Genomic DNA, 59,391 nt, shown 5'->3' with positions numbered 1-59,391 from the left:
TACCAAGTTACCTCACAGCCTCCATTTAAATCTCAATACTGATATAAATGGCAGATAAAGATGAATTTTAATAAATCCCTTCCTGAGGTAATTATTATATTATCATAGGCTATATTATAACATGTACGGTATTCAACGTTATTAAAACCATCCTGGGCTTACAATTGGGCACAGTTGCTTTGGCTTGACGACTTGGGAGGATTCTTGCGATGCCATGGATGATATGTCCTTGACTGCATGACAACAATACTGCGGACACATGACCCCCTTTCAAATAGACTAGAAGTCGAATGGCTTATCCAAGAAGAAGGAAGGAATAAACCAAATGATTATAATATAACATTTAATATTATATATAAACATTGCCATATTATTTGTTGTTTCTAAACAAAGAATTCCATTTATAGTAACTGTTGCTGATCTCCAATACTCTGTTCTCCCAAGATATATAATCCTTGCAGCACATTTTTCTTAATAATTTGATATTTATTCAAAGATTCATTTTTTGAAACACCCCCTCTAGCTTGTTAGGTTGAAGGTGATTTTGCATTCCTAACAGCATGATGATGGTGACCCAGATGATACATGTTGAAAATTGTGCGAGGAGTCCAGAGAATTTCCAACTGGAAAAAAGATATATGATTTTCCCATTACAAATCTCTGTGTAATATTTTTTTTCGTTCTTGTTAATTCTTTTTGGGGGAAAAGAGAGATGTTAATGAGAAAATCAGGGCTTTTCCCCCTTTTATTTATTTCAATTGCGCTTCTTTGACAGGTTTGTTCATTATGGCTCAAAATTGTTGAAAAGTGATGAAAATGAAAACCTAGTTAGGACAGACTATAATAGAACCATTTTGACAAGACCTTGGATTTTTGGTAGGATGTAACTAACTTTTTCTTGCATCAAAACAAGTTAGAAATGATACTTGTTTCAAGTGAAACATACATAATTGGTAGTCTTAGCTCAAATGCCAGACAATTCTTGTTGATTTCATAGAGCTATGGCTGAGTGACCAGCAATGAAATAGACAGACCTACGCCACATTGCTGTTTGACACAGCTACCTAAAGTCCAAGCTCCTGTTAAAATGGTTCTATCTTTATGGCATCATTATCATCTAGAAGATGACATAACCATTTACTAAGTACATGTATTATCATATTACACCATTCTCCACTATTACCGGTATCTGAGTGACGTCATTGGTCTATTTCTTTTGACATGATAGCTTTATCGTCCAAGATTAACCGTTCCAAAGTTCTTTAAACGATCTCAAATGTAGTTTATTTTTTCACAGCACAGTTCATGTGATAAAGGAATCATATACACCTTGGCTGATTGATTTTTTTAAATTAGGAAACAATTCTCAAAGCAGCTATAGGTCTAATTTGCAGACCTCACAGAAGAACTAATGAATAGAGAGAGAAAGAGGAGAGAGAGAGAGGAGAGATAGAGGAAGGAGAGAATCACAAACACAATGCTAGGAACAATTTTCATTTATTAACCACATAATTTCAACAATGCCATGATTTGAATCAATAACTAATTAATTACAACACGTAATTATGTAACCCTACGGTACATCAGCATCTCTACGACCACATCAGTCAATCAACACCCTGCTTTGTTCTGTATTTACCCACAATGAAAAATAAATTTCTGTGTATGCATTTGAAAAAACAAACATCCCCAAGGCAAATGAATTTAATACCACTTTGGTTGAATGTATCTATAATTCAAAGAATCAATAATCTGCCTCAGATTTTTTTACACACTTAATTTTAATTTATTTTTGGACAAATTACAATTATGAATGGAGTTATTTCAGCAAATATAAAATTACATCACTTTTATTTGCTATATATTATTATGACATTTCTTTATAACATCCCCCTTTCATTATCTTTATTTTTTCAAAGTTTACAGGAAAGACTTAGTAAGACACGGACAAGTTTTGTAGCTTTAACTGAGACAGAACATTTGAATAAAAATGTAAAAAGACATTTCACACACTACAGACGCTTACTGTAAACCAACTTTTTTGCGACAACTTTATTTCGCGATTTGCAGGAGATAAAATGTTTTTTCGTGATTCAAGATTTAGATTGTCTTGAAAATAATATATATAGCAGACACATTTGAGAACTGATCTGCAGCAAGAAATATGAATTCGCGATAACCAGGCTCTCGCGAACCTCATGAAAATTTCTCGGTCACAAATAAAAGTTGGTTTACAGTATCTAAGATTGTCTGAATCGTCATTTTCCTCAGTCACTAACACGAGCACTGTATGTTGATATGAAAACAAATATTTGCCATTTTGTGAAATAATCAGAGATATTCAAATAAAATAATGACAATTACGATATTCATAATGGTGATATGCCATTCAGTTAAACAGTTTATAACCACAGTTTATAACCACAATAAATCTAGAGATAAAATATTCAAATTTTACAACTACCATTAAATCTACAATGAGTTGTTGGAGGAGTTGTCTGATGCAATAAACAAAGCTACTACAGGTAAATTTAGTCTACCATACAGCATTTTATGGTTATCACATAAAACAGAATGCATTTTGATAAACTGGTATTCAATTAAACATTCATAAAGATTTTCTATTTAGATCTGTGGGCTTTTGAATAAATTACGAAAATGTTGCAAGCCCGATTGTTAAGAGAACATATTGTTGCATTGTGTCATTGCACCAAAAGTATAATTATAATAAATATTTTATATGGATTTCCACAATTCCATCAGCTGGTAAAAGTAAGTAAAAAAAAAAGAATATTAAAAGGATTTAAATTTTGACATTGAATGTCATATTATATAATCAAAACACACAAGAAAGAAGATATTGATATAAATAAGCAATGGGACACATGACATTTTCAGAACATGATAAATTTGAGACAATTGATCGTGCACAAATAATACACTTTTTTTCAATACCTGCTTTGCTAAACCCTACATGTAGTTTCTCCTTTAAAAAAAAATCAATTTTTTGAGGAATTTTAAAACATTATTCAGCAATGCTGCTTATGAATTCAAACTGGCCTGTATTTTTTTATACAATGATGAATACCGTACGTATTACTTAATTCAAGCTCTATGTTTCCAAATGTAAATGTTTTAAGTAGTCCACAGTGAAAAAAGAGGTGGGGTATTAATGACTGGAATGTATTTAATCCTCTTTCATGATTTAATGAGTCTTATGCTGGGTGACATCACAATAAATTTTTTAATGATATCCTATTTCTATGACATCACAATATCATGACATCACAATCTGTATGGTTTGTGCATTTATATATTTGATCCTTATAAAAAAATATGCAGTGTATTATCTTTTAAGTCTTTGCATGAATGTAATGTTCCAAGATTTTTTTTTTTAAAATACATCTATACCCGTATTCAACGTTTAAGATTATTTGTTAAGAAACTGTTGAATTCCCAATGGTCTATATGATAAAATTCTTCATGGAGGGTCACCTTGTTTTTATAGCTTCTACAGCTTCCTACCAATATGGTAATATTACATTACAATGTTTACATTGTATTAAGCTCATTGCCAGTTTATACTTAAAAAAAAAAAACCCACTAAACTTATCAAGCAAAAAATCCATATTTTCTTAGCAGTGGACCCTACTTCAATGTCATTGGGAATTCCTTAAAACTATAATACAGCATGTCACTTTTAATGACTCTGCTGAGGTATAAGTAATTATACAAAAATCCTTTTACTCTCTTATATTAATATCAATCAAATGAACTACATTTACACATGAAATACTTCATGTCAAAAATTCAAATAACGAAAAAGACTACTATGAAATACTTGGTTAATGGAAACTGCAATGTTACAGTGATAGGACCAATAGTCAAAACATTTTCTGGACGGAAAGGCTTTGTACGCACAAAAAAAGTGTAATTTTTGTTCTCCTCTGTTTGTAAAATTGAAAGAAAAAAACTCTCTTCATATTTGTACATGCAGTATATAACAAGAGAAAAAAATGTACTGAACAATTTCTGATTTCAAAATTGAAAAGCGTGAGAGTGTTTAGTTGAAAAAAAAAATTCAAAAACAACCAAAAACTTTAGTTTGTCTCAATTTGTTCTAAATCCAAGTCTTCTTGAAGCGGAAATATTTCTTCCACCTCCCCATGGTCTCCGAGAAGCTTGACTGGTCCATCTTCCTCTTCTTCGAGGTCATTGGGGTCGCGGTCCAAAAACTCGACGCTGCTGGTTCGTCCCTGCTCCATCTCAGAGATGGGACTCGTCGTGGACTCCATGGCTCGACTCAGTGGAACATCATTGTCCAGGGGAGAGCTGGCTATCGGCATGAGACTCATGACCGACTCCAATTCTTCATGAAAACGTGATACCCGCTTCTGGAAAACAAAAAATTATTTGTTCAAACCATTGTGATAGTAAATCATTTTAGAAATCCTCAAAACTTGCATTACATTTGAACATTCAAAGCCAACAAAAAATTTTTGTTCTGAGTGCCTATAAATTGGGAAAAATTTTCTAATTGAATATTTATGACTTGTTTTGGATTTCATCATCATTAACATTCTTACCCATGAAACTATCTTAAAAAAAAAAATTTAAACCCTTGCACCTGATACAAATTTTCATTTATTTAAAACTTAAACTGAAATTTAACTACTGAAATCATAAACAACTCACCTCTGTCATCTTTAAGAAATTCAGGGACGGTCTTTGATCATGGTCCCTTCGTCGTTTGACCCCGTATTTCCTGTCGTGAAGAACGGACGGCTGTGACCGACACCGAGGTATTCTGTGTCGGTGGGGTGAGGACTGAACTGACCCAATAAACAGAGGAACACTGGGCGTGGAGCCCGCCGACGAACTAGATGAGATTTGGTCCTCATATGAAAGACTACGGTTATCGAAAGCATGAAATTTTTGGTATGATGAAGCATCCTGTCGACCAGAGCAGGTCGAGGCGGACGATGGGCGTGGCACTGGTGATTCGGGTGGCGTGAATATATCCGGTGGTATGTGAAACCCGTGACTGCTACATCCTCCAGGCTCATAATGAAAATTTCGGGGAACTATACTAATAAAGTTTGAAGTCTGTTGACAATGTGCATTGTCTGTGTGTTGTGACTCTGAAGAGTTTATGTGACTGGGATTCGAGGACGACAGTTCTTTTTCATTAGATATCACAGCTATTGGCCGCCAAACTCGCGTTTCCTGAGGCTGCCACCTCTGGGGACACATTTTGTCTGGGGGGACAGACAGGGAGCGACAGTGCCTCTTGGATGGGGGGTCCACCTGACTGTTGAAATTCTTGTCACATAATGACTGCTCCCTGAGATTATCTGGGTAGTCCCCCTGAGGAAATCCGCCTAGGACTTTGTTGGTTTCATCAGGGTTCAACTGCAGTGTGTACACTTTTTTGTCTGGAACAAAACCAACAAAGGTTTACAAATCAACATTTAAAATTATTTACTAGTAAAATGGGTGTTTAAATCTAATTTTAAAAAATTAAGATGTCTTTCTCAGTTCTAAAAAAGCAATTTCAATCTGCTGAGGAAAAAAATATTCACACACATTTATATCTTTAAATTTAATCTAATTGGTGCAACTAATGCATTACTTTTTACAGTTATTTTTCTTTTAAATGGCTATATTTATACTTTCATGACCATATATTCAAAGAACAGTACATCTACCAGTAGGATTTCAGTAATTAATACCCATACAGTAATGAAATCTCATCTTGAGTTTAATTAACACACACCTTATTATGACCAAAAAGCCAAGACGTAATCTTGAATTGTGTATGCCATGATACAGTATGTGGTACCGTTATAGGATATGCTGTTTATTGATTTTTCTTCTCTGATACCTTAAAGATGCAACTTCTAGGACACAAAGCTTTCATCTGCTAGTCATATTACCTACGCATTAGTAGCCATATCACCTACGCATTAGTAGTCATATCCCAATATAGCACAGATCTATCCAATATTGAAAGACTCTATTTTTTAAAAATTAGAGAGAGAGAAGGTCAGAGCTAAATTTAGCTTTTAAAGTAAGTGATTGTAATTCTGACAAGATTGAAAAAGTAACGGGGAGTGGGGTTCTGAGGCTCTTCTGTTCCTTATACCTTATTATGCCACAGTCTGACGAAAGACTGATTATGCTATTCACAGAAAGTGGAATCTCATCTCCTAAAAATTCAATGTCCTCTATTTTGCCAATAAAATGTGTCCTATTTAGTAGCAGAAAAAAAGCCATTTCTAGTGTATTTGTTTAAATAATTACCGTCGGTAGGTTTCATTTGTATGCATTGTGGTATTTTTTTTCCATACAGTTTGAACAAGTTTGGCTCAGATAGGATAGCTAGTTGTACAGGAAATGCAAATTTTCGCAGATAATTGATGGTGTCAGGGAATTTTAAGCTCGGACAGAAAAATTCTTCCAAAGTGATCTAGATAGGCTTTTAGAAACACTTTGTGGTTCTTTAAATTTGTTGCCAGTCACAATCTTGAATATAAAGCAACTGCCAACATTTTTTAAATCTTCTTACGAGATCTTCAAACCTTCCAAACCTTAAGTGCCAGTATAGAATTTTGTTGTTTTAAGCTATTTTAAAGTATTATATGATTATTGTTATAATTCATTCTTTAAATCTATAAATATACAACGTGAACCTAACAGGCTTAAAAAGCCAATTTTCTTTGAAAAACAAAAGATATAGATCATTTCAAAATACAATGCACTGAGCAGTACCAGGTATTTCACATATCATAAAAAAGCTTTGACAATTGACTTTTTTTAAAAGCATTATTTGTAATATACATTGACAAAATAATGCTTTATGGTTTGTACAATCTCTCATACACACATTAAATAGCTACCTCAGGAACTAATTTAAAAGTATGAATTTTTAATACAAGCAACTTCTAATGTCAACCAGTCCGTGCTCGGATTTTATATTGGTTCAATATTCATTCTTGATTCTCGATCATCTTTTTTCATACTTGATGTATTATCTTCTTCTTTTTTTAAGCTTTGCAATTCAAGCAGGATACATTTATAGAATGATAATGACAATATTTAATCTGACTTTCCTGAGGGCAATGTCCGTGCAGAATGCCACCTGAAATCAGGTGTCTGGTTATTTTTTCTCTTTTTAAAGATTAGCTCTCAAGATTATATTGATTTGTGAACAAGTTTGAAAATCCTTGGAATTACCTGCCCCTGCCAACTTGGCCTCAGCATTGCGACTTAATTTAAAACCATCTCCTGGACGGATCTAAAAATTAAAAATATATACATTATACAAATATTAAATATCATATACAGTATATCAATAAAATTAAATTTCAAAAATATATAAAATCTGGTGTAGCTTGTTGCAATTTAATATCTTTTTTATCCATCACACAGTTTTTTTTTTTAGCAAGGTTTCAATTTTGAACAGATTAGACAAGGAAAATCAGATATTCAAAGTATCATAAACACCTCTGAAGTTTTCCTTCCTTTATACTGACAAAAAGCTATAGCTCTCGATCGGGCCCTTTTAAAACTCTTGATGATAAACAAACTATTTTAGAAAAGTTAAAATGATCAAATTTATTACATCTAGACTCTCTGCCAATTTTTTATTCCCCCAGCCCTACATAATTCTTACAACCTCAGGTAATTCAATCATATGGAACACTGCATTTCCTTTTTCAGGTGAAAGAGTCAAGGTTAATTGGCTTTGTCAGAGTGGTTGAAATTTTTACAGAAAAATCAATAACCTCTATACAAACTGACACCAAAAAGGTATATATTTATTTTGATATTATAAATTTGGAACTGATGTGAATCAGTGATTTTAGTACCAAGTGGTGCCAGTTGGATTAATTTTTTATTGTCCCTTCAAAGGTTTTATGTACATGTCCTTCAAAACACAGATACAGAGATTTGGAATAATATGATTATCAATACATGGGGGTAATCATAAAATTTATAATGTCTGCACAATGAACATGTCAACTTATGTTTAAATAGATTTTTTCCATTTGATAGAAATTTACTTGACATTTTTCTGCACGAAAAAATTAAATAAAGCTTTGCACTAAAAATACTAAATCTCTCTCCTTATTCCAATCTCTATTACCGTAAATTGTGGGTTTATATCTAGGGTTTATTTGGGATGCTCTTAGACCTCAATATAAAATATTTTGGATGGAAAACAGTTAAAGATATACTGGTATTTTAAGACATTTTACAAATTAGGCCACATCAATTTAATTTCCTGCTTGTTGGACCCACACACTCGTATTTAACTAAACCTACACAAATAATATTATTTTAAATTTCCTGCATCCAGGAAATTCTCTTCTACTCTCTGTTCTATTTGCACTCTATTTTAAATCGATATAGCTTGTACTTTTTTCATCAGATGTCTGATCAACAAGAAATTAAATTGGTGTGGCCTTAGGTCAAAAATTTATCTCTGGAAACTCCAAATGTTGCGATAGAAATAAACAGTGTCAATTTTTTTTTACGCCTGATTCCTGCAGCATCATATTATATGATCAGATACGATACCAGTCACTGAGATAGTAATTATAAATAAAATCTTAGTTCATCCCTATATTTAGGTCTAGGGAGTCCATTTTTGTGCAAGACAAAATATATCTTCCGACAAAAAAATACCTTTAGTTAGACAAACCATGTAAAAATTGAAAATTGGTAAATGTTACAAGTGCATGCGAACATCATGTGGATAAAATAAAGTTGATGTACAGCTACACAGATAAAAGATGTTAAAGAGATTTCTAAACTGTGATATATGACCATTCTTTGCCTCTACTTAGAGATAATTAAATCTGATAATAAACGCTCTTTTATGACATTAATACCTTTTTTCTCTAGATCTCATACATTGCTGTAATAATATACAGAGATCAGAAGTGACCAAAGTAAAAGGTTCTTGAGGTTTACTATTATAATAACGCAAGATTTTTTTTCTCACACCCAGCGGTCTTTTTCCATAAAAGATTAAAACAAAACAATATACCTAATAGCGACTGACAAGTGTAAGTCGTCATAGAACCAGATCTTCAATACCCTCGATGTACGTCAGATGACATTCATTAATGCATAAATGATTGTAAACTGAGATAGCTGTATTGAATTTATTAGAATAAGGAGCAGGGAACATGAGTAAGACACCAAATGATTATCTTCCCACTGTTGGAAGTTCTTTCAAAGGGACCCCAAAGGTCTGTTCTAGTCTAAAGCTTCTTTGTGTCTTCATAATATGGACAGATCTCTTTAAATATACAAAACAACTGAGATCCCAAGATCTCCAATTTGTGGGTCACAGCTCATATGCTGAGCAAATATGCTCCTCGAGCGAGTTTTTTGGTTCACTTGGTACATACGCCCAAGCCATTGCTATAACACTCCAAATTTTTAGAAAGTGACATGTGGATAACGTCAGAAGGAGAAATGATTTATTGTGTGATTTCAAGTAGCCAGAAAATTAAAATTTGGTCCTTTTTACACCCATCCACCCACCATTTTACCCACACCTACTCCCCCCGATTCCTCCAAAATACAAAATTGATATCTGAACTCAGATTTAAAGCGTTGATGACTGGAAAATTGATAAAATTCGTTCAATTCACTCAAAACTTAATCCATCACAACTTTGCGAGCTATACTTACAAATTTAATTTGAGATGCATTTTGATTGGCCGATTCCTCCAGAGACTGCTCACGGAACTTCTTGGCCAGGATGTCCATGGCCAGAACTGACCCCCCTTCCACTGGCTTGGGGAACAATTCACGGGCCACAAATGACGACATCGCTCCGAGAGGAAAAAGTATGAAAAAATCAGTGATTATCACAGACACACTTGGGAACAAACCAAGTCATTGTGGATCTAGGCGTCAGGACAGGTAACCGCGGAACTCTACCACACTAAAGATGGCAGCTGGAACATGGTCCTCCATAATTCATACTTATAGGTCTTGAATTTGGCCACAATCACACCTAAAACAATAAAACAATCATGTTCAGTAACACTGCATGGGATGATGCAGTTAGCGCGCTATTATTAGTTCCGCGGGTCTACTTTTCCAATGTCCCTCAGCTCCAGTACAAAAATATTTCCTGGCCTCAGCAACTAGGAGAGGGATATGAAAAAAAAAATCAATGTGCCCTGACTGCTTTATTGCTAAGATCAGATTACTGGGGTTTTTTTCTTTAGTACAATGATGTAAACTACACACTCAGAAAACTCCAATCTGTTTGCATTACTGCTAAGAGGTACCTGATATGCCGTTAAAAATGACGGCGTCCGGAGAAAATTCTCCCTCAATCTAACATACTTCATTGATTTCCATGTGTTGAATCAACATTGACAGCCTCCAGCCAAATATGCACAAAATTCTCCACCATAAAAATTCCCAAACCACACTATAAGCTTTTGAGCCTTTGCTGAGGTGTTTTTGTCGTTGTCAGAACCGACTTCAATAACCAATAAAAGGCCATCAATCTATAGGCAATTTTATATATATATATATATATATATATATATATATATATATATCACTCCTTATTCACTTAATCAAATGAGCTGTTGCTTGACTTTTCAGTTCAACACCTTTCAATGTAAAGGAGATATTTTAAAGCACTACACACACAAACATGGTTGTGGGGACCTCTTCACTTCCCAGCACGAAGGATTCACGCAGGGCAATGTGCCAGGGCTTACAAACGTGGTCACAAAAGACAACATTTGCCATGCTAAACACACTGTATTTGCACACATCGCAGAGCCAAAGTGGTCATTTAATGCAATACACAAGGTCGTTTAGTCTGCTAAGTATTAACAAAGACCCCTTCAAGCACTTACGGTACAACAGATTAAGAGAATTACACAAACTTCTTTTTTACTTTATAAAAGATTATTGATTTAAAATAAAATTATGTCACGATCAGAGCACACTTTCTGACTTACATTCTACGATCTTGCGGGTCCAATTTTTCTAATATTTTACTCATATAAATTTCCTCCTTCGACGAAATATGTTAAGAGATGTACTTTTAATAGATCTCATTTTACAGTTACAAACATGGCTTAAAAACCACTATCTGGCAGTGTCAACAATCAAGTCACCCCTTACAGGTACTGACATTTATCAGAACACGTACTGTGGAGCACTTGTGAAAATAACACTTAATTCATTGAGACAATATACCCCACAGCTACACAAGAAGGGTTGTTTTCTATCAAGTCTTAAACCCGTTACGTCATAACAAAAATTACTAAGATTAACACACACAAACTAAAGCCAACAAAAAAAAAAAAATGATAAAAAAATAACCTTTTTCGTCCAGAGTAACATATGATCATTCAAAAAACAAAGACAGCTGCAAAGAGATTCTGTTTTGAATATGAAATGTCATTGATTTCTTTGTTTTGGGAGATTAAATTCAACCTTGAGTATTAAACAAAAAAAACAAGAAGAAAAAAAAAAAGTTTGCATATCAAGATAAAGTGGGTGATCGGCTGAGGCTAGTTGTGTAGTTAAAAAAACATTTATTCATGCCTGCCTGGTGACAGAGCGGTGGAGAGTGATTGTTTCAAAATATTGATGTTCTAAGATCTCTGTAAATATGGTTCAAAGTTTAGCAAATACACTGACGTTATTAATGATAGCAGTAAAGCATTTCTAAGAGATATATGGAGGGTTTTTTTGTTTTTGCCACTCTTCTTCCTTAATACACAGCTACATATTGTATGATAGGGCAAGTTCTTATATCATAAATGACCCTGACATTCCAGGATTAGCTCGACAGAAAAAAAAATAATTTGGAATAAAGCTATCAAGTTTACACTGATAGATAATCAATGCAAACTTTTCACATACACATTATCTGTCACTGATAGGATTGGTCCATCAGAATAAAGTGCAATTTATTTTTTTATTTTTTTTAGGGGGGTGGGGTCTAGATTCTAGGGACTTACCAGTATGAGAGTGTATTAGAAAAGCAGTAAAAAGAAATAAATCACCAGTTTATATATATTAACCACCTACTTAAAAATAATGTTCTTTGTGTTTTAATTTACTGAAATCAACATTTTTCAAAGGAACTATAAACAACAATATCAGAATTTTGAGGTCAAATAAAACCTGTACCCTGACAATTCAGTCTAAATAGCCAGTGAATCAAATATTAATCTCCTACATTTGACAAACAGCTAACAATACATATTATTATACTTTCATGTTAAATACTGAAATCTGATTGGTTAAGACACAGTTGATAATCCGTTCTATTACCCTCAGCGTTAGCAACACACGTAGCAACGGGTAACACAACGAATTGTTACATGCGTGTAAATTATGCGCGTACGGTTCGGTAGAATTCACGTCATTTCTATATAAAAGCAGTAAAAAATTCTTTAATATTAAGACTTTCAGTATAATAAAATAAATAGTGCCTGTTTGGGAGGATAACAGTTGAAATTGACACCCCTCAAAAACCATTGTCAACCTCTGCTTCGCGTCGATTGACAATGGTTTCCTCTGGGGTGTCAATTTCAACTGTTACCCTCCCAAACAGGCACTATTTATATAATGTACAAATGATCACACTCACATTTGGTCTGCATACCAAATGTCCTTGTGAAAAGATTATACAATCCACTACAGCTTGATCTGACCTAGACAACATTTCAGTACGAAGAATGTTATCAAATACTGAGACCCGAATACAGACGACAAAAAGAATGCAAAGTTTACTAAACATGTCACACGCATTCACTCTTGCCAAGTTCAGATTTGATCGGGGCAATCAATAATATTAAGCATACACTATGTAACAAATCACTCTGAATTCCTGTAGATAAAATTGTCACCTTGCACACACAAATGTACTTATGTGAGAATTAAATGATAAGTGCCATGCATCTACTAACTGATCCAAATTCACTTTAGTTGGCACCAACAGCATATATCTCAGTTTTGGTTTACATACCGGTACTGTCATTAAACTTTATTGCACTGTGAAAACTACTTTGATGGTCATCATACTAGCATACACTTATCAAGTTATCATATTATCAATACAATGTATTTAGTAATAATACATGTAATATTACATGCTTTATTTTAACATGTGATAAGCAGGATCCACATCCATGTATAAACACTAAGCTTCACATGGACAGTTCAAAACTTTTTGAAGATCTTACAATTTTCATTCTAAACACATCTATCAATCAAGTAATTAGCTTTAAAGTCTTATAAACCTCAAAATTCTCAAATATATATATTTTTGGGGGGAATTTAAATTCTGATTACAATTGTACAGGTGAGACCATTTAAGACAAATTTCCTGTATCCCCCCCCCCCCCCAAAAAAAAATTGTACAAATATGGTGATGCAGTATAAGACAATTTATCCTAAACTGCATAAAACCAACAAAAAGCAGTCAATTCCAACCAATTCAGTTCTGTGACATGTTCAGGATGTTAATTATAAAGAAAGTAAACATGGAACCATTTCTCTTATAGCACATACGCCACTATGGTAACAATCCATTTTAATTCAATTGATAAATTAGTCACAAAGAGTATCAGAACTGACACAATATTCTATAGATCGCCAAATCCTATCTTCAAATACACGGCATTGGAAGAGAGTAAATATTTTAATTCTTGGTAATCAAACTGGCCTACTTTATCTTTGCCCCAAGCTCTATTGATTTTGAATGATTAAACGCAATAAATCGACTTTCGTGCTAGTATACAACTATCAATAAAACAAAAATTCTCTCTCTCTTACACACCATGTTTGAAAAGGACTTTGACTAGGTGTTCTCTCTCTGCAGTCCTCACAATATGCTAAGTTTGAAATCTCTCTCTCTCTCTCTCTCTCTCTCTCTCTCTCTCAATCTCTCTCTCTCTCATTGAAAAGGCCTTTGCATATCTTCTCTCTCTCTTCTCTCTTTCAACATATAAACACTTACAGTTTGAAATGTCCTGTTGTATAGGTTTCACTGTTGAGTCATCATCATTATTTCCCAAAAGAGCTTCTTCCAACACTAATGTAATAATATTTCCAACATGTACAGAGGAAATAGACCTCGCCAATATTTGCACTGCAGGAAGAGAGATCTGGATGGGGTCCAAGTCCCGAACAATGCCGGTCCACATACATACAATTACCGGCCTAACCTCTTATTAAAGGTCATTTATTTCCAATCTTTCACAAAAGCTCCAACTTTAGAGATATTTAAATATGTCAGAAGCAAACAACCTACTTGATTGAATATGTCAACTATAAAAGTTTGTACACAAGAAAATAGTTTGTTTGAAGCAATCTTCAGAGAGGGTTCTTTTTTTTTTTTTGAATATTGTTTATCACATTTTCAAAGCAATCTATTGCAGTTTTGATAACTCTTCACCCACACACTTCAAAAATTCTTTTCAAAATGCAAATACATATATGCATAATCCATTTAAATTCAAAAATTAGTTGAATGCGTTTCAGTAATTAGTTTCCATTCAAACTCTACAAACTGAGATATTTAATCTTTTGTTACTCAACATATGGCACACAAACACACACACACACATTAAAAAACTTATTTAAAAAGTTTAACAATACATATGCAGTCCTATTTATTGGCATATTGCTTAAAAGGACATCATTTGTACAAATTCTATATAAACAAAATATAAAACCTTTGAATTCCTTTCTTTCATGCACATCACTTTCCATATAAACCGTCATGCCATTGATTTTTTTCCCTTCATATAATGAACGGCAGTACACTACACGATTCTTGTGAATTGATGAGAGAGCATCTGCATAATGACATGTTTTCAATGTCAACAATAGCACTACTGTATATGCTTAATGTTGTACACCCCACCCTTACAAAAAAAAAAAATATGGAAAAGTGCCAGAATAACATCTCTGTCAATCAAATATGGCTCATCAAACTGTTTTTCAAAAGTTTAAATTTTAAACAAGTTAGTGTCTGTACCAGTCAATGACAAATTATTTTTCGTTTTAGAGGAAATTTTTGGAATAAAAAAAAATAAACATGTATTCAAATGTTATAATCATAGAAAAAGGTCCTGGCAGATTCAAACTCCTGACCAGCAAGAAAATTTTCCAGTGAGGTCATAACCACTAAACTTATCAAATTAAATAAAAGATTAATCCATGCATTAAAATCCCCACAATTTTGTGACGTACATAATCGAGACTGAGAGAAAAAGCAAGTTAAAAGACATGACTTTAAATTCTTGTGTGCATTAACACTATCAACAGATCTATAAGACTATGAAGGCCAAAGATCTAATTTTGACTTAATTTCGGTCATAAAAACTTAATGTTTTAGTCAAGAAGCAATAAAAATGCAGAAATATCCCTCTCATTAACATAAAATGACAGAAGCCTGTGGATTCAGTCAGAACTTCCAATACCTACAGCTTGTTCTCCCTTCTACTCAGCAAATATTTTGCTGGGTTTGTGTTTGGCTGGACAAATCTAATCCCTATGACTCATTGAAAACAGGGAATTAAGTCCCTCTTTTAATCCATTCTCCATTCTAACCTTCTGCTTTTCATTAGAAGAATGAATGTGTACAATATATATGCATGGATAATTGAATAAAAAAAACATGCTAGATAGAAAGAAAGCAATAATTTTAGGAAAGTACAAATATACCTTTAGTTAAAGTTTCCACAGAATCATTCGATCATTAAATCCCTTTCTTTCTCTACTCCTCCCAATCTGTTGAGTATTCAAATTGATTGAGCAGTACCTTTTTTTACTGGTATGTTTCGATATGGTGTTTAGAGTCAGAGTGAATATTATTCTTGTCCGTGTTTATGTCAACGTAATAGCACTTTGAGGCAAAATCAAAAGATTACATCAGAAACATATGAACAGGATTTCTCACTCCCTGTCAATCATCTGATATAATCACTATCAAACTGGGGGGGGGGGGGGGGGGGGGGATAGAGCACTGTGTGAAGAAACTCAGAAATAAGCCCCAGCAGTGAACTCATTGTTCTACATGTGGATTGTGTATGTCTAGCCTCTGGGCCCAGTTACCATAATTTTTTTGCATACAACTAATTAATACAAGAACACAAAATGATCTACTAACTGTTAAAATCAATATAATACATGTATTTACCCAGAAACACAAAATGAATGTTGTATTTCTGAAATACTTGTTTTGTCAATACATCATATGGACAAATTAAATATCAAATGCATTGTATTAGAAAAAACCCTATTTAAAATAAGAACAAACCAAAATTTTGCAAAAAGAAGGTTATTAAATTAGAAAAAAATAACATTATTAGAAATTACAGCATTCAGTTACACAGGATTTTCATTAAGAAGTGTTAAAACAACATAAGCTCTTTAGAAGATGTCATTAACTCACTATTTTTGTCATGGTTGAATGAGTGCAAGTTGTAACAGTAGACATTATTTCCATAACATTTGGAGTTTTTTTTCTGAAGGACTATAATTTAAAGTATATGAGAATATATCACGATTTTACGTGATCAATAGGAACTCGTTGAAACATAGTGTTAAGTTACAGAAAATGATGCCTCCATTTAGCAAACATCAATTCACAAAAGACAATTCTTAATTTACTTAAGTCTGTCCCAAGATATTTTTGCAGCACATTTGTCTAATTTTTAATAAAAATACACGTACATGAAAGAGGTGCAATTGAAATCGATGGAAGGGAAAATTTCAAAGATACATTGAATCTTCATTGACACAATATCATTTTTCACTCGTAAAAATTCACAGGAACGAAAACAGATATCTTATGGAGATTCATAATGGGGAATGTTCACATCTTTTCTATTTGAAAGCCACTCGGAATACCTGACAACTATTTTTCAACATTATCATCATGGTCTGGTGCAATACAAAAACATGATAAGCTGGAGGGAGCATTTCAATGGAGACATCTTGGAAATTGTTCATACTTTTTGTATGAGCATCCTTTAAACCATGAGGTAATATTTATAAATATCGAGAAATTAAGCAAACTGTGAATCGAGAATATCTTGGGACGGAGTATAGGCTCTGTATCTGTTCAATTGGTTATTCCTAACTAAATTGTTATGTTTATGAAATGAAGTAAAGCTATTTTTCTAACATTTCCAATGTATGAAATTCAACATAATGAGGTAATATTTAGAAATTTTGAGAAAATTAATATATCTCTCTCTCTCTCTGTCTCTCTCTCTCTCAAATACACCTTAGTATTGCCATAATACCTGTGATGTGGTAATCCTGTTTTCATGTCAATATTCACAACACACATACATGTATGCTATAGATTTCCTACCCGTGTTGCCTCGTCTTATCTCGTTTTAAGCTCAAGCGATTCTCAGCCGTTTTTTGACAAGCATTGTCCCTCTACATGGCGACACCAAAGGGTATAAAAGCTATATCGACCCAAAACAAAGTGTTAATCAGTCAATAATTACCAACTACACTAATTAGATGACACCTCTATACATTGCCAGCGCACCGTGAAAAAAAAACTGCTGAAGGGGTCAACTCGAGGCTATATTTACAAAGATAACAGCAAAAAATTTACATAAAATAAACCCGTTCCTAGAAATCGATCTAATGTGTGCGTGTAGTCTACGCATATCATGGTACAGATCCCAACAAAACACATACCCTGCATCTAGCGCTCACCGATTCCTCAGCCGTCACCCAGTCAGCTCAGCTCACTTTCTTTTTGGTTCGACGCAACATCCGGTGCATAGCGGTGTCCACAGTATTTGGCGTATAAGAAAACGTGGCTTGATTTTTTTTCTGAGATTAGCAGACTAAACCCCAGAGAGAAGAATTGTCAGTGTTCATTCGTTCACATTTTATTCCCTTGTGATTCTTTTTTCTTTTCCTTTTTAATCTCTAACGTTATACATGTATATAATTCTTGTCATGGAATAAAACTTAGTTTTGTAAACGTTTTATATATTTTATTCCTCATATCACTGAAATTGATTAGGAAACTTTACAAGCGCAGATCCAAAAAAAAAAAAAAAATACAGGGATAATTTTGTTTTTCAGGGCAGGGATACGATGCCTTAAATTACAAAGTAAATTTCAATTTTCCAGGAGTCTGAACCCCCGCCTCCGACACCCAATAGATCCGCGAATGTAATGAAATTATTTTTATATACCAAAGTGGAATAAATGGCACCGAACTGACCTCGTTAAAGTTCTATTTCAATACTATTATGCTTGTATATAATGTATGCATATTATTGCAGATAACATCAAATTAATTATCGTTAACAATTTTAATTAATTTGTGCTATTGTTTAAATCTTTTTTGTTATTTTTCAGCCTAAAACTATAAAAAAAATTCGCAAATGCAGCGCATTTTTCAAGATGACATATTTTTTTCACCAGGATTTGTTTGTAACCAGTATAAATAATGGCTCATTCAATCGCAACTTCTCAGACCTTTCGGGCAAGCTCAGAAACAGGCCTGCCAAGTTGCAATTGATGGTTCATTTTGATATTTTCGATGACATTTCCAGTATACACGTAATGTATAACGTATATAAACCGTTCCATATAAGATTACATCACAGCACCCCGCGTTGCATATGAATTTTTCTCATAAAAATGTACCCCTACCTAAAGCTACATTTCTTGAGAATATACGTCAGATGACTGCATGTGACAATTAATACTGATTTCATCATTATGGTAATGTCATATATATGGTTTTTTTTAATAAAGTCAAATATGACAGAAAAGATCACTTTTGAGTATTCGATAAATGGAGGGGAAAATCCTCAATATTTCGACCATCTGTTATTGTTAGTCAATGCCAGGGGTGATTTTTTTTAACCCAGAACCCCCCCCCCCCCCCATTTTCACAATCATATATGATTTCATAAACAAGATAATACATAAGGATTTTTTGGCATTCTCACTTTCACACTCTTTCTCTCCCTTTCACACTACATTCTCCTCAAAGCAAACAAAAAGGACAAAATATATAATTATAAATAAATAGATGCCAGAGATGACTTTTTAACAATTCTTTGAATAAAAAAATGATTTCAATGAATTGATATATATATAGATAAATACAGAGTGAAAAAGAAACTTTTTGCCTACTTTAGTGTAGGCAGAAAACTATTTTTTGTGCTCAAATTCAATAAGAAGATTTTTTTAAAAATTGCATTACTTTAAAAAATGAATTAAAAATTATTCATTTAGATCAAAGTCTACTCCTTTTCTCTTTTCTACGGTGGCTTGGTTAAGATGATGGGGGGGGGGGGGGGGGGGGGCTTTTCGATCAATAGCAATCTACCCGTCTCTGATGGTTTAGGCGTGTGTGTCAAATTTTAAATTTGGGAAGAAAAATTTATTTTAAAATGATTTGCATTAAGATTAACATAAAAAAATCCTAAGAAAAAACGCAACAACAAATTAATCCTTTTTTATAATTGTTGTTTACAGAGACAAAGTTTGTGAGAAGCGGAGCGGATCAGACACTGCATGTTGACGTGGGAAGATGCAATATTATTAGCGTCTGAAAGCCATGGCAATTAATTAACAAGTCTGAGATGCAAAGTTCACGAGATTGCGACAGTATCCTACATGTAATGATAATTATAGACAAAACATTGCAGCAGGCCTCCACGCGTAAAGTACGTTCATCTACATGTACATATTTATGTTCCACGTGAATGAAGTACCCCATGGATAATTACATTTCAGGCACTAAAAAACGGGCAGGGGGCTGTTCCTTTTTTTTTTTTGGTCATCCGACATTTCACTTAATTTTACAATATTATTAGATAATAACCATTTTAAATAAACTGTTTTTATTTTTTCGTAAAATTGAAAAAAAAAATATGATACTGAAAGTTGGTGCAAAGAGTAAATGTTCAAAATCAACACCAACAACAACAACCCCCCCCCCCCCCCAGGAAAAAAAATTGAAAATTTGAAATTCGTTTCATTTTATTTTTCTTGTAAAGATGTTGAGGTTGGTCTGACACCCCACTCTCCACTTTAAACAAAAATAAACACCGAAGCTACAAGTTTGCATTTTATATGTCTGCATTTAATAGATAAATACATGCAATACCTAATTGTAACTTAGTCGTATATTTCTATAGAATTGAGGTACCTAAAACGCAATTACTGATTTTTTTTCATCCCTAAGTTTCCTTCAATTTAGTACTATGTATTTTTGCATCATCTATGAAATTCATTCATATATATATTCCATATAAATGAACCAATGCTGTGAAAAAATATACATATTGCTACTGACACTTACATCAAATTTTTTGGGGTAAAAATTTTATTAACTGACATATTTAAGCATTGACTAATAAGTTCGTTGAATTATTCTATAATATAATAAGATGGTGATTATAACTTAACAACTTTAGTAAACAATTCACAAATAATCTGCTAGCCTCATTTGTGATATTGGGGGTGGTAGCCACTAGTAGGGGGTGTATAAAACGATAATAAATTTGATTATTGAATTTATTGAACCAAGACTACACAATACAATATATATATATATATATTCATATAATCAATACAATTAAAAATATAAATCGCTGGCCTCTCTGTACGCTTTGCCTTAGGCTAGTACATCATACTGAAGCCAGCAAAATATCATGTGTTCTTATAAGTAATTCATAGGAGAAATGTTCCCCTGTTGATTTTGGATGGAATCAGGTCATAGTATTTCCCATCTTGTCAAACAAAAAGTCCAGTTTACTGGTCAATCAAGCACAGGTTTCTCAATTCATACTAATGACGTGCTAAAATTGGATCATTTATAGACAAGCTCAGATATTCTTACAGTCACTCAAAAGGTTCTAACATCAATACAAAGATGCATAATTGAGAGAAATATGTATTGCTTTTAATACTAAATCGTATGATTTCGAACACAAGCCCATATCGGTACTCTTAATTTTGGGTTTTCGTGTAACTATAGAATAAATTATGCCTATTAAAGCATTTTCATGCAAATATATCTTAACACTCCATACTTCACACATTGTCTATGATTTTGTTATACTTGACAATGGATGTCAATCACATTACAATTTCCAAAGAAAAAGACATATAATAAAGTACAAACTTCTCTTTGATTGATCATATATCAAGTGTTTCTTTACCAACAAATCTGTTCCCTTTATTTTTGAATGTGATTGAAAGTTCTTGACATCAGAATATCTGAAATTCCCAGTATTTCATATTGGTAAAATCATATATAATTGGCAATGAAAATCTCTGCATTACATTATTTGTAACATTTAATTTATTAAAAAATATCAATTAGCTAAGGCTAAAATTTGAAATGAAAAATTCTCTGGACAATGACTGCTCCCTGAGAAGTAAAGATAGGCCTTTATATCCACCTTGTTTGTTTTTACCACGAAGCGGGGTTTGCAAATGAATTATTTGCAATAACACCAAAAATACAAAAGATTGTTATGATTTTCCACGAAGCAAAAAAAAAAATATTAAATCTTTAATATTCAATTTTGTTCAAAAGATCAAATAGTTTACGAGTACATGCATTTATTTTTAAGGTTCTCCGACCCTCAGCCTAAAAGTATTTTTTCCATCATGAAAATGTTATTTGTCCTTCAAACTTTATAATTGAAATGAAATAAAAAGAAATGTATTGATGGTATCCATGCATTTTACAAAGTTATTGCAAATTTGCCCATGATGGATATAATGAGATTGAACAAAAATGTTGTACAGTTGAACCCGTGCCTCGAACCCCCTAACCCTAGTAGATGTCCGTTGAAACACTAACCCAAGAATTTCAATGAATAACTGATCGTAATATTAACACTAGAAGACTTAATAAATTTGTCTACATGAAAGGCAGGCAAAATTTCTGGATACCGGTAATTTAGAGTCATCAAACATGGCTGAGGATCGTAGATTGCTAAAAAATTGCAATTATATATTGGCTTGTGCATTTTAGATTTATTGACCTGAACAAAAATCATGCATCAAATTGCTCACGTCAAATGAAATTCTTTAATTACTAAAATTCGAGGATGATATTTTTGGATAAACAACTCCCCCTTCCAATAATGACCTCTTCCGTTAGACCAGATTCAATATCTGTTGCCCCCTGCTCACCAACGAGGAGGTGGAAGTAGGATTTTGAGCAGGATACAATTCAAATGAAACCAACATATAAAACAATAAAAATCCAGTTTTACATATTGGAAAATTTTGTTCTTTTGATGTAAACAAATAATCTTTTTTCAAAGACGTTTTCAGTAAAAAAAGACAATTTATATGGTAGCAGTTAAAAAAAAAAATTGATAAAAAAAAATCAAAAAAGTTTTCAATCGTGATGCATGTACATGTACATTACCAAGTGAAGAAAAATTAGTCGAGCAATTCTGTATCTCAAACAAGCTAACATGTGGCTAGGATGTTATAAATGTATGATAAAACTAAGTTTTCTAAGATTAAAATGACCTAGTGGGAGAAAAACTCACAAATACCCATACACCAAGTCACCTAAATAAGCATTCACTGCTAAATATAACATTCCAATATATACTGAGAGAAACGAACTTCACAACAAATTCTACCGTAAAAAGAATTCTAAATAATGCAGTACCCCAGAAGTTGTTGCGTGGTACACCTGCTAGCATTAATCAGTACATGTACACAGAAATCACAAAGAAATCAGAAATATACATATCACTTCCACAACAACTACAGTGCTAAATTAAAAGTCTCATTGCGAGACCAGTTTCTTGGATGAAAACCATGAAACATGTTTTCAAACCGTACATAAAATCTCTACATCTAACAAAGGAAAGACAACTAGTACATCCACAACTGACTTAAAACTAGTATAATTTTTTTTTTTCATATCTTCTTTTAATACCATATGCTGACTTGTATGCCGTTTGTATGCTGCAATCACACGACTATTGCGCATCTTTTATTCTGCAGTGATCAAGGTGTGGTGCTGCCCGAATCCTAAAATTCACCGGCATCATGCGTGACCATTTTGCTTATTGGCAACATAATCGTTATATCCTAGGGTTAATTTTTCACTGCGGTAACGAGTTAATCTCAGAGACTTCCTAACATCGTGGTCAATTGGTCCCTTAAATCCACCCTTTCGTAGTAAAGAGTCTATTGTCTGCATAATGTCCCATCCTACAAGGCAAGAACCATAGTGAAGAAATACCATCATTTTGGACATCACATTGGTATTAAATCTACACAGCATGCAGTTTGGGAAAGTTATTTTCTTTACGTTTACAGTTTACATTTAAAACTATACAATGTAATCTGAAATAATGACAATATAATGAATGTGACATAAAAACTTTTCTGATGTTTACTATGACACTACACCCTTAAAATTTGACATTGTGGAATTGCTGCAGGTAATTAAGCCAACTTTTATCATATTTTTGTATATGTAAATTCATGATATGTAGCTGCTACTAGCAGATACATGTAATATTGTGCTGCTATAACCCTTCCATCTTGAAACATGAACCAGGTAAACATTTTTTTTAAAAATATATTGAAAGTTTGATAGACCCCATCTTCAATACCTTGCTCTATGGCAACCTCAGGTAGATATGTAGCTGTCTTCTTATGACCTTTCTCATTGAGAAATTCTATCCTGATGCCGTGAACCCCAACCTGAAAAACAGACCAGCAGCGTCACATAGATGGTCCCACGAGCATATCAGAAAAATCACACTAATCAGCTTTACTCCTGAAATCCAAATGTGGTATAACAGCAGTGGAAAATAGACACATGTTCATCCAAGGTCTACAAAATCCAATTAAGAAATTATTCAATGCACACAAGAAAATGTCAAATTGCTGTAAAGTACAATTTACAAATTGAAATTTTGACTGTTATAACCAAATCAGATGTCACCTGCATCAGGGTTAGTCTTAATTACAATTTAATTCAAAATAATTTGAAAAAATTACAAAATTAAACCACTAATATTGAGGTTAGAATGAACAAATTCCATGGTTTTTGCAATCCGATTAAAATCCGATTCTCAATGCTCCTGTAGCAATATATCATATAAATGGGAGCATCCAGGATCTGATTTTAATCAGATTGACAGTTTTTAATCAGAAAGGATATGCCAAATGGGCATTTCAATATAAAATCTGCTTGATAGAATGAATTAAGACATGCAGGCATTCATGCATTTATCTACTGGAAAGAATGGATGACTATCATGGTATTAATACACGTAGAAAGGGCATATATAGTCACTGAAACATTGAACAAATTGAGCACATTGATCATTGTATCTGACTGAATGTAGATGAACATTAATAAACTGGATTTAATGGGCAGAGTATTTTCTAATTAGTACATGTGTACTGAATTTGAATGAGCAGATACTCATCCACCATTAGATATATATTGGACAGAACTGGTGTATCCACTATTAATACAGCCTGATGCTATAACACTGACCTCCCAGTCCATGTAATCTCTGGCGTCCTCAAAGTTGGTCAGAATGGACACAGACACGTGGAGTTTGGTGAACTCATCCTTGGTGATGGGACTGAAGCGGCTATCTTTGATAGCACTGAAATACACAGGGAAACCAGTCAATTATGGGCATTCAATAACTTTTGACATTTTTCCTCCCTTAATTTTTAGTATTTAGTGATGAAACTCAAGTGAAGGCTATCTTTAAAAGCAATGAAATAACAAGGAAATCATTCAGTAACTTGAATGTGAAGTATTTTGGGCATTTTTCTCCCCGTAATTCTTAAAAATAAACCTCACTAATCCATCGGTTGATAAACTGTACTCAAGTACTGATAAAGAAAAAACAAAATCCATTTAAATACTTTGTCTTGCAGCTAAAAAACATGAATGTGTTTTCATTTAAATACAAGTACTTTATCTTACCAATGTTTAATTTTATAGGCAAGTCTTATTGCAAAATACTGGAAATCTTTAACAACAAAGCAAACACGAGTACTATATGAACCACACAAGGAGTGGTAGCCATAATAGTGTTATCAAAAATATCCCTGTTACAAGTAAATACAATGGGCAATATACTGACTGCATTAATAATCTACATACAGGTTTGATATTATCAATAGAATCTATCAAACTAATTGCTGTCCATACACACACACACAAATACAAGTTCAGCAATGCAATAATTAATAATACACAGTACCTAGTGACTGCGTATTCCCTGAGGCCACTGTGGAGATTGGTGGAGGTGAATGTTCCGATGCAACCTCGCAGACGACGGCTGTGACCGATTTTCCAGGTCACGAACAGAGGACTGAAAAACAGAAAGCAGTCCGGGGTGCAGTATCAAAAACGCAAATAACACTACTAATGGGTGTATTAACTAAATACCATACAAGACCCCATCCTGATTATTCAGATTTCAGATAAGCTTGTACATTAATTGCAAAAAGAAAAAAAATTGGTAAACAATATAAACAAGTTTAAACAGCATAAATCCAATTCCAATGTTGTTGGGCAGTAAATGCTTACAATCTGAAAAGAGGCTGGTAATATTGATACTATTTCTATTTTACTTAATAAAATGTGCTCTCTCTCTCTCTCTCTCTCCCCCCCCTCTCTCTCTCTCTCTCTCTCTCTGGTAATAACAGTTATCTCACATGTAATAATTTCACAACAGGCTGCAACTCTGGCATACCTAACACATAAGGACAACTGTACAGTGCGTGCATACTTCAATTCAGTATTCACATACATGTAGCATGGTTTGGTCTTGTCCTTTTTGTTGGCAATCAAAGACAGGGGGTCCATAACCCCTGTGGTGACTTCACTCTTACCCCTGTGGCATGCTATTAAAAAGGCTGGAGTTATTTATATCAATTCTATGTACTTTTACAAAGTAAGGTTTTTGTCATATGATACAATCAAGAAATTACTGAGAATTCATATTGTTGGTAAAGCAGATGGAAATAGCTTGTCTGCTTCGAATTTTAGCTAGTATATTTTTTTTTAGGGGTTAGGTGTTGTTGTTTGACTACATGGATCAAGTTGTCCATGTGTTGGAAAGTTGGGTGGGGGGGGGGGGGGGGGGATAAATAAAGATCCATTTCATTATACATGTCACATGTATCTGTTTACTTTTATCAAGTCATGATAAAGGAAAAGGAAACAGCTTGATTTATCATGAACATTTAGCTACTTAGGTCTCAAGGACACAACAAAAACCTGCTTATACAACAAAAAAATTCATTTTAAGAAAACTAAAGCTACCAGTATTTTATATAGAATTAAAAAAAAACCACAAACACATCCTGTATATAAACACAACAAATAGTATCTATAATTATTTGATCTTTATTTGGAATCAAGACTTTTTTAAAAATTTCTTTACAAAGTACTTTTTCCTTTCTTGAAAATGAATATTTATATATGTGGAGCATGCATGTCAACAAATACACATAACATACATTTAAAGTCAGCCAGATATCTTTGAAAGATAGTGCTATGAATGATCTTTTCAAATACCGGTACTATTACGATGAATTAAGATTAAGCACAGATAGATAGATAACTTGGGGCTCTTTACCACAATCAATCTAGATAAAAAAAAAATGATTTCTTAAATGCATGTAAATATCTACTATCAAGGCTGCTACGTAAAAAATAACCATACCAAGGTATTATTACCGTAATCTTCTTTCAAAATTCTTGCTGAATAGGTCAATGAAGGGCTAAAAGCTTTTTCATGCAGAAATTTTTGAGCAGTGAATTTCAGATGTTGGTGCACTGGGATATTCGAGCCCCTATTATGCAACTGGAGTAAATGGTCTAGATGGAGATTATTTTAGCTCAAGGTTCTATAAAATTAGACTGCGACAACCAAACTCTCCTCAGTTGCTGGTGCCAGATATTGCATCATATTCGTGTAAAAATTTCAGTCTTTCAAGATTTGACCACTTATTTCATTCTCTTTCTAGACTGCACTGTTTGAACTCAGGGCACTGTTGTCTCTAAGACCCGGGAGGCTGGGAATTCCCCTGCCTAAAGTGACGTAATTACCCAGCTATTTTTGCATTTTAAACACAATCTAGCTAATATACGCTAGACCTCCAGACCCCCTTCTACTTTTTTGTTTCTTCCTTCTACTTCAATTTTTAGAAACAACCCTGGAACTTATAAAAGGGGAAGAAAGTTTGAGTTACACATTTTAAAAATATAATATTATGTCATAATGGGATACATTCGAAAGTGTTGAACATTTTTTTAAAAAGCTTATTTATAAGTTACTTTTATAATGCTTACATAAACCTTTTACTTTCCACATTTGTTAAAAAAAAAAATAGAAAATGAAAGAAGATCAATGCATCGTGAAACGAGACGATGGGCTTCTTTGTTTGAAGTAAGAAAATTCTCCACAGTCCATTTTATCTATTCACAATAAGAATGATTATCCCTGTTTGTATATTAGAATTAACCCTGCACTTAGCACACACACAAAAAAAAATAAAATAAATGTATAAATATTCATAAAAGTAAGTTTATATGTGAAGCTAGCTGCCGGTCTGAAAAAAATTTGGATGGACGAACTGGGAGCTACAGTTCCTCCCAACTGCAATTAATGGCACACAAAAAATTGCGCTAGTTTTGGGCTGATTAATCTTATTTTCAAACACATTCTATGCAAATACTGAATTCCCAAAAATTCCTTGGACTTTTTCATACAGATATTGTCACTTTACTTGTCTCTATTATCCTTTCAAATACAATCACCAGCCCCATTAAGTGAAGTTGGTGCAGTTTGTTTACATGTAAAAATAGCAACTCTCAATTCTCAACATAAATTTAACAAACTTCATTTTCCATGGTCGCTTAGCATGTTTCAGAGAAAGTCTGAGGCAAGTAAAGAGATAGTATCAGTAGTAAATTGCATAAAAAATTCAATGGTACATGTACTAACTTTTCCCACAGAATTTGTGTGTAATTAAGGTTAATTAGTTGATCAAAGTACTGAAGTACTGACGGGAGTTGATTTAATCCATTATGATATCATTTATTTTAAATTCAATTTATCTTGCATGGCAATTAGTTTCTCCGCTAGTTTGTATTTGAACTACGCACTTTTTTATAATATGAATTTTTAGACTTTTCCAACAAGAATTTCGAGAAACCCCATATGAATCATGTTGTGTAATATTTAAAAATAGATTTCAACTACTAGTATGTTTTAGTTATCGAAACAATTCTAAAAATTGTATGGATCCAAGCATTATTGATATCGAACTCTAGTCTCGTTTAACTAGACGCTCGGCTGTCTCCGTTAATATCCGACAAGCAAGAGAGCCCCCTCTCTGCTTGTCGCAGATTTACAGAGACAGCCGAGCGTCTGGTTGAACGAGACTATATTTACTCTGGCGTAGGAATACATGAGACTACAAAAATATCTTAATTGTTCGTAGTATATAAAATTTGACTATTTTCAACATGTTTATAGATAAGTTTCTTTGAAAAACAATGCTTCAGCATACATTACATCAAATTTTTAATTCGAATTAATTTTAATTACATTCGAATTATTTTCAAGAACTTAGTCTTGTCAGCGGTGATGATTTGTGCTTAGGTCCAAACACTGTTTCACTTTGGGTTTGCCAGAGTAACTGCATAGGAGAGTCGATTAAAATCAACTCCCAAAAACTATTGCAATTTTTTGTGTGCCATAAATTGCAGTTTAATCTTATATAATACTATGGGAGGCATCGAGCTCCCAGGTCATCCATCTGAATTTCCTTTTTGACCAGGAGCTACAGACCTGATGCTATCTTAAAAATGTGTACAGAAGTATACTAAAGTTTTGATGAACATTTCAAACATCATAAGCTAATATATTAAGTATGATATTCAATCTATATGTCTTATATTATATGAACATAATAATTCACTTCACAGTGGGGTTTCTACTAGCCAGTAAGGCCAAGGAGTTATGCCTCATGGAATGAATCACCTCAGTATTTTGGGAAAGCTCTTAGAGTACAATGTTAAGGGTTTGGTCTGTAGTTAATATGTTAGTCATACCATGTTGCTATTCATTTATTTAATGAAGTTAATTTGCCCCACTTGAATTCACTTTAAATAAGATATGGCTCACTTTTGATAAGTGGTAAGATTCATATAATCTGACAGACACTTTTATTAATGCATTTACATGTAATGTTAAATATGTTTTTTCATGTGACTGCATACAATGAGTATTTAATTTCATACATTACATGCTGGCATCCCTTGCACAAACAAATGCAAATTTGAATTTCTATCGAGAGTGAAACTTGCCAGTTTCATTTTTTTTTAAATCAGTGATTCAGACCAAAGAGTTGGTTCATGATCCCTAAAATAGATGTTTTACACTATCATGTAATTTTAATATTCGCATGCCTAATGCAAAAACTCATGAATTTTTTCTAGCTTTTTTTTTTTACAACTGTAGCTTTTTATCATCAAATATATACACCAGTATATGTAAAGTCTTGTAAAAATGACAACTTTTAATTTTACTTATAAGGAATCAGATTGAGTCAGCTCTATAAGAAGAATAAGATGCATATATATATAATCTCTCTCTCTCTCTCTCTCTCTCTCTGATCTTTGCGGTTATCAAGTACAGCCCGCAAGCCCTATTAATTATGACCTCTTGTCCATCCACTGGACCTCCACAGTCTCCATAACAAACATCCATTTCCTTTGTTTACATTCGCTTCCTTTGTTTGTTTCCAAGCACATGTGTTTTCATATAAAAAAAAAAACCCACATAATCCAAATTTGAAGCCCACATCAATTTTGATGTCACAATGAACATAACTTTTTTAACAATAAAATTATTACATAATGTTATCAGGAATAGATACTTACAAGGCTTCGTTTGTGAAAGACGGGGTTTTTGGTGGTTCATAACAATGAAGATGACTGTGAAGTACATCGAAACAAAATATACACATGTCTACACATGCCACAGAATACCCATTTTTGTAACCATTCGGATGAACTGACGATCCATTACAACATATCGAGGAGGGCATTGAATTGTTTAGTTTTTGTTTTTTTACTCCACAACAGCTGGCCGCCATATTGGACCAGCTCTCGCACGGATCTCGAAAGCGCGCGAGATTTGCATGTACTTTATGTTGGCGGATCATGCAAAATCAAACTGAAATTACATTAAGGTGGCTTACTACACCTTGAAATAGTTTCTCAAATCAGCAGTAAATTTAATACTTGATTATGATAGCTAGCAAAATGAATAAAAAAGCGTATGGGTCAAGTATGCGAAAAAATGTGTAATTTTGGACAAAAATTACATTTTAAGAAATTTAATTTAGTAAATGTGGACAAAGGCCCCAAGCGGATTCGAACTCATGATCTGTGGATCACCAGCCCGACACTCTAACCACTTAGCTATAGACCCAATTTGCTATATACTTCTCCCTTATTATTTATCTCCTTTACTGAAATGTTCTCTTAATATTATAATGTACGAACCTATTTTTAATGAATAATTTTAAAAGTAAAATAATTTTTAAAAAATTTTAAAAAATCGTTGAGTAATATTGCAAAATATAAAAGACACCGGCGGCAGTAGAATAACTTTTGAATCTGATATTGTAGTACAGCATGTCAATTTCAAATAAATTATATGCTTATAACATTATGATTGCATACCAAAAGCATGTAAAATACTTTATGTTAAAAAACTGTACAATATTCAGATAATTAAAAATGCCACGAATCATAATCATGATAATATATTTAAATTAACCGAGCATGATTCTCTCTATTTCTGACGGAAACTTTATTTAATTCATAACTGTATATAAACTAATAGAACTGATACCAACACACCCTTTTATAGATTGGTCGAAACCTCCAGCAACCTACAAAAATCACGGAGTGCACGAAATTATCATGATGGTGTCAGTTTCAAATTAATTCCCTTTGGAGACGACTTGACTGTTTCTTATATCTAACGTACTGATGTACATTAACAATAGTTCAGTTAATTTAATTTTTTTTTTACATTCAATCTATTAATTTGTTAAAGGGGCATGGTCACGATTTTTGTCAAAAATTATTTTTCCGATTTTAATCTTTGCAATGCTTCAATAAGGCATTTTCAACAGGCAATCAAAATTTGAATGCCATTTGTTGAGATATAATTAAGCGAGTTAAAGAGCTTACAATTCTTTGCTATGTGAACAAAGCTCTTGTTTACATTTAGAATGTTGATGATAAAATTCCAGTTTTAGACATAAAATTAATGTGTTAAACGTTAGAAACTGTTTCTTTATGCTTAAATGAATAAGAAGGAATACAAATCAGCTTGCAAAAAAGATTTTTTACTAGTACATTGACGCTACGTAAACAAAAACAAAAACTAGGCACGAACCTTGTTTACATGACAAAGAATTGTGAGCCCTGTATCTTGCTTATAACTCTACGACTAACTCTCAAATTTTATTTGATTATTAGAAATGCATTCCTAAAGCATTGTAAATAATAAAAACAGAAAAATAGAGTTTGACCAAAATCATGACCAAGCTCTTTAAAAGAAAGATGTAACTGTAAACAATAAATTGCTTTCTTTGGTGATTCATGCGGGTTATGAATGAAGGTAGCGATCATTACAGAGAAAATATACATAACCTGCTAACGCGGGTTGTTTTTATTCAGCAATATTTACATCTACCAAATATTATTCCCTCTATTTCTTACGATAATGTATACTTAATCAATAGCTCTCTGGAAACAGCCAGACTGAAATCTACACGCCCCGTTTATCGATTGGTCGAGACCTACAACTACCTAAGAAAAATCACGGACTGCACGAAATAATCATGATGATGTCAGACTCAAAGTCTCACAGGAGACGATTTGGCTGTTTCTCCATGGTGAAGTATGCGCCAGATTACGCCAATGGGACAGAAAATATGCTCAGGACAATTGATCTCGAATGGACAGATGGACGGCCGACAGACTGATCACCATATAGGTAGAGAAGGACCCTTATTATTCATCAATACACGATTCAACTAAGAACCAGTAAAATATCAGTATACTTTCAGTAACTGATACACTTTGAATTATATTGGTGGGCTTTTTTGTGAAAAGGAAATCATTCCACGACACCGAAAATATTTGCAGCTAAGAAACTCCTTTTTTATCAGGCAGTCTTGGGTATTGCATTTTGCATTTGTTAAATATGCCCTATGATGATTTTTCTCTTAAGTCTTTACCTTCATCTGAAAATTCCAAAGAAATATATGCCTTTATATTTTATTTCACTCAAGACTTCCATCAATCTTTTCTTATGTACAAAATATAAACAATATTACACAGCATGTATGAATGTAATGAATTAATCAACTGTATAGTTACAGGTTTCAAAATTGAATATTCATAAATACAAATAAATGTAGATTCAAAAGCACAGTCTTCACCTTCTATTAAATATGTTACCGACTTATACAATGAAATCCTGGTGCTCAGGCACCAAACTAATCTGATAAAACCATCTTTATTATTTTAGTGTTTAAACATCAAAATATTAATAAACATTAACTAGACATGTGTTTTATAAAATTACCAGAATATGTTTATTCAAATCCATAAACAGACCAATATTTAAAACAATGTGAACTTAGACCACAATCCATTGACAGCATACACCTCAGGGGATGATTGTACATGTTGGCTGTGGTTTATGATTATGCTATTACAGTAGCTCTTCTGTAACTTCCCTGTTCTGAAGTAAATTCACACACAGTCAGCTAGTCATTCACTCCTCCACACACACTAACATGCTCACTTTATTACAGTAGCTTTATAAAAAGACTATCGTTGCAAGTAAAACCACCAAAATTTAATGTGAGCGACACCCTTCTCCCCCCAAAAAAAGAAAGAAAAGGAAAGAAAAACTAATGAAACCACCAAATTCATTTTCACATAGGAATGTATCATCTGAGTAGGAAATGACATGGATCATTTAATTTTTTTCAAACAATTCAAAGGTATTTATTGATAATTGAAGCAAATATTTATCTTTTAATAATTTTTGTTTACAGTGTAGCATACTGTTATGACATTTTAGGATATCATGAGTTGAAAATGACGGGTGAATATAAACATATGTAATTTTAAAATCTTACCATTTTTTCACCACACAGAACTTCAGAGGGAATGCAAAAATAGAAAATAGCATTGAAATTAAAAATAGAGTTGCTGACAAAGCATAAATAAATCCTGAATGACATCTGCTTTGAAACTGTGTACATGGACAAGGTAATACAGGGTAATTAAAAAAAATAGAGAGCAATTAGGGTAGACATCAGCACCATTTAAGATGATCTAGGAGTTTCAATATGCAAAACCAAAGAACTTAAAATAATGCATTCAAATCATGACAAGTCATATCACTCATCAAATCACATGCTATTTAAAATGCAAGATATGCATTTGTTTGTAATATTAAATAATATAATTATTACATCATTTTGTTAAAACACAAAAAAGTGAAATAAATTATAGCATTTAAATCTAATATAGAAAATTAAATCCTGACACAAATAGGAAATGAATACAAATGACAAGCTGTTAATATTCAACATTGCAGTGGTCCCTAGTTAGTCAGCAAGAGCTGAAGCCTTCCACACAAATACTGTAGCTGCTTGTGTATCATTAAGCTGCTATGTCTGCGCTGTACCTAGAGCACAGATATGTAAATTTCTATATAGTCGAGACAGATCTTGTGCAATAAATACTTGTTATTGCTACCTGACACCATCCATGTACATGATGAATTTAAAATTACTTTATCAAGACTTAAAGGTACATATATATTTATGCCAGTTGCCAAAAAATAAGAATTAAATTGAATTCATTATAGTTTGAAATAATGTTCTTTATAATATGGAGAAATTTTGTCAACATATATTGGTATTAGAAATGATTATTTGTTTACAATTCAAATTCAATAAATTTTTATCATATTTTAATAAACGACATATATCCCTTCATGAAAACATGTCGATTGTCAAAATGTTAATGCCACAAAGTACAACTAATCCTTGTTTTCATTTGCTTAAAAATATATATATATTAAAAATCACTCACACAATCTCAATGTGGAAGATACCCAATAAATACCAGTAAACTAAAGAAAAAATATTGGTTAAGCTGTAACTTTTCTTCTATAAAAGGTATGCAAAAAGTATTGCAGAATAATACCAATGCACATGGATAACTTATATGATTTACACAACAAGTCATGGATAAAAAAAAATCCACTCTTATCTTTGACAGTGTCTTGTCGAATATAAATATACATACATGTACAAGCACACACATTATAACATGCTTACTACAGACATACAATTGCACTTTAAAAGAGCAAAAAATGGTGAGAGAATAAAAAAAATAAGACACCAGTAGCTTAATTGTTAAACACAAATTTAAATCAAAGATTCATCTTTAAATTTTCAGCATTAAGCAAAACATTTAATTGATACAATAATGTATTCTTCACAATAGAGCTGAAAGTTCTTTGAATGGAGGAAAGAGATCCTCTTTTTTTGCCCCTCCCCTCTTTATAATGTTGTAAACTCAACAGATATAACGCTGTTTCTCTACTGAATAGTGTGTTCATAATATTACACAGCAGGAGTTGGTCTTCCTTGCCTGTAGAAAAAAAGAGTAAATTATGAATTTATATAGAACTGAGCAAATAATGAAATTTGTCTAAACATGATGCGGAAAAACAGTTACTCTCCAAGCTTTGTTTTGGAGACTAAATTAAATTAATGATTTAACAGCATACATGATAAGTGCTTTTCCCTGAGCCAAGATTTGTATTGTGATTATAGAAATAAATCTATCATAGGTTTATTAAAAGGAAGGTACCAAGCTTTCACCATAAAACCTCTTTAAGAATCCTCCACACCTTGTGGCATTATACATTTATACTTTTTGACAGCATGTCACAACCTAGAGATTTATGTGTTTTATGAAATTGTTTTAATTTCATAACTTTGTAGCTCAGTTTAGTATTATACTATTGTTTTTCATTATCACATTGTAATGGTAAAATTACAAAATTCATGTTTTCCCCTGAAAATTATAATTTTTTTCTGCCATTTTCAAGTTGTGCTAATGCTGGGGTAAAAAATTCTTTAAAAAACACAACAAGTTTGGACTATTTTCAGAAACTAATTCCGAAAGTGTGGATGGCCTTTTAAGAAATAATATAAGCATTGTAGGCATACTTACTGTTTTGTAAAAAGCTTTGGACTGCATGCTGAGTCCTTCTGACTTCTCCACTAAATCATTGAGCTTCTCCTCCCGCTCCAGAATCTTCTCTATCGTATCGTACTGTCAAAATGTCATTATGAAATATCAATGTGCATCGAATTCATTATACATGTACCTGCATACATTAATTGTTTCAATGTTTATCGTTAGTACACCTTTTTGTATACATTCATAAAAACAATGTAATGTTCCTTTAATTATAACTTGGACGAATCAATTGCATAAAATCAAAACCAAAAATATCTTTACTTAATACATGGATCTACTGATAAATAAAAATACTTTGAAAGTGATATGATTCGCACTTCATTTTCAGGTATTGCAATATCAATTTATTCTGCAAAGGATTGTGCAAAGGAGTGCTGACTGCAATGGTCCTTTTCTTGAATGAATGAAATCACCTACCAGGATAATCTTTGTTTCATCCAATTCACTCTGAATTTTGGTCATTGAGTCTGCTTGCTTGGGATCCTGGTATTTCTGAAGGTAATCGGCTAACTCTCTATACACTATCGTACTGAAAAATAATAAACCTGATCAATACTAGCTTGAATATCCTTATAAAATCCATATATTCTGGTGTCTTTTTCATTCATAAATGTTTCTTCTTATACAAGCAAGCAATTCTATCAAAATAATTCCTATTGTCATGGGCCAAGAAGAGGGCGCATTACTCTAAACACTCTTCATACACATTTATACATATATACATATTCATAAGAGAGAAAGAAATGCATTATTCATTGACAGTAAAACAGACTTAAACATAGATAAAAATATCTATATGAAAACATGTCAATGAAAAACCACATTAAATGTGCTCAACACTATAGCATCAATGCTTTAAACTTCATTCTTAAAAATATACCAAAATAGCTTGCCGAGTTAAAACCTAGTTTTGTTAAAAACATATTAATTTCCTTATAATCGGATTTGAAATTATCTAAATATATTCAAGGATGATAAAAACTACATCATATTCTGTAATCGTTTAATCAAGATTACTAGTATATATAGTGTTTATATGTGCAACAGTATCACATGTACACTGTAAAACAACTAAATTTATAACACAAATATCAGTACCCAAGATAAAGAACCTGATACATGTATTATAGAAGTCTTTTAATAAGCCTAAGGGAGAGAATGACAAAGAAATGAAGAAATAACAAGCACCATGACAGCTCTCTCATTTTTCGGTCAAACTTTTTTTAATCTTCAAAATTCACTATACACATATTAAATATAAACCATAACATCAAACTGAACACCCATTTACCTCGAATTAGCTGTTGGCCACTGTGACTTAGGAACTTTACCTGTAAATTCTTCCAGAACCTGTTGAAAATTAAAATACATACATGTACTACATAATTGTATACATCCAAAAATTTATTCAAAGTGGAAAGGAAGGAGGGGGGGGGGGGTAGGTCTGTTCTTCGAAGGGGCCCCGAGGCATATTTTCGGTAACTTTACTATATAAATCTAACAAGTTTGAATTTTCCAGGGTGGAGGAGGGGGGCCAACCCCCTCTAGATCTGCTTATGCTATATACTACTTCTGAGTATTTTTCCTAATGATAGATACTGTAGACTCCTAATTTTATGTAATTACTTTATTCTGCCAATTTGTATCAAACCCCATGGATATACATGTAATATCACGATCATCAAAAGTTTTCATATAATTCCATATGGTTCAGGACTGTCAGAAAAATGGAAGCGAGATTATAAAATCCAAAAGGGTTGCTTCTTGTGATTTCACAATAAAAATTTCTTGCGTTTAATTAAATATCAATCAGCATTAAAACATTGTTACCAGTAACCTTAAAGGCCGAACATTTTACAAACGCCCCCTTTTTTACCTGTACAAACTTCAAAATGATGCCGCTTGTCAAACAAGTTTGAAACAATAGCACCCAGTTTGATTGACGTGATCTTGCCAGGTCCGCGGATTTCTGTTTACTAGCAATTAACAACGTTATCTTTGATATCTTCCGTCATGTATTAAAGGGGGGGATTGAAAATTGATTTTTAAACATTACCAGTATTAGAATTGATTATGAAAAATAATTATTCAGTGATTGAAATTACGCACAATTTCTATTTGAATTATGTTCAATGTGTGTGACCTAATAAATTCCACGAAAATGCATGGACAGCTCCAAAACATACAAATCTTTTCACATTAAACGTACAATATGCTACTAAAGCTGTATTTACTGGTAAGAAGTTGGTGTATGTAAACGTCACTCCATGGAAAACGAACTCCATTAATTGTCGACGTATAATGGCTGTCTTTACATTCCACATTCTTACTGATCGCATGGTTTTCTTATACTATAATAATTGTTTAAATTAACTTTTTAAACAATGTCAAGTGCTAAACACAGTGTACTGAGTTATACTTTTATAGCAGAATTATTTTACTGCATTTTTTTAAGTGTGCTTTACACACGTGTGCTTAGAGAAAATTCGGACGACACAAACCATTTCCTTATAAAATCGCTTCCTGTGGTCATTAGAACAATAAGATATTCAAACTAAGACCAATTCTGGCTAATTCTTTATTTCCTGTGTATTAATTTGCTTCCTGTGTATAGCGATTAGCAACATTCACGACCACAGGTACTGCAAGCCCCGGAGGCTTTCACACCTCTAATAATTAAGCCCCGCCCTCACCTGAGATTTACCACCCGGTAAAAATGTTCGGCCTTTAAATAAATATATGAATTTATAATGCTAATTACAGGTGGCCTCCTGCAGATTTGTTAAAGGATTGACTTTCATTCAATTCTCCGTAACATACCTTATTGATAAGAGTGTGGGCCACTCTCTGTGGGTATTCATGATCTGCAATCACTAATCCCGTTAGACAATCACTTCTAACATAAACATGGCAAATGTACTCTGAAAAATATTTAATAAAACATCATAGTGGTATTTTTGTTGTTGTCTGAAGACTCCCAATACATATACAGCCTTTGTTATAAAATCTGATGTTTTTCTGTCTTCTCTCTTCAAATTTATAAACTTTCTACATACATTTTAAAAAAGGTTAAGTGTTATTCTACACAAAATTCTATGGTGATGAATGATCTCCCATTACTTAGTGTTTAAAAACAGAAAATATGTATTAAGTGGGTGAATTGAAAGACGGACATTGACCAAACCTTGTTCCTTCACAGATGCTCTAGACCCAACTATTGTTCTCTCTGCCACAATTTTACATGTGAAGTCCATAAACTCTTTTACACTGTTAAAAAAAAGAAACATATTATATCAGGCATAACCCATAAAACCCAACCCCTAAAATAAAGAAATAAATCAAATTTCTGAATTTCAACTATTTTTTCAGCACTGAACATTTCTGTATAATAGTACTGTAGAAGAAATTAAAATTCATGATTTTTAGATTGTTCTTATTTACATTATCAACATAATAGCATAATTTAATATTCCAACTACAATATGCAAGCATGGATCCATAAAATATCCATGCGTGAAAAATATGCGTACCTAGATCTTTGAAAATATCCAAATGATGATAATTCATGTGCTGAGGCCAAGGGATTCACTTTTGTTTCCCCTTTATGAAGAACGGCTATGCAGTAAAGCTTCATAGTGGCTCGATCCTTTCAGATAAATATTATTCCCAACTAATGTCTAAATCTGAAAATATAATAAGTATGAAAATATCATGAGAAAGACTGTATGTGTGTATTATACACATACCTGTCAAAAAATTGCAATTGAAATAGGTATTAGGGAAAAATCAGAGACATCGTCATTAAAATATCATCATTCAGAGAAATTAGCAAGAGTCGAAAACCAATTTCTTAAAGAGATTTATGATTACAAAATCTGACATCTTCAAATACTGTAGATTCCTAATTAAATGTGAGGAATTAATATCTGTAAAATAGCGAGAAGCACCCTTTGTGGGTTTTAGAATCTTGCCATTAGGCCTATAAAAAAAATTGTGTGTTAAAACACTGATGAAAAAATTAGGTAGGTAGAGATTTTTTTTTATTCTATCATATTTTTTCTGCATGAATCCTAAGAATCTTGTTTGTGTCATATTTAAAAACAGATTTTTTAATAGAAATATTATAAAATTCACAATCGGATAAAAACAGACATCTAAAAATGGTAGGATCGGAGCATTTTTGTAGGTAAGGACGGTTTACCCTATACACACAACTCTTTTTTTAGGCCTAATATTTTTTGAGAGTTGAGATCAATAAGAAAGAAGGAAAAAAGTTCTGCTTTCGCGATTTTATATTTTCACAATTTGATACAAAACAGTGGGATCATGGAACTACAGTACTTGAGTAATATAAGGAATTTACAGTTCTCATTCTCAGACACCTTGCACAATTTTCCTAACTTTATCATCCCAGATTTTTCTTTTATTTGCAATGCAAATCCCCAAAAGACTTTTCTTTGCTAGCCACATTCTTCAACCCTACAAGATATGTTTCAAAGGAACTATCTTGCAATTTTCAATCTTGTGAATAAATCTGATGTTTTAATGAATAATGTAATAATTTAGGAAATTGTGCTGCATAAGCAATGTAAACATCTTGGAACAGTGTACGAGCAAGTATAGTCAAATAATAAACCCTGTTATTCATATTAATGTGGTATGGACACCTCCATATTGTGATGTACTTCCTAGCTATTGAAATATGCACTAAAATCAGGTTATAAATGCTTTCTTTCCCAAAATTGTTAGCTAACTGCATAGTGTAATAAGTGGGCATTATATAACTACGGTATATGAACATTGTCATATTATGACATATTAGCCAGTGCAGCTCACTGGCGCGGTGCGCGGCGAGCGAAGCGAGCTCTAAGAACCAGTGTGCGCGGGAAAAAGAACAAGCTACACCTATAGATTCATCAAACAAAATTTTTTTGTCTACGTCCCATCATGCTCTTCAATTTTTTCATATGTGGTGCTATGCCAAAAATGGCCGACATTTAACTCTTAATTAATGGTGTCTTGAGATTTGAAGGCACGTTCTGAGTACTGCACAAGCTTTGGCGAGACCCAAGATATTTGTTACATGCTTCCATACCTTCATATTGAGTCGAGATACGTAAACAAAGACAAAACAGGCCATGAATGACGTCACAGTGTTCTCGCGCTATATTTCCCGTGATAAACTTGAGGTGGATCAAACATCTGTAATGCGTGTACTAGCATTTTAAGTATAGACTGCAATACCTGCCTCAGATGAAGTTTTTAATTTTTTGTTCTTGTTTTGATAGAGAGATTAAATATATACAAATGTACTAGCAAGAGCCATACTTTACTATCATCTCCCTCCAATTTAAAGCTAAATTTGCATCCGTGTACAGCAAGTATAAGTAGGGAAGATTTAAAAAATAGGTCATTTTGAACTGAAAAAAAGAATAAAAAGAAAAAATAAACAGTTAAAAAATCTATACAGATATTGCATATTGTCAAACCATTAAATTAGAAAATAGGAAATTATACCCCTACAAATAGGGACCGGGGGCACAGATACAACGTATGCAATTAGAATGCAAAAAAATATATGAACTAAGAAAAAAATAAAATTTAACTAATGTTATTGTGATTTTCCTCTATTATATACCTCAGTGAGGTTCAGCGTACCTATGTTTACTATGTCTAAAAATATCCCGACGTCAAATGTCAATTTCAGCGCGTGCTTCTATATGTAAACAGAAATACAGCGATACCATAGAACCCGCGATATGATAGGAAACAAGTATAGGTGTAATTCTTGCTGTGCTCTCCACAGTGGTAGCACCGTAAAAACATATTATAACATGTTATGAGTTCCTATCCAACCAGGGTTTTTATAATTTTCACATTTTCAATTTGTTTACAATGTACTTCTTACCACATTAATATATACTATCTTAAGATTTTCATTAGGTCAAAAGGTGCTTGTTAAAAACAGGGACGTATATAATAACTGTTATATATGTCTTTGTTAAAAGAAGTACATCGTTTTCAGTTTTCTCAGTAAAATTTGTTTCCCAAAAAAGCGAAAACAGATGATAAACACACAGATATCACAACCAGATCTCGATTGTCATTATCTTAGGAGGTGTTTTTTCTCCATAAAAATGACAAACTTTCCATCTGTTTGTTTCTCTACATTACTAAAATTCTTAATCTACTTACAATCAGCGGACGTTACTTACAATGAAATGTACTGCTTCTCAATAGTCGGTTTTTAAAATAAACATGTGATCAAGAGATACGTTGTCAACAATATGCTGTCATACATTTACTCAATATCAATTTTTAGCAGTGATTGAAAGCGGAAATGACGACATAACTGAAAAGAAAAATGACAACTTGTTCGTATACTTTTCGGGAAGTTCACAGTAATTTTTTTTTTCACAATAGTCTCATCAGTTTGTGGATCGGATAATATATAACAAAGCAGGCCTAAAGAACTGAAGTTTTATAGAATGTGAAATTCAGTTTTCGGACTACTGTTAGATGTGATGATAGATCTTTTCAAAATCAATCAAGGGGTCACTTTTTAACGATTCGGCTTTAAAAAAAATGTTTGTTTTCAATGAAATATATATATATATATATATATATATATATATATATATATATATATATATATATATATATATATATATATATATATATATATATAATTTAAAAATGATAAATATCCAGAATAAAATCACAAATTGATCCTATTAACCGCAAACGTTTTCGCCATTCCTGGCTCTTCAGGCAGTTGTGTACAAATGACTAATATGTAACGTAGTATGTAGTAATATGTAGACTACGTTACATATTAGTCATTTGTACACAACTGCCTGAAGAGCCAGGAATGGCGAAAACGTTTGCGGTTAATAGGATCAATTTGTGATTTTATTCTGGATATTTATCATTTTTAAATTATTTAAAACTGTGCCGATTTATTTTTTGTTGTATTGGGAAATTATATATATATATATATATATATATATATATATATATATATATATATATATATATATATATATATATATATATATATATATATATATATATATATATATATAGAAAACTTAAATGAATTAAAACACAAAGTCCGAGTAAAACATAAGCGCTTTCATTTTCATCTTCAGATGTTTTACAACTAACCAAGGTAACGCCGTTATTGTGACGTCATAATAACGTTAGCAAAGTCTCTGGTGTTGACGTCACAATTTTGGCGTATTTTTAAGCATAACACATATCAATGAAATAAAAACAATGTAATTTAACACAAACATTGTTATTATGACGTCACAATAACGGCGTTACCTTGGTTAGTTGTAAAACATCTGAAGATGAAAATGAAAGCGCTTATGTTTTACTCGGACTTTGTGTTTTTATTCATTTAAGTTTTCTATATCTTATCCGACCACTGTGAATTTTTTCTGGATTTACCTATATATATATATATATATATATATATATATATATATATATATATATATATATATATATATATATATATATATATATATATATATATATATATATATAGTGAAATTTAAAAATTGACATACGTTTGGCACCTGAATGTACTTCCTATCTTATAATATACAATATACTATGTCGTAAACATTTATGTACACATATTTTAATATGAGAAGAATATGAAACCAGGCGCCTGTGTCAATCCAATAAAGAGAGTATATATCTGTATCTGTATATCTGTGCTATATAGTACATACTATTATATAGCACCGCATCCTTCGATATCTTTTTACACTGGAGGCTGGGGATTGTCTATACTATCGAATAGCACTTCCCCCTCATTCGATACTTTTGGATAATAGAAATATGCAAATATCGGTCTCTGTTGAATCATGGAGGCAATCGAAACACAATAAATGTAGAAATGCAATTACTTTAATTAATCAAGTGTGGAAATCCTCCTCCATGAAAAAAAAAGTTCAGCAGCAACTACACATTATCGGCGGGAAAATAAAGAAAAACCAAAATGGTCCTTATATTAAATGGTACACAGTTGAATCTGTAAATCGATGAAAATTAATTTATCATTTAAAAAGTAAGAGAGTCTTAATTCACGCTGTGTGTTATTTCCTTATGCCTTAGCTTATCTTTCAAATAAAGTTTTGTTATTTAGCAATTCAAAGGGATTAAAATAGTTTGTACCCAGGTTTCCACCAACTCAAAATCCTTCATTTTCGAAAGACACGAAACTTAAACGGGGGGGGGGGGGCCCCACTTTTTCCCACAGCAACTATTTTTTTTTTAAATTTACATAAAAAAAATTGAATTATCAATGAGTTGCCCCCCCCCCCCCCACTTTTTTGGGAGTATGTAAATAATTGATATGAAAATAAGGAAAGTAGGGGTAAAATTGAAGTTATATAGTACTATGCTACGCCAGCCCCCCCCCCCCCCCCCCCCCCCCACACACACACACACCCACGGATTAGGTTTTTGAAGAGTTTGGGAAACTTTTTTTTTTTTTTGCTTATACTAAAAAAAATACTACTCCCGAAAACCAAGTTTCTATAAAGTTATACAGTTACTATCTACTTCTAATACTAAAGAACTGTGTAATTTAGGGAAATATTTATATTATGCAAACAAGCATCGAACTCTTGCACTCTCGAATGTGAATAATCCAAATTGATTTTGTACACTTTGTATGTCTTACTGAATTTAATATGTATATGTTCACTTGTATAACCTATGAGATATTTGTCTCTTGGAATAAAGAACTTGAACTTGTCTGCTAAATTTGACCTACACAAGTCGGTTGTTTATATCTGCTTTACCTGATAAATCGGCCCATTTTGCTCCATCTTCAATTTTTTCATAATAAGTCTACAAATATTTCCTTCCCTTTAAAACCTCTTTGCAAAACAGCTTAATTTGTTGCATGACAAAACCGACGCCTACATTTTAAAGTACTGTCCGTTCCGATATACCGGTATTTCATTTTATCAAATAAAATATACAACAAAAGTTGTATATTTTATTTGATAAAATGAAATATATCGGAAAGGACAGTGCTCTGACCCCAAAATGGAATTTTTTTTAAATATATAAATTTATTTGATTTGAATTTGGTATAAAATGCAAGGGTAACAATTTATATCACAGATTTATAATAAACATAAATCGTCAGAAGGAAAGATTAGATTATATGTACATATATATCAAATCAACATGCTAAATCTTTCATAAATTATAAAACATTTCTGACAAATTATTCTACTTAAATGATAGAGGTTTTCTTTGCAGAAAAAGGACAGTTTTAGCATATTTTGCACGTGCGGGGGCTCGTCACGATATTTTTGTGTCCTTACTTTGTGTCCATCCCTATATTATATAAAATACATAAATTAATTGCATAAAATTTTCTATTGACGCACCCCTTTACTGTAATCGAGACGATATTAAATAGTTTTTAATCTGGGACAATGGAAACGATACGCGATACTTTGAATATAATCAAACTTAAAAACTATAATTTGATATTGATGACGTCAAACTGGAAACACCCTCCACAACGCTAGAAATAACAACACACTCAACTCAAAGAATTTCGATATCATTTCTACTCAGTAGTAAATCTCATGATAGGTATTAGATTATGTAATAAAATACCTATTTAATGAAAGTGGTTTTGTAACAATTTTTTTTAAAGAGGTGCTTTAATTAGTTCGTTTTAGTATAACTAAGGTACATTAATTGTATATGTAAAAATATACATGTATAGTTTAATAAAGGAATAAATGCATGCAAATAACCCACAAAAGCAATGATTTCCCCTCAATCGTCATTGGACGAAAACTACGAAGTGAAGACATATTATTGATTCTGGAATATATCTTCCCAAATAGATAAGCAAATATGGTATCTATATGACATTGTCCACTCGAGTTATGTTATCAATACTTAGGTGATCCTAATTTTTCTTCGGTTAGCCGTGTGCTGCATCATTATAAGTGTGTGTGTGTGTGTGTGTGTATAATTTCCCTTAGTATATATATATATATATATATATATATATATATATATATATATATATATATATATATATATATATATATATATATATATATATATATATATATATATATATACACACACACACACACACACACACACACACACACACACACACACACACACACACACACTAAGGGAAATTATTTTCTGAATATGGCAACAAAGCCCCTTACATGTATCTGTTAAGAAGATAGATACTTGCATTTCGAAAACTGTATCGACATATTCAAAGAATAGTTTACTAGTATATCATCGATAACTTTAGATCAATTCTCCGGAATTCAAGCACCGTAAAGTACATGTATAACTTTTATGATATGCAATAAGCAATATGCCAATAATCATAAGTACTTGTATATTCCTTTTGTAAAAAAAAAAAAAAAAACCAAGAAAATCACCGAAGAAATCTTTGATTGCAAATTTATGACACCGCATTCTTTTACAGCCCATTCCATAACACGTGAATGGTAACTTTAAAAAAAAATGCTATTTCATACATTGAAATAGAAATATATTATATATCACGTTTCATGCTTTGTGCTATATACTATTAGAGCGCTAAACACGACTTCCTTTGAGCAAGCAACGATCAACCGAAGTCAGTGGGAGTGGTAGTGAAGAGTTGATGATCCAAATTAATACGTATAAATGCCATACATTGCCGGTTCTATCTGAATGTTAATAACTTGTCATAATGGGCTGCGCGCACAATCGCGGCCCTGAAGGCAGGAAGACATTCACAACTAGACATTGATTTCCTTATCCCTCAATAATCTATTGTCACATGACCTTTTCATCACATATGTTGTAAATCAGAATCAGTTGAAAATAAAGGAGAACCTAAGGAAATTGCTAATTTTGTAAAACTACGAGTCGTTAGAGGGATTCCACCCACCCACCACCTTTTTTTCCCCTTGTCATTTGTATGTAAATTCTGGTCGTTGACATCGGCGTCCATGGATGGCTTTTATACATACCTGAAGCTCACGATATCATATATGCACAGTATTCGTCAGGATGGGGGCAAAATAAGGTTATTTTTACGGTGCAAACTACTGAAATCAGTTTCTTTTCCCCTGTTTTTCATCCCGAACTTCATCCGCAATTCGTATCTCTATCATCGTTTGTTTTTTTATTTTCACTGTTTATACAAGGAACATGCACATTTTCAATCGGTAATTTTCGATACAGCATGCAGAATTGCCTTAATGCACGCAACATTATATTTCTGTCACAGAGTCACATAAACAATATGATTAAAAATAAAGCCAAGCTTTCTTAATGAGCCGCTCCCCTTCCATTACATAAATGGATCGTGGATGAAACATCGAACACTGACAATAATCTATTCTTGGTCGGTAAACGTATATGCCTAGAATCAGCTTAAATTCACATCAAAATGAGAGCTTTCATTTTGCCAATATCGATAAAAAAAATTCCATACTTTTCATTCTTAAATCACAAAGGCGACGAAATCAAATTTAAACATTGGGTCGCTGGTTCAAATCCGAATTTAGGACTTGACGCAAGGGAGCCTGTGATTTTTAAGAAAAAAGCAGATAAGGTTCCCTTTCATGGAAAACACTGGCGTTCCCCTGAAGAATGATTTATATAATGTTCATAAAATTTATCTGAAGTTTTCATCGAATATTGGTATTATCACATTTTTTTGTAAATTTCATCAAAATAAAACATAACAAGCAAAAACCAAAAGTTTTTATTTTCTCAATCTCTATAATGTCTTTATATAAAAGATTAAAGTATACAGTAATTGCAATATTTTGACAAAATAACTTGATTATTATAAGGAATTGAAATAGATGTTTGTGACATGATACATGCAAGTCAAATGATAAAAAAAAATCCCCAAGAAAGTCATTTAAGCAAAACTGGAAAACAATCAATAAGCAATAAATCATTATTCATTTAGTTGTATTAAAACAAATGGTTAAACTAAATGCTAATGGTTAAAACTATATCGCTTTAATTAAAAGCATTCACAATACATGTATATAAAAGACATAGAATTTAATAATTTAATGTTTTAACGTTGTTGCAATTGCATTAAAAAATGTTTTCATAGAGAAATAAAAACTAAATTTAAAAGAATCAACAAAACCACATAGGCTAATAATGTTGTGCAGTTTTCATTCATTTTAACAACTCAGCATTTTTTGCACTGATTTCACTCTGTAGACGATTTTTACTTTTTCGTAAAATCAATACACGACACAAAAAAAAAAAATATTTTCTGCGAGATTAATGATTTACAACAGTGTGAATGTCGTGAACTATAGTCTTAATATCCCGGGGTACAGTCTCCAAAACCTGCGGTAAAGAAGAAAATATCAAACTATCAATAATACGAAAATAAACCACACAAGAAACCTATTTTTTTTATAATGAGAAAATGAAATGCAAGTGTTTAATGTTTTCTGGTAAACCTAGAAGTCTGGAGTACCCATCCCCCTAAAAGTTTTGTGATGACATTCCAATTTTGTATTTTTATATAAATTTCAAGATTCATCGTGCTGACAGTTAGTGCTTAATGCAATCACACATTAATGTTTGTTTATTTGTTTGGTTTTTTTTTTTGGTAAATAGATCTTTTTTTTTTTTACAATTCAAAATTTTCTTTTCTAATAAACTCAGCAAAGATTTTGTTTAAATACTAGTATAATACGAGCAATAATACTCAGAAGTTCTACGATTGAACTATGGCCGATCTTATCAAATTAAAAAAAGTAATAATTACATCAATTATAAAAAAAATCCTGTGAGTAAATATTCAAGAAATCAAAATGCTTTCGTAATGAATAATAAAGCCACATAGGAAACAATTGTATTTTAAGCAATTCAGTTGACAGTTTATACCTCATCAAACATGTAAAACATTACCAACCATATCAGCTTTTCAAATGTTCATTATTAGCACACGTGTATACAAAGCTAATTCTTAAAACGTTTTGCGCCGTATGCGTACATTAACGAACCTAAATTCATGTTTAATCAGGAAAAAAAAAACATCCCAGAAAAATCCTCCTATCAATTTAACCAAATGAACATGAAAGTGCCCAAGTTTATATAATGAAGTAAAAGCCAAAAGTTGTATCGAGACGTGTACAACAGTAGTGAAGCCAAAGCAGAGAAACACAGCCTCGAAAAGAAATATGTTTGAATCATCTAGCCGCAGAACTAAGGGAAGATATTGAAAAGGTTCCATCAACAGTTAATGACTTAGAGTATCGCAATATTTTATATCTACAAGGCTTTAATTCATTCAATAAATGGTCTGCGGGCCTCTATTGTGTTAAATAATGCAACATTTTGTGCGTAAAGTGAGGGGAAAAAGTCAAAAGTTTTATTAATACAGCTTGAATGTACTTTTCCGGTTGCTTTAAACGAGAAAGAGAAATGTGATGCAATTTTAGCAAGGCAAGCATCTAAGGCCATGTTTGAAAATATTTAAAATGGGTATTATGAAACATTTTAAGAAACTCAGGAAGCATTTTTTGGTCATATTGAAAAAAAAAACCCAGTTACATCGTTTATCGGAATTTTTAATAAATATACACAAATACCCCAAAGCTTCAATCCTTATATGGCCAGACTCTTCTGTTTGAAATTCAGCTCAGTAAAAGGAATTTTAAAAATGTCAAATGAATTTTGGTTTGGTTAGTACAGCTGGAGAGTAAGAGAATATGTCAGGCAATTTGCTAAATAAATTTTTTGATATTCCCTGGCTTAAAAGAGTTTTATTTACATTAAGAATAATTCCTTATGAGAATATAAAAAAAAATTTAGCGGTTGTGTTAGAGACGGGCTTAATATCAACATAATAGTATAGCATAACTTCTTATTTTTATTTAACTTTTTAAAAACGAAGAATAAATATATATATATATATATAGCGAGAGAGAGAGAGAGAGAGAGAGAGAGAGAGAGAGAGAGAGAGATATTCAAAGGGAGCTTTATCATTGCTTTGTTGTCGCTTGTTTTAATTTTGGAGTGTGCCAGTAATATTACCCCCTTGACAATTCCACGCCTTTTAATAATGCTGCTTCTGACTCAATAAAAGACCGCAAATTAAACTAAAGTGAGTCGATGTAAATAAGATGTAGGTAAGTAATATGTTCAATAATTCAAATGAATGCTTAATTTCTCAGTACAAGTAATGAATTCTCACCGAGAGAAAAACAGTAACAACACCACTTGTATTGAGCACAGAAATATTCAATGAAAATATTGGTAATTAATGATTGATTAATATCCCGGGGTACAGTCTCCAAAACCTGCGGTAAAGAAGAAAATATCAAACTATCAATAATACGAAAATAAACCACACAAGAAACCTATTTTTTTTATAATGAGAAAATGAAATGCAAGTGTTTAATGTTTTCTGGTAAACCTAGAAGTCTGGAGTACCCATCCCCCTAAAAGTTTTGTGATGACATTCCAATTTTGTATTTTTATATAAATTTCAAGATTCATCGTGCTGACAGTTAGTGCTTAATGCAATCACACATTAATGTTTGTTTATTTGTTTGGTTTTTTTTTTTGGTAAATAGATCTTTTTTTTTTTTACAATTCAAAATTTTCTTTTCTAATAAACTCAGCAAAGATTTTGTTTAAATACTAGTATAATACGAGCAATAATACTCAGAAGTTCTACGATTGAACTATGGCCGATCTTATCAAATTAAAAAAAGTAATAATTACATCAATTATAAAAAAAATCCTGTGAGTAAATATTCAAGAAATCAAAATGCTTTCGTAATGAATAATAAAGCCACATAGGAAACAATTGTATTTTAAGCAATTCAGTTGACAGTTTATACCTCATCAAACATGTAAAACATTACCAACCATATCAGCTTTTCAAATGTTCATTATTAGCACACGTGTATACAAAGCTAATTCTTAAAACGTTTTGCGCCGTATGCGTACATTAACGAACCTAAATTCATGTTTAATCAGGAAAAAAAAAACATCCCAGAAAAATCCTCCTATCAATTTAACCAAATGAACATGAAAGTGCCCAAGTTTATATAATGAAGTAAAAGCCAAAAGTTGTATCGAGACGTGTACAACAGTAGTGAAGCCAAAGCAGAGAAACACAGCCTCGAAAAGAAATATGTTTGAATCATCTAGCCGCAGAACTAAGGGAAGATATTGAAAAGGTTCCATCAACAGTTAATGACTTAGAGTATCGCAATATTTTATATCTACAAGGCTTTAATTCATTCAATAAATGGTCTGCGGGCCTCTATTGTGTTAAATAATGCAACATTTTGTGCGTAAAGTGAGGGGAAAAAGTCAAAAGTTTTATTAATACAGCTTGAATGTACTTTTCCGGTTGCTTTAAACGAGAAAGAGAAATGTGATGCAATTTTAGCAAGGCAAGCATCTAAGGCCATGTTTGAAAATATTTAAAATGGGTATTATGAAACATTTTAAGAAACTCAGGAAGCATTTTTTGGTCATATTGAAAAAAAAAACCCAGTTACATCGTTTATCGGAATTTTTAATAAATATACACAAATACCCCAAAGCTTCAATCCTTATATGGCCAGACTCTTCTGTTTGAAATTCAGCTCAGTAAAAGGAATTTTAAAAATGTCAAATGAATTTTGGTTTGGTTAGTACAGCTGGAGAGTAAGAGAATATGTCAGGCAATTTGCTAAATAAATTTTTTGATATTCCCTGGCTTAAAAGAGTTTTATTTACATTAAGAATAATTCCTTATGAGAATATAAAAAAAAATTTAGCGGTTGTGTTAGAGACGGGCTTAATATCAACATAATAGTATAGCATAACTTCTTATTTTTATTTAACTTTTTAAAAACGAAGAATAAATATATATATATATATATAGAGAGAGAGAGAGAGAGAGAGAGAGAGAGAGAGAGAGAGAGAGGATATATTCAAAGGGAGCTTTATCATTGCTTTGTTGTCGCTTGTTTTAATTTTGGAGTGTGCCAGTAATATTACCCCCTTGACAATTCCACGCCTTTTAATAATGCCGCTTCTGACTCAATAAAAGACCGCAAATTAAACTAAAGTGAGTCGATGTAAATAAGATGTAAGTAAGTAATATGTTCAATAATTCAAATGAATGCTTAATTTCTCAGTACAAGTAATGAATTCCCACCGAGAGAAAAACAGTAACAACACCACTTGTATTGAACACAGAAATATTCAATGAAAATATTGGTATTTAATGATTGATTAATAGATAGTAAAATAATTTTTAAAAAAATGTCATCTCGTTGAAGCAATATTTAATGAATTCAAGTTTATTGTCATAGCCATTATCTTCTTTTGTATAGTATCGACTGTTACAGACATCCAATTTTTTGTTCTATTAGTGGCGAAACTCTGTGGCAGATGTTTTTTTTTTGTTTTATTGCCTGTTCAATACATTTTCTTCATTAAATTTCTTATTCTATAAACAAAGACGTTAATGAAGAAGGAAAACGACACTATTACCATTTAAGTTAATCATAGAATCCTCCCTCACTTAGGACACAAAGCTTTCCCATCCTTCCCTCGAAATTTACGATGTGTAACACTACCCTGTTTGTAGGTCATTTCATACATCATTTCAATTTACTACTAAAATAACATACACCAACTCAGGTTTTCGCAGCCAATGAAGAAGAAGGTATGGGGGAGGAATATTCAGTTGTGTCTTGCTGCAGAAGAATCTCTTTAGATGTGACACCTTTTGGAATCTTCATGTCTGAAATTTGACTCCTCTGGTGCGATTTCCTTATATTGGCATTCGCATATTGGCAACAAACAGTTAGTGGACATGACCCACCATTCAGGTAAGGTTAATTTAAAGCTAATTATGCTGTATTTGTCCTCCCATATGCTACGTAAGTTATCTTACTGAAAAATTGATTATTATAAATAATGTAGTTTTTTCTACTTATATAAAGCGAAATGATAGTGAAAAAAAAATCCCTTTGGCTTCAGCCTGCTTTAATCCCTACATACGAACACATATTGCTAGGAAAACATTCACTTCTTGTTCATTGATTTCCTTCGTGATCCGTTTGGTTTTGTCATGAGGTTAATTCATGATCAATACGTTTGGGGGTTGGATTTTTTATTCTCCATTTTTTTTATTCATTCATGCTGCGATGTCGGCCCCAGAGCATTAAGTCTTGTAAATATATACAATGATTCATGGGAACTGTCGCCTCTCTAACGCAAAAAGCTATATGCGTCTCGTTGTAAACTTTGCAATAAAATATAAAATATGTTTACTGTTTGCGCACCATGTTTAGTATGAATTGTACAAAACGTCATTAAGATTTCTTTGCCGTTTCTCTATCTCCTCCAAGACTTACTAGATGTTTTACAAATACAGCAGTTTCAAAGTCTAAATAACTGATGTTCAGTCATAATCAAACTTTGAATATATTTAACTTTTTTTTAATTCATATATGTTGGGTTGTCGACTTTAAAGCAAGGAGTCCTGAAGTATATTAACATCTACATAAATAGATACATTTGCACACTTAACACTGAGTTTGATCTCTTTATAGCATGCATTTTCTGATCGCATAAGAACTGTTTGCCATTATAAACTTCGATGTCCAATTTACCATAATGTGTGTCCTTAAGTAGAAGCTGCTCTCTGGATGATACATGTCCATGTATGTCGATAAAACAGATTGATAAAATAGCATTTCTCTTAATCATCTATAAATGGCCGAATCACCTAAATGACCGATTCAACGCAAGTAAGTACATGTACCCTTTATGAAATTTGTTGAATTGCCATATTCTCACAATGTCTTCATATCATTTTATAAAAAATCCAAACTGTCAATGTTTTATAAATTGATACTCCTACTCTCTAATTGGATTGTGTTCTCATCCGCCACGTGAACACAACTATATTACAAGTCTAAATGTCAACGCCATCAAGTAAACAGGTTTACGCGCTTTTAATTTAGTGAAATCAAATGCTTGGGTCTGGCTTGAAAATCGATTTAAATTTTTATGACGTGATTGATGTGTCCAAAAAAAAAAACCCAATCCAGTATTGTCCTAACAGTGATAAGTATGCTTTATATTTTTATACGCCACACACACACACACACACACACACACACACACACACACATAGATCGCACTTGTTTTCTCCTTCCTACTCTTCTATCAACTGATGAAAAAAAATCGAAGTAAATTGCAGATCAGTTTTTTTTATTCTAAAAGATTTGAAATTAAAAACAAAATAATGTAAAAAAGAAACAAGTTAACTTTTCAGTAACCAATCCTTTGAATAGCGGGTCAAGAGAAGTCAATATTTCTGAAGAAGGTCTAAGCGAGTTAAAAAGCAAAATAATGACCGCACATTTATGAGCACAACATTTTGATCGTTATTGACTTAATGTCTTTAATCTATCGTGATAGCATAACTGTAAACATGGATATAAAATGATATACATATACTGTGAAGCGGTAGGATACCTCATCGTCGCAAACCATGTTTTGAGTACAGAAGCTTCCTCAAACAGGGCGATGATGGAGACACACATGAGATACCAATGATGATGATAGCCAACAGCGTTATTTTCCTCCCTATATAAAAGAAAAAGAAAAAATGATGATTATTTTCGAGATATCATAAAAAACTTTTTTTTTCGTATTAGATTATTATATTTAGGGTAAAATAAAACTATAATAATGATTTGGAGATATCCTACGCGTTCCAAATCATCATGACAATATAGACATGAAATGAAAAGATTAACATTACTTTGGCAAAAATTAGACCTTCACTCATCCATGAAAGCATACTAGTAGACATTATAAGATCTTTCATTATAAGGACAGGATATGGTGCAATAAAACAATTTTAACGTTAAAAGTACATTTTAGACATGCAATAAAAAGATTAAATTAGTTTTTAAAAATCTTTACATTACTATGACGGAATATTTAGATCTTCACATTACCACGACCACATAGACCCACAATAATAAGATTTTCACAAATGCAACGACAGCTTAGACGCATGATATTAAGATCTTTTATCGCCATAGCAGCTTAGGAACACAATAAAAGATCTTCACATTTTTATTACCGTACAGGCATACAATTATTATACAATCTCCTCGTCAAAGAGGAAGATATAACTAAGAGGTTTCTATCTGACAACAAAGATATAACTATGATTTTGAATCTGAATATTCTGAAATAAAAATGAAATTTTAATATTTTACAAATACAAAATATTTAAAATCAGTGATTGTTACCCCCCCCCCCCTCCCAAATAATAATAATAATTAGAAACCAACTAATTAAACAATTTTTTTTAAAAAGCTTGCATTGGAGGTGGTCCGACATCACGACCTGTCGTTTAAAAGTTTTATTTAAATTCTTATAACCTTTACAAGGTAAATTAAGATAGTAAGTAAGCCAGAATTAATCCTTCTGATCAAAACTTAGAAGGAATTGTAAAAGAAGTTTCTCGTATATCATACAGCTTTAAATTAGTAACGAAATCAAACATCAGCATTAGCAAGGACATTTTTTGTTATATTTTTTGTAGCCTTAGGTCAAATAGATCAAAATGAGTTTAAAAGCTGTCTAGCAAGTAATATTTGATTTTATTACTCCTGAAACAAAATTAATGAATAAATATTTTAAAAAGAACCGAAGCAAAAAAAAGAAAAGAAATCTAATACCAATCTATCACTCTCTATACGTAATAATTTTTTCTCAAGGAATTTAAATACTTCAAACTGAGTTTATTTATGAGACACGGGGACACTTGTTGGTTTAAACAATAATAAAACAGGTTTGTATGTCTACTGTAGTATTATCTCTTTCTATATGAATATTCAATATTCGATGACTTTAAAGTTAAGACTCAACTTTGACATCAAATTACTGGTAAAAGTTTTAATAATGAAATATTTTCAATCTCAGTAATTTTTTAAAAATCCTTATGTACCTTTGTTAAATAGTAGTAGAAAGTAATTTGATAAAAAAAAAATATGTGTTCAATTATAGTTCAAAATATTAACTCGTTCTCCAATGATAATTCCAAAGATTATTCTTCACAATTCCGACAGATGCTGTTGTATGCATTAGTTAAAACTATTAAGAAATCATTTCAATTAAATTCAAACATTTCCCCTAAGAAATTCTTTTCAGTTCTTATACACTCTTATCTAAGTACCCAAGTAAGAGGGCTTAAGATTCATTTTAAAACACACAAATAATTTTCACAAACAAAAAAAGATATACATCATTCAATGTTTTTGTCCTCTGTGTTACACTCAAACCACCCCATCCACCCATCACTGGAATCGGTTCATCTATAACAAAAAAACAAAAAATGAAACATCCAATGAGAGTAAAGTGATCGAATTCTCAAGACAAAAGTTCAGTTTAGTTTTCTTTCTCTCTCAAAACATTGAAATGCATAAAAAAGTATTCGTAATTGTGTACAGTATTATGAAGAGGCAAGGCCAAACAGAAAGTAAGTAAATTTCTAGGCAACATTCTTACAATGACATTTAAAATTTGTTTGAATTAAAAAATACACAATTTCTTAGAAGATTCTTAAATATCATTCAATCTGCTATTTTTTGTAAAAATTAATCTCGTAACAATTGATGTAAATAATTGTAAATTGATGTAAATAATTGCTGTATTGTAATAAAATAAAAGAATTATATCACAAAAAGGCTAAATCAAACCGTTTGCATAGTTTACAATATATCATTCATCGTTTGTTGCATTGATTGGATTACGAATCCATAATGATATTCATTTGATCTTAAATTTTATTTTTTATCTTATATCGAAACGTCAGCTAAAGTGACCGCTTTCTGCCCACACTTTTCGACAGAATTAAAGATATTATGCTTTCAGAGTTTATACTAGGTGAAGTTTATCTTACAACTTTGCCCTGTCAACAACTTGTCAATAATTACTCGAAAAATTCTATATAATCACTTTGACATTTTTGAAATTGTGAAAGAACTAGAGAATAGTGAGTAATGTAGTCTGCTCATTACAAGGAATGCCCTGTGGGATGGAGGCCGCTTATGTGATAGGCCTTCTTAAATGGTAGAGAAAGAGCGAGAAAGAAAGAGAAAGAAAACAGTTAATGAATTCTTGAACTAGTCAAAAATTGGATTAGCAATTTCGTATTACATAAATATGAAATTTTTCTGGTGGGCTTTATTTCATATAGGAAAAATGATATTACAATTCTTGTCTTTTGTTTAAGTAATGGATTGACATTAATAAAAAGTGCTGATCAGACAACTGGATATGATGTGTTCAAAGCACACAGTTAACAAAATAATTATGTAGTTCGTTTGTACTTTATGAAAGTTTCAAATCAAGCAGCATACGCCTCAAAAAAATATCTTCGTCTTGCATCTCTGTCTTTTCGTGTGATTAGACAATACTAACTATGTACTTTAAAAAAGAGAGCTCTATAATTGATCAAAAAACCTGTGTTCATTTAAGACGATTGATTCATAGTTGATGTCTCCTTACAAAATTCTTATAGAGTCATTGTTTCTTCGTTTTCTTATCTTGTTTGTTTTGCTTCATTTTATTGTTTATATGTTACCTCCTCAAGTTTTTTTGGTAGTGTCATGTTGAAAATTTTATTTACACCCAATTTTGAATTTAATGGGCGAGTATAAATACAAATTTACAACATGAAAATAGAAAGATGGAATTTGCATTGTTCATTTTGACAATATTTGGAAGTTTATGTGGATTTACAATTTACGTTATTAGAATACTGAATAATACTGGCAATTTGAATATTGAACTGACAGCATAATAGTATTTGCTATTCGAACAGTGAATAGCGAATACTCCAATTTCTTATTGCCAAGGATGACTGATATTTCTACTTTCTAGATTTAATGCCAGTGTATGAGAGCGAACCTTTTTTTAAAATTGATTTTACATTGGTAAAACTGTCGATGATTTTGAAAAGATGATTGTTAATATCAAAAGCATAGCTCAAGTAAAAGAAAACCAGTTGTGGATGATCTACTTTCCTATTATACAAATGTAATAGGAATTGAGGAATCAGCAAATAAATACATTGAAAACATAAGGCTGGACCAGGAATCAACCTGGAACCCCTGTAACTCTAATAAGGAGCTTTTTTTCATCTTTTACTGAAATTCAGCATTATATATATATATATATATATATATATATATATATATATATATATATATATATATATATATATACTTAAAAACAACTGAATTTATACAAAAGGAATAATTTAAAAATTGAATATTAACACACCTAGCACACAGGTTCTCTACCACTTAGCTATCCAGGTCAATATCCATGGTCAAACTATTTCACATGTAAAATCAATCAGCTACGAGTGAAGAAATGAATAAGCCGACAATATATATTTCTCCCTCTCTCTTATTCTCTCTCATTCTCTCTCTCTCAATCTCTCTCTCTCTCTCTCTCTCTCTCTCTCTCTCTCTCTCTGCAAGTTGGATTTTCTAAATAGAAAATTTCAGACCATTTTTGGATATAAAAGATTGTTTCCTTGCAAATCTTTAGCGAAAACTCGATAGAAATCTTTGCATGTTCATTTACATATAATGATACAAGCTTGTTTTGTTAAGTTTTTGTTTTATCACTTGAGATAATATGTGAATCACTTGAGATATATTTATGACTTTCAGCATTTTACCCCAATCACTTAGGATTGACGAAAGAAGACTAGTAAATTGCAAAAAAAAAAATGGTTTAAATGCTACTGAAGTTAAAAAGGTGTCGGTATTGTTAGGAATAAATTTCCTCAAAAAACATTATTCAATATTTATACCACCCGAAGAATAAGTCTAGATTGGTTTTTTTTCAATACAGATATAATTGTTAACCAAAGGCAATTGATGAAAACATGAGGATGTATGTGGACTTCATTTAGACAATTTCTGAATATTTCTCAACAGGTTATAACATTATGATAAAAAAAAAATAGGCATGCTTATATATTTTCGATCAAATCTAAAAATGGTCGTAAAATATATCGTTGAATAAATCTTATGACAGATTGTGAATTTTTACCCTTAGCAATTGAATGCAAAGAATATGAAATGGTTATAATCTGTCTGTTACATCAGATATTGGACGGTCCGGTTTTATAACCATTACATAGTTTGTATAAAGTATAATACTTGTTTCCAAATAGCTTTTTATGGTTTTATACATTCTGTGATATGTTACAAATGTTCCGTATAATTATCTTAAGTCAAAGTTGCTAAACAGCAATGACATACGATGTCATTAGTTTAGTGTTTTGATAGTTCTTGAGACATATTTTAGGATAAATCTTATATGACAGCTTTCAAAAATTGATCCCTTGGTTTTAAGCTTTATCTGGTTGCAAAAATTGATGGCGATTTCATAAGTATCCCTATTCAAAAGTTCTTATTGTTACATGTATTAAAATTTTGAGAGCATTTGTTTTCTTTAACATTGTATTGTTTTCTTTTCGCCTTCCTGTCCATTGCATATCATATACTTGGTATATATTTGGTCAAGTTCATGCAAATGTTGTCAAACTTTTTCTTTCCCAATTAAAATCAATGTACTGAAGTACTTACGGGAGTTGATTTTATCGATTATCATTTTTTAAAATCAACTTATCTTGCATGGCATATGAGTTTCTAGTCTGTATTTGAATTACGCGCTTTTTGGGAGTTGATTTTAGTCAACTCTCCTATGCAGTTACTCTGGCAAACCGAAAGTGAAACAGTGTTGTGACCTAAGCACAAATCATCACCGCTGACAAGACGTAGATCTTGAAATTGATGAATAAATTCGGCGTACTGTATGCTGTACCATTGTTTTCAAATGAAACGTATTTATAAATACCT

The 59,391-nt window shown here is 32.1% G+C and overlaps 3 protein-coding genes across 10 annotated transcripts; all 3 read right to left on the bottom strand.

Moving 5' to 3' along the window:
• Nucleotides 1-1,480: 1,480 nt before the first annotated feature.
• On the bottom strand, nt 1,481-17,854 carry LOC128180378 (protein FAM53A-like). 7 transcript variants are annotated; one of them, XM_052848440.1, is made up of 5 exons: nt 17,734-17,854; nt 9,709-10,036; nt 7,237-7,297; nt 4,696-5,435; nt 1,481-4,394 (listed from the first exon to the last, which is right to left on the bottom strand). In XM_052848440.1, the coding sequence occupies exons 2-5, from the start codon at nt 9,847-9,849 to the stop codon at nt 4,101-4,103; spliced, it is 1,236 nt and encodes a 411-aa protein (XP_052704400.1). In that variant the 5' UTR covers nt 9,850-10,036; nt 17,734-17,854; the 3' UTR covers nt 1,481-4,100. The 7 variants fall into 7 exon arrangements, with proteins under 7 accessions (XP_052704400.1, XP_052704404.1, XP_052704405.1 ...); XM_052848444.1 differs by lacking the exon at nt 17,734-17,854 and adding an exon at nt 17,322-17,683; XM_052848445.1 differs by lacking the exon at nt 17,734-17,854 and adding an exon at nt 15,736-15,991.
• Nucleotides 17,855-20,569: 2,715 nt separating this feature from the next.
• On the bottom strand, nt 20,570-30,211 carry LOC128180910 (nuclear protein AMMECR1-like). Its single transcript, XM_052849102.1, has 5 exons — nt 29,984-30,211; nt 25,287-25,397; nt 24,563-24,677; nt 23,667-23,757; nt 20,570-23,259 (listed from the first exon to the last, which is right to left on the bottom strand). Exons 1-5 carry the CDS (start codon nt 30,196-30,198, stop codon nt 23,093-23,095), a joined length of 699 nt encoding a protein of 232 aa, XP_052705062.1. The 5' UTR covers nt 30,199-30,211; the 3' UTR covers nt 20,570-23,092.
• A 2,176-nt stretch (nt 30,212-32,387) lies between these two features.
• LOC128181429 (synaptobrevin homolog YKT6-like) lies at nt 32,388-41,767 on the bottom strand. Of its 2 annotated transcripts, none has more exons than XM_052849824.1 (8): nt 41,635-41,767; nt 38,950-39,102; nt 38,604-38,686; nt 38,240-38,340; nt 36,711-36,769; nt 35,837-35,948; nt 35,390-35,491; nt 32,388-34,801 (listed from the first exon to the last, which is right to left on the bottom strand). In XM_052849824.1, exons 2-8 carry the CDS (start codon nt 39,051-39,053, stop codon nt 34,766-34,768), a joined length of 597 nt encoding a protein of 198 aa, XP_052705784.1. In that variant the 5' UTR covers nt 39,054-39,102; nt 41,635-41,767; the 3' UTR covers nt 32,388-34,765. The 2 variants fall into 2 exon arrangements, with proteins under 2 accessions (XP_052705784.1, XP_052705783.1); XM_052849823.1 differs by having other exon boundaries at nt 41,615-41,754.
• Nucleotides 41,768-59,391: the final 17,624 nt, after the last annotated feature.

This window comes from Crassostrea angulata, chromosome 4, assembly GCF_025612915.1.
Source record: "Crassostrea angulata isolate pt1a10 chromosome 4, ASM2561291v2, whole genome shotgun sequence".
Classification (NCBI taxonomy): Eukaryota; Metazoa; Mollusca; class Bivalvia; order Ostreida; family Ostreidae; genus Magallana; species Magallana angulata.
Note: the sequence above shows the minus strand (reverse complement) of the source record. Positions and strands in the feature narration are given on the sequence as shown.

What these genes read in the sequence shown, in the direction of transcription:
- LOC128181429 (XM_052849824.1), bottom strand. Translation starts at nt 39,053, where the DNA reads ATGAAGCTTTACTGCATAGCCGTTCTTCATAAAGGGGAAACAAAAGTG. An exon ending in AGCATCTGTGAAGGAACAAG is followed by an intron (nt 38,341 to 38,603) that starts GTTTGGTCAATG and finishes AATATTTTTCAG; the next exon opens with AGTACATTTGCCATGTTTAT. An exon ending in ATGAAACAAAGATTATCCTG is followed by an intron (nt 35,492 to 35,836) that starts GTAGGTGATTTC and finishes ACATTTTGACAG; the next exon opens with TACGATACGATAGAGAAGAT.
- LOC128180378 (XM_052848440.1), bottom strand. Translation starts at nt 9,849, where the DNA reads ATGTCGTCATTTGTGGCCCGTGAATTGTTCCCCAAGCCAGTGGAAGGG. An exon ending in ATGCATCTCAAATTAAATTT is followed by an intron (nt 7,298 to 9,708) that starts GTAAGTATAGCT and finishes TTTAATTTTTAG; the next exon opens with ATCCGTCCAGGAGATGGTTT. An exon ending in GGCCAAGTTGGCAGGGGCAG is followed by an intron (nt 5,436 to 7,236) that starts GTAATTCCAAGG and finishes GTTTTGTTCCAG; the next exon opens with ACAAAAAAGTGTACACACTG.
- LOC128180910 (XM_052849102.1), bottom strand. Translation starts at nt 30,198, where the DNA reads ATGGCGGCCAGCTGTTGTGGAGTAAAAAAACAAAAACTAAACAATTCA. An exon ending in AGGGAATACGCAGTCACTAG is followed by an intron (nt 24,678 to 25,286) that starts GTACTGTGTATT and finishes TGTGTATTTCAG; the next exon opens with TGCTATCAAAGATAGCCGCT. An exon ending in GAGATTACATGGACTGGGAG is followed by an intron (nt 23,758 to 24,562) that starts GTCAGTGTTATA and finishes TCTGTTTTTCAG; the next exon opens with GTTGGGGTTCACGGCATCAG.